A 72,089-nucleotide genomic window follows, 5' to 3' on the forward strand; every position below is an offset into this window, starting at 1 on the left:
TCCATTCTATATGGACATTTAGCTATTGGTGCAGTTCCAGGTAATAATTCAATAATGAATTCAATGTCTCGGTCAGGTGGCATACCTGGCAAGTCATCGGGGAAGGCATCTAGGAACTCCTCCACGACACGATCTTGTTCATTGACTTCACCATCTAGCTGGTTCACTATGGCTGTAGGCTGGGCTTGCACTACCACTTCTATGCAGATTCTATCTCCATTGAGTGATGTCACAACCACAGATTTCTCCTGACACTGAATAACTACCCGGTGTTGTTTCATCCAATCCATTCCCAGAATAAGATCAATTCTCGCTGTTCTCAACACAATAGGCTTCACTTTGAAGTCTACCCCCCTTAAGAAAATGCTAGTTGAGGGGCTCCAATAAGAAGCGAGCATACTACCTCCCGGGGAATTTACTAGTATGGGGTTTTTGATGGCACACAAAGGTATGCTATGCATTCTAACAAAAGCTTGGGAGATAAAAGAATGCGAAGCACCAGAATCAAAAAGTACGGTAGCAGAGATAGAGTTGACACTGAACGTACCCAACATGACCTTAGGTGTCTCCTGAGCTGCATTAGATGACACATAGTTCACCTTCGCAGTGTGAGGTGGTCGGGCGTTGAACTTCTGATTGCTGGTTTGGTTCTGAGGTGCTTGTTGGTTCTACTTCTTAGGACACTAATGAGCATAGTGACCTACTTCTCTGCATTGGTAGCAGGCATTGGAATTGTTGGGTGCACCACTCTTCACAGGAGCATTGTTGGGCACTCCCTAGCGTGTTGTAGGATTGCTGGTCTGTTGTGGGGGACGCTGATTTCCAAACTGTTGCTGGTACTAAGGGTGTTGCTGGAACTGGTTCCGCTGAGGATACTGGCCATGGTTTCCTTGGTGAGTTGGTCCTTGATTCCTCTGCTAGAAACCTTGCTGGGGATAAGCACGTGGGCGAGTGTTGCTTCTAGAAGCTTGCCCTTGGAGCCTTCTCTTCTTAGCTTCCATCTCCTTGCGCTTATCGTCAATCATGATAGCGCGATTCACCAAAGACTGGAAGTTAGGGTAAGTATTAGACATCAGCTGGAGCTGTAGTCCATCATAGAGTCCCTTGAGGAAATGACGTTGTTTATCCTTGTCATCCGCTACATCATTTGGAGCATAGCATGATAGTTGTGCGAACTTGTCTCGATACTCCGCCACTATCATGGATCCTTGCTTGAGAGATCTGAATTCTTCCTGCTTTAGTTCCACTAGTCCATCAGGAATATGGTATGACATGAAATTGTCCTTGAATTCCTGCCAAGTGATAGCAGGAGCATTGTTGGGACGTCCAAACTGGAATGATTCCCACCAATCCTGAGCAGCTCCTTGGAGTTGCCCAGAAGCGTACAACACCTTCTCAAGGTCGTTGCATTGTGCTATGTTTAGTTGTTTCTCCACAGCACGCAACCAATCATCTGCCTCCATAGGGTCTGAGGCATGGGTGAACACCGGTGGATGACCTTTCATAAACTCTCCCCGCTTATCTCTGACCTGAACAGGCGGTGGTCCTCTTGTAGGTTCATTGTCCAAGCGCTGCATCATAGCTTGCATCAGCTGCGCTTGCATTCCCAATATTTGTTCCATGGTCACAGGTGGCGGTGGCGGTGGATTTATGAGAGCATCACGTCCACGACCACGGCCTCTACCTCTTTCTCCTCTTGCACCCATCTGTTTTCCAACAAATGTGCAAAATTTAGAGATTTTTCCAATTATAGAGAGCTTACAAAAGATAAGAAACAATGCTAAGAATTTTTTGGACAAGATTCAAATTCAGCAGTTCAGTAAAACTGTTATAACTCGAGTTTCAGAGATCCAACAGAGGTGCACCAAGATTTGTTAGAAAGCTTAGGACATCAGCTACAACTTTCATTTAGATCACGTTTACAGATTCGGGCACACACATGGTCAAAAGTAGAGCTAAACTAAAACTGTTCTGAGTTCCAGACAGCGCAGGAACATCAACTTGTGTCAGCTAGATCTCCCAAACCTGAACAGCTATTGACGTGATTCCAGAGACATTTGAAAGATACTGAAGTCTAGTTATCTCCACAAAATTTTCAAAATTTTTATCATCCCAGATTTTGAGATACCAGATAAAGAACACAGGCTGCTCTAGAAATCAGCACAACAGAGATAAGATAAAGCGAGACATCAGCATTAAGATTTCTTTCTAAACTTAAAGTTCCAATCTAAGGAAGTTGTGGACATGCCCACAAACTTCCAGCAGTCAAGCAAATACCAAATCAACCAAGTTCACAAATTAAACATCTAATCATCCAAGTTCACAAGACCAAACAAGACTAAATAAGAAACACGAACTAACGACGTGGTAATCTAGATCAAGGCACCTAACACCTATGGAGCGGTGTCAATCATGGTGAAGGACCGGCGCTTCTTCTTGTAGATGGATGGCTGTCCAAGTTGAGCTCGAAGTTCATTCACTTGCTTCTAGAGGCGTCTCTGAGCCCTCTGAGATGCACGCAGTTCTCCTTTGACTTCCTCATCCACTCCCTGCATAGCGTGGACATGCTGCACCCTTGCTTCCAAAGTTGGGTCATTCTCTGGTGGAGCCAAAACCTGCCAAACACCCTCATGATCATGTCAAGGAAGGAACCTAAAGCGATCCTCCCTCATGGCCTCAAAGCGACGACCATGGTAGTGGATGTAGGCGTTCTGTGCTACATCCTCCATGCCATCCAAGGCATGGGCTCTCCTGGTAGGGGCATAGTGGACAGTCTCCACCTCATGTCCATTTTTGATGTCGTTCCAGGCGGTGACCACCAGCTCTACCTTCTAGAAGGTAGCCTCCAATGGATGCTGGTACTCGGCGCAGTGGTAGCTGATGGAGGCGTGCAAGTCAGGGTAGTAGTCGTCCAGCACGTGAGTGAGGAGGGTGTGGTAGTAGGCTGTCTCTAGGGCTGGCTTGAAGTAGTACTTGCACTTCCAGCCAATCTCCTCATCCACCACGGGGACAGCTGGGGATGGTGTAGGTGTAGGGGAAGTAGCCGTCGACTCCTCAGGTGTAGCTACAATAGGATAGACCGGCGCGGCGACTGGAGTAGGAGTAGGTGCAGGCGTCGGGGTAGCCATCTCCTCGTCGTCAGAGATGATCACAACCTCTCTCTTCGCCTGTGGGGACACGGGGTGAACAGGGCACGATAGCCGGCGGTGCTGAGGCGAGCAGTCTTCGGGTTATGAGACATCTATAGATTTAAAGTGAGATAGAATTAGAATCAACAATTTTAAATAATAGATTAAGGTATGAAAAGCATAAATGTTTTAATAAAATAACAAGAATAAGACAATAAGCAAGAATCCAGAGGAGCAAAGATGCTAAAACGACCATTTTCTAACTAGGCTTGCATCCTACAGTCAACACGGCTCTAATACCAATTTGTCACACCCAATTTTAAGGATAAAATTGAATGCACAAAACTCGTGTGTGCCCAGGCCGGTGGTAAACCAGGTAAATCATCAAGAAATACATCTAGAAACTCACAAACTACTAGAACATCCTTGATTCCTGGGGTCTGGATAGCATTAGCAGTGTTGTGGAGGTCCAGATCTCTAGGAAGTGGCACAAGGAAAGCTTCATTGCTGATAGGATCCCCTCAACATAACAGCCCTAGTGGAAGTATCGATGTGCATTCCATGGCCACTAATCCACTTCATCCCCAAGATTATATTTATACCTAATCCCGGCAAAACTACCAGATCGGCCGTATACACTCGTCCCTCTATTTTGATACTCACATCCAGTACTATTTGATTAGTAGAAATATTACTTCCAGTGGCACTAATGCAATAACTACCTAGTGGGTAGTGTAACTACCTTTAGATTGTATTTTGATACAAAAGCTAGACTCATAAATGAATGCGAAGCACCGAAATCAAATAGTACAACTGCCGGATGTTGATTCACAAGAAACTTACCCGCAGTGACCACCTCTCCTGAGGGTATCTCTGTCATGTTGGTGTAGTTAACATGTCCTTGACGAGCACCAGAATTCCCCTACTTCTGATTGTTCTTCTGAGGATATGGACAATTCTTGGACCAATGACCTATCCTACCACAATTCCAGCAGGGCCTATTAGCTGGGGGAACAAAAGAATTCCCTAGTCATGTGGTGCCCTTTGGAAGAGGTACAGTAAATGCCTTCTTGAAACCTAGTCTTTGCCTGATTCTTCTTTTGTGGCAGCCGGTACCTAAAAGCTATAGCCGATGGATGAAACTGAGTCTTCGCCACTAGGAGCTTTAGCCTAAGAGGCACTTGCCTCAAAGGCCCTCTTGCGATTTTTGGAAGCAGCATAGACATTATTGTTATTCTCTTGAGTAAGAGCATCGCTTACGAACTCATTAAAAGTGACACTCTTGTTGTTTCCCATGGACTTCATCAGTTTGGGACTAAGCCCTCTCTTAAAGCTGGCAATTCTCTTTGCTTCTGAATCAACAAACTCTGAGCATACCTTGCCAGATGATTGAATACATGAAGATATTCAGTGAGTGTCTTGGTGCCTTGCACTAGCTTCATGAACTCATTGTGCTTTATGGCCATCAACCCGGGAGGAATATAATGACTCTTGAAAGCCTCCTAGAATTGATTCCAAGTGATCTAGGCATTCTTAGGTAAGGTGGACCTATAATGACGCCACCATATACCTGCTGGTCCTTGTAGCTGATGCGAAGCATACTTCGCCTTCATCTGCTCGGTCAACCTGAGCAAACAGAACTTGTGCTCAAGCATGTTCAGCCACTCTTCTGCCTAGAGTGGCTCTTTAGCTTCTTTTAAGACTAACGGCTTGGTATCTTGAAATTCTTTGAAATCACTAAACTGGTTGGGCTCTGGTCCCTGTCGTTGATTTCAGCCCTGTGCTTGATGCTGGGCCAGGGCACGCATGGCATCCCCCAACGCATGCTGACCTTCCATGAGCAAGGCCAATAGATCAGACGGTGTGGGCGGTGGTGGCAGTGGAAGATCATCATCACCACTACCCCTAGCACGACCTGAACATAGATTGCACGACATCTGCAGAAGTGCATTTGTGAGTAATGATGGACGACGTCAGATACATTACAGATGAATTGTAGAATTATGCTAAACTAAACTTATTGGAGAGATTAATTTCATACAATAAACAGAGGCATAACAATTCATCCTTATAACATCGCCCATAACTTTACTCTGAACATTCTCGCGATGCATACGCTTATATGCCAAATGTTGCCAACATCAAAGCTAGACTTTTATTTAAAGCTCACATCCATATGGAGCCACATGCAAGTTCCAGAGATTACATCCAAGTCTCTAACTGAAATTAAGTTACATGTTCTTCCAGAAGAAAGAAAAAGATACGCTCTAGTGCATCTAGCTTAGTGCTACAGCTAAACTACACATCTTCATCAGTGTCAGCATCGATCACTCCTTCACCATCTTCATCCTCGATAGGATCAAGTTCCTCCTCTTCTTCATCTTCATCATCTTCGGGTACTGCAACGACATTGGCATCTAAGTCCATGCCATCATCATCAGCGAAGATCACCTGTGGTCCTCCCACCACGGGGTACACTAGAATAGGATGAGGAATCAGATTGAGCTGATTATTAAGACAGTGAACATCAATCTGTAGTTCTTCAATTTGGCAGAGTTCATTCTCTCTGATTTTCAGCTCGAATTCCTGTCATGATCCTAGCATTGTCCCTAGGTTTGAGCCAGACGGAGTGTGTCATCTCACTCATGAGTCAACTGCATGATCTGCTCATGGTTAGCATCTCTTTCCCTGACAACATGTACGAACTGCTGCCTGCGGTTTTCCAAAGCACTCATAAGACCACCAATATCATTTTAAGCTGTCCTAAGCTCCTTACCCTTCTTGCACGCATGCTTCTTCCATGTGAACTGTTCATTCAATGCCTGTCGAAGGGCTATCAAGGCACCTGACATAAGTGCCCTAGCGATCTTGAAACAGCTTCAGAACAGCCATCATAGCACTCATGGCTGGCCCTGAGCTCTGTGCCCTTTCTGCCTCAGTCATTACCAAGGGATCATCCTCAAAATTCAGCCACTCTACATCAGACAGGGCTACTCAAGGAATGGACTCAGTTGGTCCGTTGATCAACTCGTCACCAAACTCCTGATAAATATCAAGTAGAACTTCCAAAGCTGCCATCTGTGCCCCTTCCCAAGGGGTTTGTCCATCAGCTTCAATGATCCAACCAAGCCACAGGGGTCTGTTTGCGTGAGGCGGGACAATTACCTCAACGTCATACCACAGCAACCCTCCTTTAGCCTCCCCTTGTTTCCAAGTATAATGAGGTGGCTCCACATATCCCATTGAATGTAGCACCCTCCATAATAGGGTTGGGGTGCCAAACATGTGCAGGAATGTGCTGCTCCTAGGTGGTAGTGCTAGTGCAGCCATTTGTTGTGATATTGCAATTTGGGTGTGAGAGGATTATCTTACAAGATGAGAAATATATATCGGAATAATTAAAGATAAGGGAGAGAGTGATGCAAAATGTAATGGCATGAGTGAACATGATGCATGCACGTTCCGTACATCCTCACGAATCTTAGAAAAATTTAAAATTCTAGCGACATAGATGGTGACATACATACATTCTCTCATATACGTATCTAGTCGAACTACACGTTGCGTTGTTAGTGTACCTGCAGACAAATTCATTGTAGCCCATCCCAACAAAAGAGAAATAAGCACACAATGAAAGCAGTAAACTAAGATACTCTCATATATACATCCCCAAATATATATACTTTGGTATCCAAAGCTACCCGACAGATATGCCCACAATTAAGCACCTTCATATGTACATGTGTGCAACATGTAAATATTCCGGTAACCACCACTAACTCTCCCCTAGACCGACAGTTGGACGGTCATGCTCTCACAACTCACACTTACCTAGGCGTAGAGGCAATTGATCCATACATTACCAACCAAGCGGATGGCATCCATACAATAGCACGCCGTATGGACGACGAAATAAAATGCAAGCAATTACACCCCCCCCCAAAGTCATTACTTAAATAAGCCACCCAAAAGTCCTTATTTGGGCATAGAGGATATGACCACTGGCACACTTAGATAAAATTTCAGATTTGAACCCACCTATATATAAGTAGCTATAAGTTGTCAAAACTGATTTTTGCAAACAAAAACCTTTGTTTTAAATACACATATGACATGTTTAATGTTGAATCTAGCTCTGATGCTAGCTGTAACAGAACCGACCAATTTATAAGAGCATAAGTACGAAAGCAATCACCGGAGTGATCAAACCGTCATACTTGAACCCATATAAACCCGATAGTCAACTGAAACCACGAAGGATTTCAAACCAACTTGCATACAACCAAGATCATAGTAATTCAACATAACAAGCCACATGTTACATCCATTTCACAAGTAGTTCACAAGTACCTCATACATCAAAGTTCATATAATTATTACAAAACAAGTTCACAAATAGCGGAAGCAAAGTAGTTTGAGACCATCACACACACTTAGTTCAAATACAAGCTAGTTCCATAGTCATATCCAGCAAAAGCATCATGACAAGATAATATAGATGATCATGCCCATGATCTAGTCTTTGTCCCCCATAGGGTGGAGACAATACTTGCAGTAACCGTTATAGAGCACGTCATCTACAACAAGGGGAAATAAACCCTGAGTACGAGAATGTACTCAGCGAGACTTACCCGTCGTAAACCAAAAATAAATGACACCAAGGAGTATGTAAGGCTTTATCGGTGGATCTTGCTTGACAACCATTTTGCATAAAAGCTTTATCGATATGAGAGCCTAATTAAATTATGAGTAAGCATCAACTTATCAATATTAACTTGTCAACTAGATTAGCACTTGTACTAGAGCAAGCAATTGATTAACTCCAAACATTAGTAACCATATCCGGTATAATGTTGTATCATCATCATCATCGATTTAACCATCAAGTTCCATTAAGTGCATCTATGTTGCCACTGCTCAATCAAGTTCTCACTATCCGGGAGAGACGGCGATTTGAATCGATTCCTATCCAGCTGGAGGGGTATTTCTAACACAAACTCAGGCATACCGCGCAAAGGTAGCCTTAGGTCACCTTTGGTACAACTCAGGAATCGTAGTTCTGAGCAGCGCTGCACCGTTAGGGAGTCCACTCTGCCAGGTAGGTCAATCTCACCTAGGACTTACGCCAATGGCTCCCCTACACATCCTTACTATCACTAGGGTGCGCACTTTCACTTCCTAGACTTCCAGCCTGAGTTGAGCTACTCGACTTCGCGGTCAGGTACGAGTTATCTGGCCAACTAAGTGATAGGCATGCGTTCAACATGACATGAGGACGTACATCGAATCGGTCCTTAACCGACACAGATGGGGATAGATCCACACCCAAGACCTCCTTGCCTTGTTGCTTCTCTATCGACATCCCACCCGGTCACAATTCATTATTAACACATGGTTATCTTCCACAATAGCAAATATAGCCAACCGTGACCAGACATCATCCTAACTTGCAGGTGACAGGAAATCACCTGATTTTTACCGGTCTAAGCATGGCTAAGCTTTGATTCGCTCCTGGACCTAAATAGGATTCAGGGTACGTATACTGGCCAAGGAATAGATATATATATATATATGCAACAAGTGTTTGCATCCAATTCCTATCACTTAATGCATCAACAAATAAAGATACTCAAAGTAACCATTTTCAAAACATAGGAGACTTAAAATGCTCTGGGGCTTGCCTTTTAGAAAAGATGAAGGTTGGTGATCGGGACACTCAAGAACTTCTTCACTGGCTCCTTCTTCTGGGGCCTGCGCCTCCTGCTCCTAAGCTTGCTGCTGCTCCTCCGGAAGTACTTGCTCGAATTCCAGAAGCGTGACTCCCTCCGGAACACCTATTGCATGCATATGCATAGTATAAGAATCATGCATGCACAAGAGATGGAAGGTGATGATGAAATGTACATCCATGTATAGATGGACGCATGAAAGACACTGATAATACAAGATTAACATCTATTTTACCGAGTAGGTTCATATCTCTTTTAGAAAACAAGAACGGCACACTCACCAAGCTCTAACAACCTAAGATAAAGTTGTTCATCTTCAGTAAGAGGTCTAGCACATGCAACTAACAAGTTATTTTAATTAGCCTAGCATCTAACTCATCACATCGACTCACATCAAGCAAACAAGTTATTCACTGTAATCACAGTTTTCAGGCTGCAAACAGCAGCAGCTAGTTTTATCCATAACTGGAGTTGTATTAATCCAAAAGACATGCAACAAGATAATATGGAAAGCTTATAAAATTATCTACAACTTTCGTTTAATCAGTAAAGTCTAATTCAAACTCAAACTAGGTCAAACAGACTGATCTTACAAAACTGTATGTGGATTCCAGAGAGTAGGCAGTTGGGAGTGCTGACTTCCAACTGATATAACTCTCACACTACTAGGCCAAATACCTTGAAATTTTGACACAAGCTAGATAAACAAGTTCCCTACAACTTTGTTATTGACCAAATTCACAGCAAACATCAAGTTCACCAGTTAATTTTCTTAACTCTAAAATCTATCCAGAAAGTCACTATAAATGAATTATAGTGAAAATAATATTTCATTACATACAAGAATAGGACTATGAGTACTACCAATGCTACCAATAGTTGACATACATCAAATGAACACTAGAAAACATAGTGGCCATTCCTAAATAAATTATTTTCATGCCTTATTAATTTATTTAGATAATTAGGTTAAATAATAAACACATATTCAAATTATACACAAAATTCCACAAAAATTACAGTAGCTTATACATATCTCCAATAGGCACTGTATAAATTTCACATCATTTTAATAAGTATAACATCCTACACAAAAATGACAAGCCAGCAGGGCTTAAAATAGCATAAATAGGAAACCCTAGTGAAAAGTGTCAAGCAACAGATTTTATATTTTTCTTATCATCCTTAAGGTACCAAGACAACTTCCAATAAATTTCATGAGCATTGGATTCATAGATTAATTATTAAAATTCACACAAGGATCACCTAATTATAAAAGGGAAATTAATAACTCAAAAACCATTCATGCACTAATTCTCAAATTTTTACCGGAGCTTCTACTCATCAAGAACAGCTCACCATATAAATTCCATAAATTTGAACTTTAGATATGAATTAAACAAGTTTGCATTCATTTAAAAACACATTTTAAGTTGCAATTTAATTCTTCCAGAAACTTTATTACAAGTGTTCATGTTATATTTTTCCTAAATACTACACTTCACAAATACCCTAACAAAATTGGAACCACCTAATTTGGATTCATCAAACTAGAGATATGAATTTTACAAAGTTGCATTCAAATCTAAACAAATGAACTAGCCTTCTGTCCTTAAGCCACTAACAGCCGGTGTCCACGAAACAGGAGGGCCTGCATGTCATCGGCACCAAAACAGAGCACGGCATGGGATTTGCGTAGGATCGACGGAGCTCGCCGATGGCAGGCTTCTCCGACGACATCACCGGTACTACGTCGAGTACATGAAACTAAAACTCAATGCAAGACTTAGAAAAATTCTAAGTGCTGAATCAGCACCAAATCTGACTTGTGGGCCATGTTTGGGGCTGTTCCACATATTTTCATGACTTGACCTCTAAACAAAGTTTGTTCCACATATAATTTGCTACAACTTTGCTTTAGGTTTCTTGGACATGCAAAGCTTCTAAGTAACACTTTTTAAAAGGTCAAACAAATTAGTTCTAGGGTTTCCAATTTGGTCAAACCTCACTTAGGGGCATAATTAGTCAATTTAGTTAACATGAACAGTGCTCCACTATGTACCCTAAGTGTAGTTAAGGTGTTTTAGGTGATAATTAACCACACCACACATTGATCATACCAAAATCAAGCATCACATGCATTGAAACAAGGGAAAACAAGTGAATTGCTCCTTATGTTTCAAAGCCATGCATCATATGTTTTATGAGTTTGTTGCATAGTACTAACTAACCATGTTTCACTAAAGTATGTGACTATTTCAAGAGTGAGTTGAACATGTTGCACTTGAGTGTTGCGCACTATCCATTTCATAAAACAAACACACATGAAATATAAACATATGTTGCAATGTTTCAAAGGCATGTTCCAAACAATCAAAGCTCATGCATGGATGAATGATGCTCATGTTTATGAAATGCAAGTGCAATTATGCAAGCCTAACACCTAGGGTGTTACACCATCACTAGCGGTGCCTAGCCCCAGCTCGAGCCCTTCTTGGCCACATCTAGGTGGGCACCGCCCTAGGGGTGGTGGTGCCACCGGACAAGGGATGGCGGTGCCCTCTTGAACACCTTCCTTTCAGCCTCCTCTGCTGATCACCGCCACAGGTGTAACACCCTAGGTGTTTGTTACCAGTTGAGCTCAACCATGACATGTTATGTGGTGATGGAGATGTTAGATCAAACATATGAAAATGAGCCAGCACTTAAACTTGGACAACACACCTTTACCTACATGATGACTCTTTTCAAATGTATGCATTGAATAATGTTAAACACACCTCTCTCATGTCCATCACCTTAGTATCAATCTCTCTTGAACATTGGAAGAGTTTCATGAAGTTTGGAATCAAAAAGTCACATGAAATGATAAGTCATATCTTTGCATGAATTACTTTATCAAGTAGATGGAAACCTATGACGTCAACCAAACCTTGCAACCTTGCTCTAACAACTCTAATTGAACTCTACAACAAAAGTTATGAAGGGTTCGTGTTGAGCAAAGATGGAGAAAATATCTGAAAATCATGGAAACCCTAGATTCTATAGCAAAAAGGGCTTTGCGTTGACCGAGAAATAAAGTTGACTTCTGGACCAGATATGAGGTTTGACCAAAAATGAAAGTTGAATAAAAGTTTGATTATAACAAACTTTGTTAAAAGACCAAGTCATGATTTCGGTTTCAAAATGGATCAAAACAAGGCTCAAAGTCTAATAGAAAAGCTGAAATCAGCCCGACAGTGTTTACAGTCCGAAATTCACTGACATCGACATTGACATCCCGTGTTCTCTAAATTTTGCTAAGCAACTTGAGTTGGTCCAAAAATAAAAGTTGAAGGTTATATTATGGAGAAGAGCATACAAAAAGTTGCACTGAGTTTGACCAAGTTTTGACCTCCGAAGGCGAGTTCCCGTGACCGCTATCAGCAAGTTGACACTATCATATTGAGGCTTAATTACCCACTGTTACAGAGCTCAAATGATCAGGCACCTTAAATAAGAAACTTAGAGCAGGCCATGTAGAGCAAACTTTGTTTTGGGCCCATGAACCAAATCGGCCCGTAGCTGGCCCAAACCTGCGCTCCACCTTGTTCAATCCGTTGCTCGCTAGGTGTTCGCGGAAATGCCCCAACAGATGCCGCGTGGCCTGTGCGTGGTGACCATGCGTGAGCGTGCTCCCGCCATTGCAGCGCACCGCTGCCATGTGGTCTGCCCCTGTCGAGTCCCTGCGCCCTCCTTTAGTGAAAGCCGAGCGCCCGAGCTCCCTCTGGCACTCTCTCACGCTACTCTCTCCCTCTTGCTCGGAGTTGCAGCCATGGCTGCCGGTGGTGCTCCCATGGCCACCATGCGTTGCTCTCTCCCTTTCGCCTCTGCCCTAAGCTAAGCTGTGCCACTACGTGCGCACGTGCAGGCTCGGGCCGTTCACGCCGCTGCCACTCGGTCACCGGGGCGCGCCTCCGTGCTACCGCTGTGGCAAAGCCACCACCGTGCACCCTAGCTTGCGTGGCCAGAGGGCCATGGGCTGTCGCGGGCCATGCTGAGGGTGTCCACAGGTGCGCCTCGCCACCGCGCAGCCCCAGCACCACCCCTCTGTGGCCTCGACGCCCCTCTCTAGCCGGCCAAATCGGCCACCAGCCGGCCCGCTGGCCTCCTCTGTTCTCAACTATGACCAGGGACCTCGTGCCAGAATTTGATGAAAGGGAGGGGTCTAACTGCGAAGTCTGTGACTCAAATGAATAGTGCCAATAAGGACCCATTTGTAGTAAATTTGCTGAATATTTGGAAATTCATAGTAATTCATAGGAAATTCGTAAAATAGCAAATGAGGGCTTTTTGGAATCCTTGTGAAATTATCTATGCATTAGATCTATAATATGGCATGTTTTAGTTTCAATATTGTGCAGTAAAAATAGATTTGTGCAGTAAGGTTGTAATGCTTGTTGAATTTGTTATTTTCCATAACTGTAGATCCAGGGCTCTAAATGAAGTGAAATTTTTGTGGCATGCTACTCATGTGATAGTTGATGTGTGGTAAAATTTTCATGAGTATTGTATGAAGTATGAGTGAGTTATTGGTTTATCTCGCTCTCACATGATTTCTTGCAATAGCAAATTGTCTTTTTCGTAGAGGCAGCTATACTTATGCAAATGGTATGAAATTTGTATAGTAGACTATTGAGAGGATATGTGAGCTACTATAATTTGTGTAGAATTTATTGTGCATGTTTGGTATATGTTCATAAATACACCTTGATGTCTAAATAAATTAAGAAATGCTTTAAGAAAAATTTATTTAGAGGTGAGCACCATGCTTTTTGGTGTTCTTTAGTCATGTGTGAAATATTGGTAAAGTTGGTTTTGCCCAATTATGAATTTGCAACATAAGTTAATAATTATTTTCTTGCCGATGTGGTCTATGGACAGATCTGGGAACTTAGCAAAGTTCTTCATGACAATGTGCTTTGTGTGAAACTTGTTTATACAAAAGTTGTAGATAATTTACGTATCTAGCTGCTGTAAAATTTGGTATCATTTGGCCGAGTAGTGTTTGAGTTACAACTATTTAAAGTTAGAATACAGGATTTGTTGCTCTCTGTTTTGTATGAACTAGTTTCTGTAAAGGTATAATTTCGACCTACTTAACTTGGGACTCATGCTGTGATGGTTATAGATGAAATGTAGATAATTTCATAAGCTTTCGAAAATGTCTTCTTTCAAGTCATTTGGATTTGTGTAACTCCAGTTATAGCTAAATCTTGTAGCTGCTGTTTGCATGTCCAGAAATTGGCAGATTCCAATTATAGTGTTTGCTTGTATATTGTTAAGTGTGACTTATGCCTTGAATGATGACTGAGTTAGAGCACCTGAGATCTTGGGAAACTTGTGTCATGCTTGGTGTTGTCGTCTTCTTTGCCATCTTAGCATGATAGATTGTGTGATGTTTAAGTTAAGCATCGCAAAGTACTTAAGTGTGTTAGTGTAAACTATGCTTGTCTTGCTTGCTATTTTGTGATGCGTCTCATGGTACTATTCTTCATATTTATGCACTTGCATATTGCATCTCATCTACGTACGCTAGATGCACCACGTGAAGGATGGGATGTTGGAGCCAAACCTGAAGACAACGTTTGATGGATCTATCCCAAAGATGGAAGGACTAAGCAAGTGCTAGGACCTGAGATGTCACCAGGACGGTGCAAGCTAACTGAACTGACTTGTGCCGGATCCTAGGCAAGCCCGGGAGCATATTAAGCCTCTTAACTTCTGAAATGCAATTAAAGTATTATTGTTACATATATATTGTTGCATTAATTTTAGGTGTTGGATGCAAACACTTGCTGCATTGGTTATCCAATCCTTGTCCAGATATTGATACCATGAATCCTATGTAGCTCAGGCTCGTGTAGTGCTTAGCCCTGCTTAAATGCGGTAGAAGTCAGGTGATTTCCTGTCACCTGTGAGCTATAGGGATATACATATGGCACGGTTGGCTATATTTGCTATCGTGGAAAAGAACCTGTCTTAATTTGAATTGGAGACCGGGTGGAGGCTTGCAAGTTTTTAGTGACTCCGTCTGTGTCGCTTAAGGACCGAATCTTGGAGCCTTTCCTGTTCATGTTGAACGCATGCCTCTCTCTTAGTTGGCCGGGTCTGGAGACCGACCATGAAGCCGAGTAGCTCAACTCAGGCCGGGAGTCGATAAGTATAAAGTACGCCTCGGAAGGGAGCCGTAGGTGTGAGTCCAAGGGCAGGTGATTTAAAAGTCCTGATCGTCCTAGCAGAAGGGTAATCCCTGAGAGTGCTGGCGCTGATCGAACCACCGAATTTGGTTCCTGAGTTGTACCAAAGGTGACCCACGGCTACCCTTGCAAAGTATGCTAGGGTGAGAGTTAGGAATACCCCCTCAGCTGAGTTGTAATTCGATTCGAGTCGCTGTCTCTCACCGGTTAGTGAGAACTTGTCGGGCTTATCTCCAAAGTAGATACACTAAATAACATAATGGTTCAGGAATGATGGTATGATGATGACAGCCTTATTATACCTGCTATGGTTAATATTGTTTGCTCCTAATAAGTGAGTGCTCTAGTACAGGTGCTAATCTAGTGGACAGGTAAATGATGATAAACTTGATGCTAAGTTTAAATTGGTCACTATATTCATAAGCTCTTTTATGCAACTATGTCAAGCTAGCCCACCTCATAAGCCTTGCATGACCCTTGGTGTCCTTTATTTCTGGTTTTGATGGGTAAGTCTAGCTGAGTACCTTCTCGTACAGGGTTTATCCCACCATGTTGCAGGTGAAGTTCTAGGCCTGTGAAGATGGTGGCTAACCGCCGGTGGCTCGGTAATTCTATAGTTACTTCTCATCTATATGCTTTTGTCGGATGATGTCACTTATGCTAGCAATGTATTTGGAACATATATTAATGTAATCTTTTGAAAGCTATGTTGTTTTCACTAATCGATTTTGAAACCCAAACTTGTACTTTTAATTGTGAACCCATTTGTAATATTATTTCCGCTGCAACCCTGTGTATGTGATGTGTATTTGCTTAATCACATGATCTTGGTTGTGATGTTGATTTACCGAGGTCTTTCGGGACACTCGGCGGACTATCGGGTTTATATGAGTGAAAGTATGCGCGTGTCAACGTGTTAGCGGGGACAACCGTACTTGATCTTGTATAAATTAGGTGGTTCTATTATAGCTGGTATCAGAGCAAGATTAAGCATAATAATGTCATGTACATTGTTTTAAAAACAAAGTTTTGATTTTAAAAAGCCTATTTTAACTAAAACTTTAGCTACAGGCAAATTTATCATAAACTAATTTGCAAAACTATGCTAGCGACATTCTCCTTTATGCCCAGTTAAGGACTATTAGGTGGCTATCTAAGTACTAACATGGGGGTTTTTACTTTCATCGTCCATACGGCGTGCTATTGTATGGATGCCATTCACTTGAATGGTAATGTATGGATCAATTGCCTCAACGCCCAGGTAAGTGGGAGTTGTGAGAGCATGACCATCCAACTGTCGGTCTATGGGAGAGTTAGCTTTGGTTACTAGAATATTTACATGTTACACCCATGTATATATGAAGGTACTTAATTGCGGGTATATTTATCAGGTAGCTATGGATATCGAAGTATATACATTTGGGGATGTATATATGCAGAGTATCTTAGTTTACTGCTTTCATTGTGTGCTTAATTATCTCTTGTGGGGATGGGCTGCAATGAATTTGCCTGCAGGTACGCTAACCACGAATGCGTAGATTGAATATAGCTGACGACTAGCTATATATCGAGAGAGTACGTGTTATGCCACCGACATAGAACATGATTGCCACGTTAGGCTAGCAATTTCGTGAGGACGAATAGGACGAGCATGCATCATGATTGTGCTTGTGCATAAATATGCTTCCCTCACCTTGTTCTAATGCTAAGTAACTTGTGATCAATGTGATGTCACTATTTTCCCTATGTGAAGCTAGCCAAAATGCCTTGTCCCATGCTACTTGAATAGCTATGCTTGAAGTTAGTGTGTGATTAGTTTTGCCTCGTATGTTGGCTTCCAAAGGAAATAGATGACGAGTTAATAGTTAACAAAAAGTTCACCCCTTTGAAAACTAAATTGCTAAATGTAAGTAAAACTTGTTTTGTAGAGATATCCACCTACTCAGTAAAAAGGAAACAAAAGATAACAGTGCCTTACCACCATGTTTTGCATGATATGTGTAGTGGTGTTGTTGTAGGTGACTGCTTGTTATGTACGAGCTTTGTGCTTCGTAATAGCCATTTAAGCTAATTGGATTGAGTGTTTCGAAATGCTCGCTTAAGACCATGATGTAGGCGTGGATGCTCGTTATCTAGGTAGTGCCGTAGTTGTCACCCTTTTGTCCTCAGGTAAGCATATGAGTGTGGAAGAGCGCTATCCTAGAGCAGCTGTCCAAGTTTTGGCAATCTTAGGGTTGTCAGTCTACAATTAAGTTCTCTCTTAGGAACCTGAGCCTGTACATGTGGTTGCTAGCCTTGAACGTTGTGCTACGAAGACTTTATCTACGCCTTTGCTTGACCTTACGGCCCAAGCTTAGTTCCCTTGAATGCTTGCATGTTTCGTGGTTGTCCCGCTCCTGTGTGGGAGGACCCTACTGCAAAAATCCTTATTAGACCTCATTGCTCTTTCTCCTACTGATGAGCTAGTGCAACGCTAATCGTTATCTGCCCTGGCTTTGGAACCTTTTCCTCACAGATCATGTCATTACTTTATCAACTGAATCCCTAGTCAGTGCAATGGCTTTGTCCCTTGAATCTTGTTTGTTTTGTCTCCAACTCCTTCAAGTCTCTGGATGTTTATCAGTCTTGATCTCCTATTGATGCTCGATAGGACCAAATCTCATGTTAATCTTTATCTGGTAATCACTTTGGTGGACACGAGGCGTATATGGAAATTAAGCAAGAGTCTCCTGCTTAGTTGCCTTCGGCAACTAGGCTATGTTCTTTTGCACTGTGTTTTGATCTTCTGATCGCCTCCTTGTTGATTCCTAACCTTGTGACTATCCTTGTTTGCTATCCCTCTTTTGCACAATGCTTGTTCTTACGATCTAATTGGTGCCACTAGAAGTTTCACTTTGGTTGTATGTTTAGTAATGGTGCCACGATTAGCGATCTACGGTGCCGCGACGGAACATAGGGCCTCCTTGTGGGCGGCTGACGCATGGTTGTGCTGCTGGGTGCGTGCTAGGTATCGAGGTTTCTAGTCATGATCCATTGCCGAACTGCACCGATGTGTTATTTTCACGTGAGCTCTTCCTTGGTTATCTCTCTATATCTTATTGAAGATCCATATATCAGACCAAAAGTAGTAGAGCTTCCTTTTGAAGTCACAAAAAGGATATCCTTTGAAGAACTGGTCACTTGACATAAACAATAACTAGACTGCAAGAGGTGGTAAACAAGCGACTCTACCTAACTGTCCCTATAATGACGTCGATCGTCTGATGAGCAACTTATGTCTTCCATGTTGGATCAGAAAGGTATCCAACACTTAATGTTGGACAAGTTATCAATCTAATGATAATGGATGGCAATATCATGTGGTGTAATAGGTCACTAGGTGCTCATGAACCTCCCATTCAAGTTCTTGATCTGTAGGTGCATGATGGTCATACAGTTGAAATCAACCATCTCTAGTGTGACTCGTTATCTGCAGACTTCGATGGCGACCGTCTGTTTGTGCCTCGATTGCAATTATTGTTGTGGTCAAGAGTAAGAAATTGGAACTTTGAGTGTTGAGAGACAACTGATTAGTTACTAGTCGGAAGCTTAACCTCTAGCTAGGTGACAACTTTTTGCTAATTTCGAAGATTATGTCTCGCAGAGCAATGATAAGCAATGTAATAGCAAGTCGTTTAGCAATGCAGCTACTGCTTTGTTTTCCAAAACCTGTGCTATCAAGTCAATTCCATCTTGGACAATCACACAGATAGTACAAGACGTTGTATTGGCTATGTAGGAGCTAGCAAAAACACATCCCTAGTTTCGATCAGCATCATTGTGCCCTAGGTACCACAAACGGGTTTGTTCAAGCCTCTATTGGACGTAGTGCTAGAGAATATTCAGAAATAGTTCCTTGTCTTTATAGGGATGCCCTCCATATGGAGTAATGCTTTGCGCCCTGTGAAAATAGCCCACAAGTCCAATGCTTGTGCATAGTTAAGTTGGTGTCTAGAACTATGGCTGAAGTGTTACTAGAGGAGCATGTGAGGAAAAACTCTAGCCTCCATCCTCAGCTAGGGAAAGGCTGCTGCTGCTATGAGAAAGGTTAGAGAGTGCAAAACACACACCTCAACGTGTGAAGCAAAAAAAAAAGGAGAATACGAAATCTGTCCAGATTTTGTGGCACTAAACCGGTTATCTTCAAGCCGGCGATTAGTGACTCAAACGAAGTTGGATTTACTCCAAACTTGGTGATCTCATTCCTTGCTTAGGACCCTTCAATGTCTTAAGTTAGTTTGAGTATTGGTTGGGTAAAACATCGGATTTGAGAGATATCTTGTCGGCTTGGTTTGCTGCCATTTCAGAACACGGCAGTTTTGGTAGATGAATTGTTTCGATGGTCAAACGGTGTCCGGTTGAGTTGAATTTTGGTGAGTAGTTAGAAGACCCATGGATATACATGCCCACCAAAATTTGTGCATATTGGAGCAGTAGTTTGTGAGATATGAATAGAAAACAAAAGAGTACAGAATCTGCAATTTCGCTGTGACTGCGATCATCCTTTGCATTAGACGGTTGTGTTTGTAATTCATGCCAAGAAATTACAATTTGTAGGTGTATTGCTGTTAGACAACCCTCCATACCCTTGAGAAGATAAATTGCACCCCTATGTGCCTTGCTTTTGCCCTCTTAGATCAGCAATGCATGAGCAGTCAAGGTGTTCTAGAAGTCAAATTGTGCCCTTGCAATTCGAAAGTAATTGGAAAGGTGTCAAACCATAGATTTTTGGATTATGGTTTTTGAGATATTGATTGGCCTAAGAATGGAAGCCCCAACTTGCTGTGCAACTGCACCACGAAGGCAAATTGTACTTAACCTGCTTGGTAGTGAACTAGTCCCTAGTTTTGTGATTACTTGCAACTTATGTTGCCCTCCAAGCCTCGCTAACATCCTTCTGCATCAATGGTTCTCCAATGCTGACATGCCTAAGGTGTCTTCCATGTGTTTTACCCAAGGGGTTGCCTCAGATACAACTCAGATAACTGTTGCCGCTGGGATACGAGAATTCCCTTAAATAATGGTCGTCAAAAACACTGAGTCAATAGAGTCAGCTATCACATTCATCGCTCACTCAACAGACTTAGGTAATACAGTGTTGTTATCAGAGAAAGAGCACTGCACACATAAACATTATGTAGCTTTCCATCAGTTGATGTATGAGTGAGTGCACCGCTACAACCAGTTTGGATATTGGTTAACTAGCTTCGTATACCCTCAACAGATGTTTACCCCATCTATGATCACATCCTTTATGAAAAGTTGTGCTCGAGCCACTTTAGTAGAGAACTGCTTTTCAACCCTTGGGAACAAATATAGCACCGTTGCAAGGAATATCCGTCAACCGACTGTGATCTAGTGCAAAGTCCATAAGTTCTATGCTATATCCACTAGAGAAGTAGAGGCTACAAGTATTTAGTCTATGTTTGAATCACTCTTCGTACATCGAGGACGAAATACGTAGGACAGTGCTATCTTGGATTCCTTCTAATGTAACAATGATTTATGGACGCCAACGAAGGAAATTCTTCAGACAACATCTTACGACAAAGAGCAAGTATCAGAAAGTGTTGTGACCAAATTAGACTCTCTGATACTCCGAAGTTAAGTAGCCTAATGCTATCACTAATGTTGGAAACTGGATGACATGTTTCTCTTCCCTTAAAGGTCTTTCGCATCGAATCTCGGGACGCGATTCCTTTAAGGGGGGAGGGCTATAACACCCTAGGTGTTTGTTACCAGTTGAGCTCAACCATGACATGTTATGTGGTGATGGAGATGTTAGATCAAACATATGAAAATGAACCAGCACTTAAACTTGGACAACACACCTTTACCTACATGATGACTCTTTTCAAATGTATGCTTGAATAATGTTAAACACACCTCTCTCATGTCCATCACCTTAGTATCAATCTCTCTTGAACATTGGAAGAGTTTCATGAAGTTTGAAATCAAAAAGTCACATGAAATGATAAGTCATATCTTTGCATGAATTACTTTATCAAGTAGATGGAAACCTATGACGTCAACCAAACCTTGCAACCTTGCTCCAACAACTCTAATTGAACTCTACAACAAAAGTTATGAAGGGTTCGTGTTGAGCAAAGATGGAGAAAATATCCGAAAATCATGGAAACCCTAGATTCTATAGCAAAAAGGGCTTTGCGTTGACCGAGAAATAAAGTTGACTTCTAGACCAGATATGAGGTTTGACCAAAAATGAAAGTTGAATAAAAGTTTGATTATAACAAACTTTGTTAAAATACCAAGTCATGATTCGGTTTCAAAATGGATCAAAACAAGGCTCAAAGTCTAATAGAAAAGCTGAAATCAGCCCGACAGTGTTTGCAGTCCGGAATTCACTGACATCGACATTGACATCCCGCGTTCTCCAAATTTTGCTAAGCAACTTGAGTTGGTCCAAAAATAAAAGTTGAAGGTTATATTATGGAGAAGAGCATACAAAAAGTTGCACTGAGTTTGACCGAGTTTTGACCTCCGAAGGCTGAGTTCCCGTGACCGTTATCAACATGTTGACACTATCATATTGAGGCTTAATTACCCGCTGTTACAGAGCTCAAATGATCAGGCACCTTAAATAAGAAACAGTAGAGCAGGCCGTGTAGAGCAAACTTCAGTTTTGGGCCCATGAACCAAATCGGCCCATAGCTAGTCCCAAACCTGTGCTACACCATGTTCAATCCGTTGCTCGCCAGGTGTTCGCGGAAATGCCCCAACGGATGCCGCGTGGCCTGTGCGTGGCGACCATGCGTGAGCACGCTCCCGCCATTGTAGCGCACCGCTGCCGCGTGGTCTGCCCCTGTCGAGTCCCTGCACCGTCCTTTTGTGAAAGCCGAGCGCCCGAGCTCCCTCTGGCTCTCTCTGGCACTCTCTTGCGCTGCTCTCTCCCTCTTGCTCGGAGTTGCAGCCATGGCCGCCGGTGGTGCTCCCATGGCCACCGTGCGCTGCTCTCTCTCTTTCGCCTCTGCCCCAAGCTAAGCTGTGCCACTTCGTGTGCGCGTGCAGGCCCGGGCCGTTCACGCCGCTGCCACTCGGTCGCCGGGCCGCGCCTCCGTGCTACCGCCGCGGCAAAGCCGCCACCGTGCACCCTAGCTTGCGTGGCCAGAGGGCCACGGGCTATCACGGGCCATGCTGTGGGTGTCCACAGGTGCGCCTCGCTGCCGCGCAGCCCCAGCACCACCCCTCTGTGGCCGCCGATGCCCCTCTCCAGCCGGCCAAATCGGCCACCAACTAGCCCGCTGGCCTCCTCTGTTCTCAACTACGACCAGGGACCTCACGCCAGAATTTGATGAAAGGGAGGGGTCTAACTGCGAAGTATGTGACTCAAATAAATAGTGCTGATAAGGACCCATTTGTAGTAAATTTGCTGAATCTTTGGAAATTCATAGTAATTCATAGGAAATTCGTAAAATAGCAAATGAGAACTTTTTGGAATCCTTGTGAAATTCTCTATGCATTAGATCTATAATATGGCATGTTTTAGTTTCAATATTTTGCTGGTAAAAATAGATTTGTGCAGTAAGGTTGTAATGCTTAGTTGAATTTGTTATTTTCCATAACTACAGATCTAGGGCTCCAAATGAAGTGAAATTTTTGTGGCATGCTACTCATGTGATAGTTGATGTGTGGTAAAAATTTCATGAGTATTGGATGAAGTATGAGTGAGTTATTGGTTTATCTCGCTCTCACATGATTTCTTGCAATAGCAAATTGTCTTTTTCGTAGAGGCAGCTATACTTATGCAAATGGTATGAAATTTGTACAGTAGACTATTGAGAGGATATGTGAGCTACTATAATTTTTGTAGAATTTAGTGTACATTTTTTCTATATGTTCATAAATACACCTTGATGTCTAAATAAATTAAGAAATGCTTTAAGAAAAATTTATTTAGAGGTGAGCACCATGCTTTTTGGTGTTCTTTAGTCATGTGTGAAATGTTGGTAAAGTTGGTTTTGCCCAATTATGAATTTGCAACATAAGTTAATAATTATTTTCTTGCCGATGTGGTCTATGGACAGATCTGGGAACTTAGCAAAGTTCTTCATGACAATGTGCTTTGTGTGAAACTTGTTTATACAAAAGTTGTAGATAATTTATGTATCTAGCTGCTGTTAAAATTTGGTATCATTTGGTAGAGTAATGTTTGAGTTACAACTGTTTAAAGTTAGAATACAGGATTTGTTGCTCTCTGTTTTGTATGAACCAGTTTTCTATAAAGGTATAATTTCGACCTACTTAACTTGGGAATCATGCTATGATGGTTATAGATGAAATGTAGATAATTTCATAAGCTTTCCAAAATGTCTTATTTCAAATCATTTGGATTTGTGTAACTCCAGTTATAGCTAAATCTTGTAGATGCTATTTGCATGTCCAGAAATTGGCAGATTCCAATTATAGTGTTTGCTTGTATATTGTTAAGTGTGACTTATGCCTTGAATGATGACTGAGTTAGAGCACCTGAGATCTTGGGAAAACTTGTGTCATGCTTGGTGTTGTCGTCTTCTTTGCCATCTTAGCATGATAGATTGTGTGATGTTTAAGTTAAGCATCGCAAAGTACTTAAGTGTGTTAGTGTAAACTATGCTTGTCTTGCTTGCTATTTTGTGATGCGTCTCATGGTACTATTCTTCATATTTATGCACTTGCATATTGCATCTCATCTAGGTACGCTAGATGCACCACGTGAAGGATGAGATGTTGGAGCCAAACCCGAAGACAAGCGTTTGATAGATCTATCCCGAAGATGGAAGGACTAAGCAAGTGCTAGGACCTGAGATGTCACCAGGACGGTGCAAGCTAACTGAACTGACTTAGTGTCGGATCCCAGGCAAGCCCCGGAAGCATATTAAGCCTCTTAACTTCTGAAATGCAATTAAAGTATTATTGTTACATATATATTGTTGCATAAAGTTTAGGTGTTGGATGCAAACACTTGCTGCATTGGTTATCCAATCCTTGTCTAGATATTGATACCCTGAATCCTATGTAGCTCAGGCTCAGTGTAGTGCTTAGCCCTGCTTAAATGCGGTAGAAGTCAGGTGATTTCCTGTCACCTACGAGCTATAGGGATATACATATGGCACGGTTGGCTATATTTGCTATCGTGAAAAAGAACCTGTCTTAATTTGAATTGGAGACCGGGCGGAGGCTTGCCGGTTTGTAGTGACTCCGTCTGTGTCGCTTAAGGACCGAATCTTGGAGCCTTTCCTGTTCATGTTGAATGCATGCCTCTCTCTTAGTTGGCCGGGTCTAGAGACCGACCACGAAGCTGAGTTGCTCAACTCAGGCCAGGAGTCGATAAGTATAAAGTACGCCATCGGAAGGGAGCCGTAGGCAGTGAGTCCAAGGCAGGTGATTTAAAAGTCCTGATCGTCCTGGCAGAAGGGTAATCCCTGAGAGTGCTGGCGCTGATCGAACCCAGCGAATTTGGTTCCTGAGTTGTACCAAAGGTGACCCACTGGCTACCCTTGCAAAGTATGCTAGGGTGAGAGTTAGGAATACCCCCTCAGCTGAGTTGTAATTCGATTCGAGTCAGCCGTCTCTCACCGGTTAGTGAGAACTTGACGGGCTTATCTCCAAAGTAGATACACTAAATAACATAATGGTTCAGGAATGATGGTATGATGATGACAGCCTTATTATACCTGCTATGGTTAATATTGTTTGCTCCTAATAAGTGAGTGCTCTAGTACAGGTGCTAATCTAGTGGACAGGTAAATGATGATAAACTTGATGCTAAGTTTAAATTGGTCACTATATTCATAAGCTCTTTTATGCAACTATGTCAAGCTAGCCCAGCCTCATAAGCCTTGCATGACCCTTGGTGTCCTTTATTTCTGGTTTTGATGGGTAAGTCTAGCTGAGTACCTTCTCGTACTCAGGGTTTATCCCACCATGTTGCAGGTGAAGTTCTAGGCCTATGAAGATGGTGGCTAACCACCGGTGGCTTGGTGATTCTATAGTTACTCCTCATCTATATGCTTTTGTCGGATGATGTCACTTATGCTAGCAATGTATTTGGAACATATATTAATGTAATCTGTTGAAAGCTATGTTGTTTTCACTAATCGATTTTGAGAACCCAAACTTATACTTTTAATTGTGAATCCCATTTGTAATATTATTTCCGCTGCAACCCTGTGTATGTGATGTGTATTTGCTTAATCACGTGATCTTGGTTGTGATGTTGATTTACCGAGGTCTTTTGGGACACTCGGCGGACTACCGAGTTTATATGAGTGAAAGTATGCGCATGTCAACGTGTTAGCGGGGACAACCGTACTTGATCTTATATAAATTGGTCGGTTCTATTACAACAGGGGTGGCGGTGTACCAGACTAGGGTGTGGCGATGCCACCTAGGCAACACCCCAAGCCTGGTTTCACCTCCTCTTTTTTACCAACTTCTTCACCTTTGCAAATGTGCACCACCAAGTGAACAACACCTTGTGCACATGTGTTAGCTTTTCACAAACATTTTCCCAAAGGATTAGCACTCTTTACACCACACCACTTGATCCTAACACGTATGCAAAGTTAGATCGCTCAAGTGGCACTAGATGATCGATATGCAAACAAGTTTGCCCCTCTTAATAGTATGGCCATCTATTCTAAACCCGGTCATCAACTTCCCTACATGCCTATACCAGTGAAAAGAAATGCCCTTGGTTATACCTTTGCATTGCACATTCCATTCCATCTCCTCCATTATTGATGCAACACATGCACCAACCAATCACCAAATGATATTATCCACTTCATATCATCACGTGACAGTATTGGTTCATCGATCTTGACTTCACTTGCTCTTCATCGTTGCTTCGGTCCATCGGTGCCAAGTCATCAATCAATTTCCCCTTCACACATGCAACCGGTCCATCGAGCCAAGTCTTGTCTTGATCTTCTCCACCTTGATCACATGACTCCATGTCATGTCTCATATGCAATGAGCTCCTTCATCACATGTGTGACCTTTGCAACATCTTCATGCCATTTCACCTCCATGGCAAAGGTTGCTCACACATAATGTACCTAGTGGACTAATCACCTGTGTATCTCACATTAAAAATAATTAGTCCACCTAGGTTGTCACTCAATTACCAAAACCAAACAAGGACCTTTCACCAGGGCACCATCGCAAGAAGAACACCGGCTTCCAGCGGAGGAGGCTACAATGGGAGGCGGACACCCATCCTGTGCCATGTCGAGAACCACCCCTATGCACACTAGCCACCACTTTTGTGTCGCTGTGGCTTGAAGACGCCTCGGTGGATTTTATGGAGTCTTGGAAACCCAGGATGTCGGTACCACAGATGCTGCAGGGCAAATAATGTAACTCGATTTCTTTCTTGTTCATTCAGTTTTCGCAATGCAAGTGCTAAAATCCCGCTGTACTTATGGTAATTTGGTTTTTTTGTAACCCAACTTAGATTGCGGGGTTTTTAAGTGGCACGATCTCCAATATGGAAAATTTCTGAGGACTTTGATTTTGAATTTACATAACAAGATTTGAGAGCTGAAGGCAGAGGTCAATGTTATAACAAATGAAGAACATCTGTAGGAGGAGGAAGAGATTATGCCACAGATTGAAGAAATGGCCAGGGTTCCAATGAAGATGATGGAAGATTTCATTTCTTTGAGAAAGAAATGTGCTTCCTATTCTTCTTTCACCTATTTTGTACTTACCTTAGTTCTTGGCATGTTCATTGGCAAGTTGCTTAGTTCACCGCAGTAGATTCAAGTATCAATTTATGATGTATCAGACTAAAATCTATCACTTTTGTACAACTATTGTTATACTAAATGCAAGGTGATTATCTAGGTGTTCAATTTGTTGAAATGTAAATGCTAGTACATCTAAGTATCAATTGATGTGTTGGACTGAAATCTATCACTATTATACAACTATTGTTGAACTAAATGTAGGGTGATTAACCAAGTGTTCAATTTATTGAATTGTAAATGATAGTAGATCCAAGTATCAATTGATGTGTTGGAGGCATCCTACTTCCCTAGACACTGGGCCCTAGGTATAGGGGCAACCAATTTATTGAACTATGTATATACACTCCTACGGCCCTACCACACCCTCCCATCCATTCCCCACTCTACTCCCTTGCTCTACTTCACCCTGCTAGCGTCAGACGAAAGGCAGCCTCTCGTGTGCTCACTACTCCTTCACCTCCAACCTCACCGGCACACAAATCTTCAGCGCGCTGTCCCTACTTCTCTGCTCCATCAAGATCTAAGGTAACTGCACTGGATCCACTCCTTCACCAGGATTCTATATTCCTTTGTATTGCTCTCTTGTGCTCTTTGCTCCTTCACCTCCACCCTTGCTACAGTAATTTTGTTGGATCTATAGATGAAAATGCATCTTCTCATTCTGGAGTTTGTAGCCTTGTATATCCGTGGAGTGCAGCTTCTAAGCCTTATTGTCCTCAGGTATTTGTTCACTGAATTAGTGTTTTGTGAACAAAGTCGATGAGCTAAATGAAAGTGTACCAATTGATGTGGATAGGGCTGTAGTGGTCAAGGCTCAGGGATGACATAGAGATTGACAACGATCCCATGGAGGTCGACAATGATTCCGTGGAGGTCGACAACGATCTGCAAGATATTATGGAGATTCACAATGATCCCATGGAGGTCGACTTGGATCTGCATGGAGAATGATTAATTATGCAACCAATGATGTACATATGAAGGCTTTTTAACTTTTGCATAGTGTCGGCCTAATTAGTATCTACATTTTAGCTTTCAGCATGCTTGTTAGCTTGGTAGTGTCCACCTACTTATTCGGTATGAATGTATTGAACTCAAGTTGGATTCCTTTCAATCTGAGAGTACTGGCATTGTGCTTTTCCTTATGTTTTCTAAGTGCATAGTTTGGCTTTCTTTCAATGTAAATCTATGTGCCTTGTTATTCACCATCGAACTCAAGTTGGCTTCCTTTCAATCTGAGTACTAGAATTATGCTTTTCTTAGTTATCTAAGTGCGCAGTTTTGCTTTGTTTCAATGCCAAATGTTAAGATTGTGTGCCTTAGTGTTCATCACCGTATCATACGGTGGTCTCCGGGTGGTAATAGGACCTAGCCACTGAACCCTGCCCGTGCAGAACTGATGAAAGTTTGATTCTCGTGTGGCGTAAAAGTTACGCAGAGAGCAAGCAACCCCTGCCCCAACATCCCCCTAACCCTTCGCCTCCCCCACCGCCACCTGCTCTCCCTTCCCCCCCACACATAGCTTTTCTTGTCCTCATTGCTGCTGTTTCGTCATCGCCGCTCCTGCTCATCACCACTGTTTAGCTTTTGCTTCGCGCCTATGCACATCGATTCAACCACGAGATCCAAAGGCAAGTGTAATAAGGCCTTACTTGCATCGCTGTCCCTTCTCCTCAAAACTCATTTCCTTACTAATGTTTATTGGTGCAATTCAATAGCAGGGCGGCCTCATCTCTTTGGCTGGTGGTGTCCTTCTAGATGAAGGAGGCCCGTAACATGAGGAATGTAGTGGATAGCCTCTTAGATGATGTGCTTGTCAACATCTTTAGCTACCTCCCCACCTAGTCCTTATGCAACTGCAAGTGTGTCTATCGCTCTTGGAGGCATGTCATCTCCGACTCCTATCAACATAAGAAGCTTTCATGGATTGTCGTCGACTTCTTCTATGGTAGCTGGTGGAAGGGCAATCGCCACTTCACTAGCATCACCGATGAACGGCCCTCCTTGTCCTTCTTGCCCTTCCTCCTTAAAAAGTCCTAGTTTTAGATTGTTGCAGTAGCTTCATCCTTTGCTGGTGTGCTGGGCCTAATGGATTACATCGCTATGTTGTCTGTAATCCAGCGACCGACAAATGGCATGTACTGTCGTGTAGCATCTGTTCTGTTGGTCAGGCTCGCTTAGGTTTTAAACCAACGTCCTCGCACTTCCATGTGATTGAATTTGTTGAGGTGGAGGGTGCATGTGTAGGTGTGGAGATCTACTCATCTAAAACTGCAGCATGAATGTTTAAATAATCTAAATGGGGCAAGGGTGGTATTGTTCTACTGTTCAAAATTGGGAAGTGTTTTCCTTAATGGTTTATGAACATGGTTGAGTACTCTGCGATAATTGTTGTGGATATGGAGGGAAAGAAATGGAGGACAATTCATAAACCTGGTGGTGCTGAAATGTCCATCCTATCAAGCTCAGGGTCACCTATGTGTGTGTTGTGCTAATTTTCGCAATAGGTCTTGGCTTTTAGTGTGGATACTTGAAGACTATGGTACTGATAACTAAAATTTGAAGCATGTTGTGGATGCATGAATACTAAAGTTGGTTCTAAGCCTTGTAATGAGGAGTACAGAGTGATTACAGTTCATCTAGAATAGAATTTCATTTTCCTTGTTGGAAAGGATAGAATATTGATTGTATATGACATGGACCGCAGAAAGGTTCATGTCATCCATGCTTGTGTCATCCGCTTTTGTAGATCAAGAGGGTGTTTCCATATGAACAGACCTTACTATCTTCCTTATGTTCCCTTGTTCATGGAGTCATTGGCAGAGCGGTAAAGGTGCATTTCCTGCATTTTGTCATCATGACAGTCTTTGTTCAGGTAGACAGTTGTTTTCATTCTATGTATGTATAGGCCAATTTTGGCTTGTTAACTAAAGGAATGGTATGTTCAATATTATTAATTATGCTACTTTGTTCAAGGTTGTGGATCAGAGATGAATAAGAGGGGTTCTATGGCGCATTGGCTACCAATCTGAAGGATGCACTAATCATATTTATTTTGCCATGCAAGCAAGAGTGCCACATATAAGGAGCACAACTATGTCATTTCGTTATGTAAGTCTGTATAGATCAGTATCTTTAGTATGGTCTATGTACCGCTTGTGTTAGGACATCAGTTGAGAAAGATGTTAAGGTAGCATCCATTGTTATTGTAAAAAGTACTCTTGTTTGTGAACATGATTTATGGATGTAATAATTATATATCTGTATGCTTTGTGTTCATCAAGCTATTAAGAGCCTAGCTGAATTAGTAACTATTGTGAAATGAGATGAAATTCTAGTCACCATCGCTATAGGTACGATGCGGTAGGGATCAAAAGTATATCACCACCGAATCGTCTAGTAACCCAACATCGACTAAATGATCATCCAAGGCGGATCGTGGTGCAAGGTGACGGTGACCATGACCTTTGTACTGGTGGATCATACGCTGAAGCGACTGGTGGTGTTAACCTCTACATAGGCATCTCGGCCATCGAACTGACAATGAACTCGCACTGCTGACAGTCGGGTCGATGTATAAGGCGATGGTGCTAGTGACCACTACACAGGCTGTTGATGTGCCCACACGATGGTTTTGATAGCCTTGACATATTCGGATCATTTGCCAATACGGCAGTGTTAGTGTACATCCACAACAGGGTCATGCTCCAATGCGACTGAAGTAAGAACCTAATCATGAACAGATCATAAGCCAATCGACGGTGTTAGTGTACACCACAGTCAGTCCCAGATGGCGACGGTGAAGGCTATGACCATCACTATCGACAGCTCACTGCCAAGGCTAAAATTGGACTACGATGTGGGTTACGATGCGGCTGCGAAAGGTGTGAGTGTAGTAGTGACAGATCCCAAATGGCTAAATTTTGTGGGAAGGCTATTTATACCCCTTCGCACACCCTTTTTGTGGGTTTGTTGATGCTTTGCAAAGTTGTCTAATTTCCTCTTGTGAGAGCTCTCAATCCACCCTGTCTGGGATTTGTGTAAAAAGTGAGATATACTTTGGATTGAAAGTGATATTTGAATGTTATGAGCTTGTGTGAGCACTTGTGTAAGAAACATGGACCCTAACAAGAGCCCACTTATTTTGGTGGTTGAAAGACAACATAACCATTAGGACTAACAATGTTTGGTAGTATACAAGATACACTAGTCCTAAGGATACAAAGATGGACTTGAGCTAGGCTACATGAAGATCGAGGAATCAACACCTCAATCGAAGATAAAAAAACAGCCATGAGGAATCAACACCTCAATCGAAGATACAAAAATAGCCATGAGGAATCAACACCGCAATCAAGAAGCTCAAGACATCAAAAAAGATAAGCTCAAATGATTGGACATGAAGAAACACATTTAGAGGAGCACCAGAGTGGTGCACATAGTGTTTTCTAGTGGAACCAAAGCTCTCCAGTGGGGTCACCAGGAGATTAGAGATGGGTCCAAATTCAAAGTAGAGCTAGAAGCTAGGCATAACATTTTTCTAGTGCTATCACCAGAGTTTTGCACTAGAGTTATAGTACATACTCAATGCACAAGTGGTTGAGATGAGAACAGAGCGTCAGAGCTCTTCGATGTGTGCACCGAAGAATAAGGGTGCATTCCGAAGAGCGAGGCCAACCCTAGATAAAGCATCGAATTTGTCTGGTGATGCACTAGAGAAACACACTAGATAAAGCGACTTTCAACGGTTAGCAACGGCTAGTACACACAATGTTATCCTAGACGCTAGATGCTAAACGGTCAGCCACCCTCTGTTTAGCGTTTAGATGGTTTAGATGACTGACCTAGACGGTGTAAATGGTTTGCACTATAGCAGTAAATATAAAAAGGGGCTTACCCGGTCAAGAGAGCTGCCACTCTATGCGGGGTCTGGGGAAGGGTGTCAGTGACAAGCCTTACCCTCACCTGTGCAATGTGAGGAGATCGCGACTCGAACCCGGTACCTTCCGATTATAGGCGGTAAGACTCTACTACTTGCACCAGGCCTGCCCTTCTATAGCAGTAAATATACATATAAAATTATAATTTTCTATATAAAATTTAAGTGCAATTTGAGGCTTCAACATAATTTCACAACTCGATATAAACAATAAATGATTATACATACAGTCATACACAGTCATATGAACATCATTTAGGAGGCACCAAAATTCCCCACCCCCACACATGCAACCCAATTTCACCCACCCAAAAAGTTTGTCTAACACCCAAACTTTTATAGTTTATCGCCTAAACAGCCATTTAAACACATGCTTTGGCATTTACACGTGTTTAATCACCGTTTAATGCCATTGTTTAAACCGTTTTTGACCAGTTCGACCATTTAAATAGTTTAGCATTTAATTCAGTGACTAGGGCCTAAACGGAATGTGAACCCACTATTTAGCGTTTAAACTATACCTGTCGGCGAATATTCAATATCCATACCCAAATCCACATCCACACTGTTTGGGTAGGGTATGAATAAAAAAATTACCCATTTGAATTTGGGTGTGGGTCGGGGATACTGTCACACCCAATTTTAAGGATAAAATTGAATGCACTAAAACTCATGTGTGCCCAGGGACCAATCACACACACAAGCTGACAAATTACATAAAGTATCATCAGGGTGTCTCATACATCAGAGTTATAATACAACTTAGTCTTACATCACACAGCGGAAAATAAAAAGATAATAAACTCTCGTGGGCTTCATCACAGGGAAGGTCAACTGGTTGACCACAAGCCTAAAAATCCTCCGGGAATTCCTCTTACCCGTTGTTATCTGTTACCCATCCGAGATTTTTATCCAAATAAAGAAAATAAACAAGTGTAAGTATATCCCGTACTTAACAAGCTAACATGGGGTTATGAAGCTCAAAAAGGTTTGACTCTGGTTTACTACAGTTAGCATTTTTAGTAAGTCAAACTTTTATTCTCAGGTAACATCAAATTATGCTTAAGCTCCCATTTAATCCCATACGAACAGATGTCAAGGTCAAGTGTCTCATATAACATCATAGAACATCTTAAATGATCATCAACAAGTATCCAGTTATTCTGTGAGTTTTCCGGGCCGCTCGTAACCGTGAGCACGGCTGTTATAACAGTTTGTTACCCTCTGCAGAGGTGGTGCACTTTCACCGCGAGTCATGATTCCCATATGCCCGGGTTAATTACTCCCATGTCACTGCCGAGGTGAGCGGGCAGGGTACACTATGAAGCCATTTCATAGGTTTCTCTAACAAGTTAGGGCCGCTAGGTTTCCTTGGCAGGCAGATGTAGGAACCCCCCTTTCCTATGGCACATATCTATCGCGGCTATACTCATAGGAACAAAGGCAGCCCTATACCCAACGTGGCAAGCTCCATTTGCGACAAAAAGGTAACCTCTAACTAGCTAGAAAAGGTCCTATTATTGAGCTAAAGTCAGAGCCATGTGACTCTCCCGATTGCACTGTCAGTCCCAGCTTTTGCCGACAGATAAGTCCGTATGGAGGGTGGGGAGCAACATTGAACAAAGGTCATTTACACCTTCGCCCTATGGAACAGTTGTTATAAATCATGTTAAACTCTTAGTTCCATAGAATCATTCATCATCATGTAGATCAAGTTCAGTTAGAGCACTAGCAATCTACCCATATGCAATTGACCCATAGGAGACAAGGAACAGGATAAACAATCACTAGGATGTCCTTATGGGTATCAATTTAGACACATGCAAATGAGTAATTGATTAAAGTGAAATAGGACATCAAGGAAGGCCCATGCTATACTTGCCTTGGTTCACAAACTCTTGCTGGTCCTGCTGGTCATCGAAGAATTCTTGATCTCCAATGTTTTCCTCACCGTCTGAACGCGACCAACATGACAACATACAACATTCCAAAAGTATTCATGCAAGGCAAACATTCCTATCATTAGAACAGTACACCAATAGTATTGAAAACAAGATAAAATGTTTGTAAAAATAATCTACGTCTCACTACGATCACGTCAACGTGAAGTTCACAAAAAACGGAGCTAAAATGTGAAAGTTATGATTTAAATGGGTTTTCCTATAGCCATATATTTAATTAAATCTAACCATGAAATTAAAAAGTTCCAAACTTGACTAACAGTGGTTCTAACATGTAGATTATGGAATTACGAAGCTAACGCGATTTGAATGGATCAATTCAGAGCTAAAACGACAATTTTACACGCAAAACAGTTCAAATGGCATTTCTGTAAATACTGAAAACGTATTTTAGACTTAAGCCGTGAAGTTTACGTTTTTAAAATGAGAATGCGCATTTGAGGAACTACGCATTGGACTGCGGGTTCAATTAGATGAAAACTGAGGGTCTCTTTAGAAAAATAACCCGCAAAGGGGTATCAGCCAATCAGAGCCGTCGGATTAGAAATGAGCGGCCAGAAATGGATCCGGGGGGGGGGGGGGGAGAGAAGAAGGTGGCTGGCCGGAACAGTGACGCCGGCGGCAAACTCCATTGCCGGCGGCATGGAGGTCACCGGAGCGCGCGACCAGAGGCCTACGAGACATGGTTCGGAAATCCGGAGGCACCTGGAGAAAGCTGGGTAGGAGGGGAACTCGCCCAGACCATCACGATGGCCGAAGGAGTGAGCCAAGGTGGCGAACGCCATGGCCGGCGGCCAAAGCTCACGGACGCCCGTGGCTATGGTGCTAGGAACCATCTAACGCCAAAGAAAAGGACTGGGGAGAAAGAGGAGAGCGAGGGGATTCTCACCGTGGGGAAAAACGAGGACGGGGAGGCTCGGAGAAGGCAGCGACGCGGACGGCGAGGACGGTGGCCGGCGGAGCTCTTCCGTGCGGCGGTTGTGGGGTTTCCAAGGCATGAACGCGAGAGAAAACGACGTAGGGGAGCAGCAGGGGGCGCGCGGGGGGGGGCTCGGCTCCTATTTATCAAGGCCGAGGTGTAGGGGGGGGCGCTCCCACGACACACGGAGCGTGGGTGGCGGTTGCTCAGATGCCAGGCGCGGGCAGTTGCTGAGCCACGTAGGGAAGGGGACGGCGCCGACATGTGGGGCCAGGCGGTCAGTGGTTGCGGGCACGAGGAAGGCGCGACGGCTGGGCTGGCGACTGTGCTGGGCCGGCAGCGATGCTGGGCTGGCAGCTGGCGCTAGGCCGAGCGAGGCATGCAAGGAGGGAGGCGAGCTGGGCCGGCGCGGTGGGGAGCTGGTCCAGCAGAAGGAAAGCCTGCGGGCTGAAATTCAAGAAGGGAAGGAGAGGAAAATGATTCTTTTCTTTTTTCTTTTTCTACAATTTTCCAAACCCATTTTTAAATTCAAATTTCAATTCTTTTTGAAAGTTTTATTAAATTCCAAACATTCACAAAATGATATGCAGCAGCATGTATGCATCACTTGTAGCTAATCTTATGTTTGATTTTAATTTTATAAAATTATTATTTTCCTACATTTGTATGCACACATAATTGCGTAAATAAATCAATTTAGCTATTTAAAAGAGTGCAAATTTTAGGGTGTTACAATTCTACCCCCCTTAATATGAATCTCGTCCTCAAGATTCGGGTGATTGCTTACTCAAACAGTTAGGGATAAGTCTTTCTTAGATCCTCTTCTCTTTCCCAAGTAGCTTCATCCTCTGTATACCGATTCCACTGCACCTTGCACATCTTTATGATTTGGCTTCTCGTAACTCTTTCGGCAGTTTCCAAGATTTTTATCGGATACTCTTCATAAGTTAGATCTTCCTTGACAGCAAGTTCTTCCAAAGGAATTTGCTCTTCTGTTACCCTCAAACACTTCTTCAATTGGGAAACATGGAACACGTCGTGCACACCTAACAAACTCTCAGGTAGTTCCAACTGATAAGCTACTTCTCCACATCTCTCTAGGATCTTAAAAGGTCCAATATACCTTGGTGCTAACTTTCCCTTCATATTGAATCTTCTCACACTTCTCATTGGTGACACCTTCAAATACACATAATCACCAATCTTGAAAGTCAGCTCTCTTCTGCGAGTATCAGCGTAACTCTTCTGTTGGGACTGAGCCACTCTCAAATTGTCTCTAATCATTCTCACTTGTTCTTCCACGTCTCTAAGGACATTGGGTCCAAACACTTGAGTTTCCCCAGTTTGGTTCCAGAACAAAGGCGTTCTACACTTATGCCCATACAGCGCCTCGAAAGGTGCCATCTTGAGACTCTTCTGATAACTGTTGTTATACGAGAACTCTACATATGGCAGACTCTTATCCCAACTATCACCATACTAAAGTGCACAAGCTCTCAACATATCTTCCAAAATCTGGTTGATCCTTTCAGTTTGTCCATTAGTTTGCGGGTGGTAAGCAGAACTGAAATTCAACTTTGTCCCCAAAGATCTATGTACTTTATGCCAGAATTGCGATGTAAACTGAGTGCCTCTATCCGACACAATTTTCTTGGGAACACCATGTAAGCACACTATTCTTTCCATGTACAACTCTACTAGTCTTGCACCAGTATAGGTAGTCTTGACTGGTAAAAAGTGGGCAACCTTGGTGAGTCGATCCACTATTACCCATATTGAATCATAGCCTCTTTGAGTGCAGGGCAATCTTACGATAAAATCCATACCAACTTCTTCCCATTTCCATTCAAGAATCTTCATTGGTTGTAGTAACCCTGTAGGCCTTTGATGCTCAGCTTTCACTCTTTGACAAGTGTCACACAAAGCCACATATTCTGCCACATCTCTCTTCAAACCATACCACCAATACTTCTCCTTGAGATCCAAGTACATCTTGGTACTTCCGGGATGTATAGAATAAGCAGACTCATGGGCCTCTTGTAGAATTGCATCACGGATAGCCTTCACTTTAGGTACACATATCCTCTTTCCGAACCAAAGAGTGCCATTCTCATCCATTCTGAATCCTGGTGCCTTTCCAAGCACTACATTCTCTGCTATCTCCTTAAGTTTTTCATCCTCCAATTGACCTTTGCGTATATCTTGCTCCAAGGTAGGCTCTATCACCAATTCCATTGCATTAGTGACAAGGCTCAAGTTGAGATACTCCACTTCAGCACACAACTCTGCTGACATAGATGTCATCTGAAGTCCATTGGCATAGCTCTTTCTGCTAAGTGCATCAGCTACGACGTTTGCCTTTCCCGAGTGATAATGCACTTCCAAATCATAGTCTTTGATCAATTCCAACCAACGACGTTGTCTCAGATTCAGATCTGAATGGGTAAAGATATACTTCAAACTCTTATGATCAGTATAGATATCACTCTTATGTCCAATTAGATAATGTCTCTAGATCTTCAAAGCATGAACCACAGCTGCCAATTCCAAGTCATGAGTAGGATAATTCAACTCATGCTTCCTTAGTTGTCTAGATGCATATGCCACCACTCTTCCTTCTTGCATAAGCACACATCCAAGGCCCAAACGCGATGCATCACAATATATAGAGAAGTTCTTGCTTAAATCGGGCAAGATTAATACTGGAGCTGTAGTCAATCTCTTCTTTAGCTCTTCAAAGTTTGTCTGGCATTTATCCGACCATACATACTTAGCATTCTTTTCCAACAGAGCTGTCATAGGCTTGGCTAGCTTGGAAAAACCTTCAATGAACCGTCGGTAATATCCAGCTAATCCCAAAAAGCTATGAATCTCACTTACAGTTGTTGGTGGTTTCCAATTCAGTACATCTTGCACTTTGCCTGGATCCACTACTATTCCACCATTGGAGACTACATGACCCAGAAAAGAGACTTCCTTCAACCAAAACTCACACTTGCTCCGCTTAGCGTACAACTTATGTTCTCTAAGCTTTTGCAAGACCAACCTTATATGTTCAGCATGTTCTTCTTCAGTCTTGGAGAATATTAGTATGTCATCTATGAATACCACCACAAATTTATCTAGAAATTCCATGAACACCTTATTCATCAGATACATGAAGTATGCAGGTGCATTGGTCAATCCAAAAGACATAACGGTGTACTCATATAATCCATACCGTATAGTGAATGTTGTCTTGGGTATGTTCGAGTTTCGAATCTTAAGCTGATGATACCCTGAGCGGAGATCAATCTTTGAGAACACATGGGCTCCTCTCAACTGATCAAACAAATCATCAATCCTAGGCAATGGGTATTTATTCTTGATTGTAACCTCATTAAGGGAGCGGTAATCCACACACATTCGTTGACTACCATCCTTCTTATCCACAAAGATCATAGGTGCCCCCCCCCATGGGGAAGAACTAGGGCGTATGAAACCTTTTTCTTACAACTCTTATAGTTGTTTCTTAAGCTCTTCTAATTCATTAACTCCATTCTATATGGACATTTAGCTATTGGTGCAGTTCCAGGTAATAATTCAATAATGAATTCAATGTCTCGGTCAGGTGGCATACCTGGCAAGTCATCGGGGAAGGCATCTAGGAACTCCTCCACGACACGATCTTGTTCATTGACTTCACCATCTAGCTGGTTCACTATGGCTGTAGGCTGGGCTTGCACTACCACTTCTATGCAGATTCTATCTCCATTGAGTGATGTCACAACCACAGATTTCTCCTGACACTGAATAACTACCCGGTGTTGTTTCATCCAATCCATTCCCAGAATAAGATCAATTCTCGCTGTTCTCAACACAATAGGCTTCACTTTGAAGTCTACCCCCCTTAAGAAAATGCTAGTTGAGGGGCTCCAATAAGAAGCGAGCATACTACCTCCCGGGGAATTTACTAGTATGGGGTTTTTGATGGCACACAAAGGTATGCTATGCATTCTAACAAAAGCTTGGGAGATAAAAGAATGCGAAGCACCAGAATCAAAAAGTACGGTAGCAGAGATAGAGTTGACACTGAACGTACCCAACATGACCTTAGGTGTCTCCTGAGCTGCATTAGATGACACATAGTTCACCTTCGCAGTGTGAGGTGGTCGGGCGTTGAACTTCTGATTGCTGGTTTGGTTCTGAGGTGCTTGTTGGTTCTACTTCTTAGGACACTAATGAGCATAGTGACCTACTTCTCTGCATTGGTAGCAGGCATTGGAATTGTTGGGTGCACCACTCTTCACAGGAGCATTGTTGGGCACTCCCTAGCGTGTTGTAGGATTGCTGGTCTGTTGTGGGGGACGCTGATTTCCAAACTGTTGCTGGTACTAAGGGTGTTGCTGGAACTGGTTCCGCTGAGGATACTGGCCATGGTTTCCTTGGTGAGTTGGTCCTTGATTCCTCTGCTAGAAACCTTGCTGGGGATAAGCACGTGGGCGAGTGTTGCTTCTAGAAGCTTGCCCTTGGAGCCTTCTCTTCTTAGCTTCCATCTCCTTGCGCTTATCGTCAATCATGATAGCGCGATTCACCAAAGACTGGAAGTTAGGGTAAGTATTAGACATCAGCTGGAGCTGTAGTCCATCATAGAGTCCCTTGAGGAAATGACGTTGTTTATCCTTGTCATCCGCTACATCATTTGGAGCATAGCATGATAGTTGTGCGAACTTGTCTCGATACTCCGCCACTATCATGGATCCTTGCTTGAGAGATCTGAATTCTTCCTGCTTTAGTTCCACTAGTCCATCAGGAATATGGTATGACATGAAATTGTCCTTGAATTCCTGCCAAGTGATAGCAGGAGCATTGTTGGGACGTCCAAACTGGAATGATTCCCACCAATCCTGAGCAGCTCCTTGGAGTTGCCCAGAAGCGTACAACACCTTCTCAAGGTCGTTGCATTGTGCTATGTTTAGTTGTTTCTCCACAGCACGCAACCAATCATCTGCCTCCATAGGGTCTGAGGCATGGGTGAACACCGGTGGATGACCTTTCATAAACTCTCCCCGCTTATCTCTGACCTGAACAGGCGGTGGTCCTCTTGTAGGTTCATTGTCCAAGCGCTGCATCATAGCTTGCATCAGCTGCGCTTGCATTCCCAATATTTGTTCCATGGTCACAGGTGGCGGTGGCGGTGGATTTATGAGAGCATCACGTCCACGACCACGGCCTCTACCTCTTTCTCCTCTTGCACCCATCTGTTTTCCAACAAATGTGCAAAATTTAGAGATTTTTCCAATTATAGAGAGCTTACAAAAGATAAGAAACAATGCTAAGAATTTTTTGGACAAGATTCAAATTCAGCAGTTCAGTAAAACTGTTATAACTCGAGTTTCAGAGATCCAACAGAGGTGCACCAAGATTTGTTAGAAAGCTTAGGACATCAGCTACAACTTTCATTTAGATCACGTTTACAGATTCGGGCACACACATGGTCAAAAGTAGAGCTAAACTAAAACTGTTCTGAGTTCCAGACAGCGCAGGAACATCAACTTGTGTCAGCTAGATCTCCCAAACCTGAACAGCTATTGACGTGATTCCAGAGACATTTGAAAGATACTGAAGTCTAGTTATCTCCACAAAATTTTCAAAATTTTTATCATCCCAGATTTTGAGATACCAGATAAAGAACACAGGCTGCTCTAGAAATCAGCACAACAGAGATAAGATAAAGCGAGACATCAGCATTAAGATTTCTTTCTAAACTTAAAGTTCCAATCTAAGGAAGTTGTGGACATGCCCACAAACTTCCAGCAGTCAAGCAAATACCAAATCAACCAAGTTCACAAATTAAACATCTAATCATCCAAGTTCACAAGACCAAACAAGACTAAATAAGAAACACGAACTAACGACGTGGTAATCTAGATCAAGGCACCTAACACCTATGGAGCGGTGTCAATCATGGTGAAGGACCGGCGCTTCTTCTTGTAGATGGATGGCTGTCCAAGTTGAGCTCGAAGTTCATTCACTTGCTTCTAGAGGCGTCTCTGAGCCCTCTGAGATGCACGCAGTTCTCCTTTGACTTCCTCATCCACTCCCTGCATAGCGTGGACATGCTGCACCCTTGCTTCCAAAGTTGGGTCATTCTCTGGTGGAGCCAAAACCTGCCAAACACCCTCATGATCATGTCAAGGAAGGAACCTAAAGCGATCCTCCCTCATGGCCTCAAAGCGACGACCATGGTAGTGGATGTAGGCGTTCTGTGCTACATCCTCCATGCCATCCAAGGCATGGGCTCTCCTGGTAGGGGCATAGTGGACAGTCTCCACCTCATGTCCATTTTTGATGTCGTTCCAGGCGGTGACCACCAGCTCTACCTTCTAGAAGGTAGCCTCCAATGGATGCTGGTACTCGGCGCAGTGGTAGCTGATGGAGGCGTGCAAGTCAGGGTAGTAGTCGTCCAGCACGTGAGTGAGGAGGGTGTGGTAGTAGGCTGTCTCTAGGGCTGGCTTGAAGTAGTACTTGCACTTCCAGCCAATCTCCTCATCCACCACGGGGACAGCTGGGGATGGTGTAGGTGTAGGGGAAGTAGCCGTCGACTCCTCAGGTGTAGCTACAATAGGATAGACCGGCGCGGCGACTGGAGTAGGAGTAGGTGCAGGCGTCGGGGTAGCCATCTCCTCGTCGTCAGAGATGATCACAACCTCTCTCTTCGCCTGTGGGGACACGGGGTGAACAGGGCACGATAGCCGGCGGTGCTGAGGCGAGCAGTCTTCGGGTTATGAGACATCTATAGATTTAAAGTGAGATAGAATTAGAATCAACAATTTTAAATAATAGATTAAGGTATGAAAAGCATAAATGTTTTAATAAAATAACAAGAATAAGACAATAAGCAAGAATCCAGAGGAGCAAAGATGCTAAAACGACCATTTTCTAACTAGGCTTGCATCCTACAGTCAACACGGCTCTAATACCAATTTGTCACACCCAATTTTAAGGATAAAATTGAATGCACAAAACTCGTGTGTGCCCAGGGACCAATCACACACATAAGCTGACAAATTACATAAAGTATCATCACGGTGTCTCATACATTAGAGTTATAATACAACTTAGTCTTACATCACACAGCGGAAAATAAAAAGATAATAAACTCTCGTGGGCTTCATCACAGGGAAGGTCAACTGGTTGACCATAAGCCTAAAAATCCACTGGGAATTCCTCATACCCGTTGTCATCTGTTACCCATCTGGGATTTTTATCCAAATAAAGAAAATAAACAAGTGTAAGTACATCCCGTACTTAACAAGCTAGCATGGGGTTATGAAGCTCAAAAAGGTTTGACTCTGGTTTACTGCAGTTAGCATTTTTAGTAAGTCAAACTTTTATTCTCAGGTAATATCAAATTATGCTTAAGCTCCCATTTAATCCCATACGAACAAATATCAAGGTCAAGTGTCTCATATAACATCATAGAACAACTTAAATGATCATCAACAAGTATCCAGCTATTCTATGAGTTTTCCAGGCCACTCATAACCATGAGCATGGCTGTTATAACAATTTTGTTACCCTCTGTAGAGGTGGTGCACTTTCACTGTGAGTCGTGATTCCCATATGCCCGGGTTAATTACTCCCATGTCACTGCCGAGGTGAGCGGGTAGGGTACACTATGAAGCCATTTCATAGGTTTCTCTAACAAGTTAGGGCCGCTAGGTTTCCTTGGCAGACAGATGTAGGAACCCCCCTTTCCTATGGCACATATCCATCGTGGCTATACTCATAGGAACAGAGGCAGCCCTATACCCAACGTGGCAAGCCCCATTTGCACCAAAAAGATAACCTCTAACTAGCTAGAAAAGGTCCTATTACTGAGCTAAAGTCAGAGCCATGTGACTCTCCCGGTTGCACTATCAGTCCCAGCTTTTGCCGACAGATAAGTCCTTATGGAGGGCGGGGAGCAACATTGAACAAAGGTCATTTGCACCTTCGCCCTATGGAACAGTTGTTATAAATCATGTTAAACTCTTAGTTCCATAGAATCATTCATCATCATGTAGATCAAGTTTAGTTAGAGCACTAGCAATCTACCCATATGCAATTGACCCAAAGGAGACAAGGAACAGGATAAACAATCACTAGGATGTCCTTACGGGTATCAATTTAGACACATGCAAATGAGTAATTGATTAAAGTGAAATAGGACATCAAGGAAGGCCCATGCTATACTTGCCTTGGTTCACAAACTCTTGCTGGTCCTGCTGGTCATTGAAGAATTCTTGATCTCCAATGTTTTCCTCACCGTCTGAACGCGACCAACACGACAACATACAACATTCCAAAAGTATTCATGCAAGGCAAACATTCCTATCATTAGAACAGTACACCAATAGTATTGAAAACAAGATAAAATGTTTGTAAAAATAATCTACGTCTCACTACGATCACGTCAACGTGAAGTTCACAAAAAACAGAGCTAAAATGTGAAAGTTATGATTTAAACGGGTTTTCCTATAGCCATATATTTAATTAAATCTAACCATGAAATTAAAAAGTTCCAAACTTGACTAACAGTGGTTCTAACATGTAGATTATGGAATTACGAAGCTAACGCGATTTGAATGGATCAATTCGGAGCTAAAACGACAATTTTACACGCAAAACAGTTCAAATGGCATTTCTATAAATACTGAAAACGTATTTTAGACTTAAGCCATGAAGTTTGCGTTTTTAAAATGAGAATGCGCATTCGAGGAACTACGCATTGGACTACGGGTTCAATTAGATGAAAACTGAGGGTCTCTTTAGAAAATAACCCCGTGAAGGGGTATCGGCCAATCAGAGCCGTCGGATTAGAAATGAGCGGCCAGAAATGGATCCGAGGGGGAGAGAAAAAGGTGGCTGGCTGGAACAGTGACGCCGGCTGCAAACTCCATTGCCGGCGGCATGGAGGTCACCGGAGCGCGCGGCCAGAGGCCTACGGGCCACGGTTCGGAAATCCGGAGGCACCGGGAGAAAGCTGGGTAGGAGGGGAACTCGCCCAGACCATCACGAAAAACGGAGCTAAAATGTGAAAGTTATGATTTAAACGGGTTTTCCTATAGCCATATATTTAATTAAATCTAACCATGAAATTAAAAAGTTCCAAACTTGACTAACAGTGGTTCTAACATGTAGATTATGGAATTACGAAGCTAACGCAATTTGAATGGATCAATTTGAAGCTAAAACGACAATTTTACACGCAAAACAATTCAAATGGCATTTCTGTAAATACTGAAAACGTATTTTAGACTTAAGCAGTGAAGTTTACGTTTTTAAAACGAGAATGCGCATTCGGGGAACTACGCATTGGACTGCGGGTTCAATTAGATGAAAACCGAGGGTCTCTTTAGAAAAATAACCCACGAAGGGGTATCGGTCAATCAGAGCCGTCGGATTAGAAATGAGCGGCCAGAAATGGATCCGCGGGGAGAGAAGAAGGTGGCCGGCCAGAACAGTGACGCCGGCAGCTAACTCCATTGCCGGCGGCATGGAGGTCACCAGAGCGCGTGGCCAGAGGCCTACGGGCCACGGTTCGGAAATCCGGAGGCACCGGGAGAAAGCTGGGGAGGAGGGGAACTCGCCCAGACCATCACGATGGTCGGAGGAGTGAGCCAAGGCGGCGGACGCTATGGCCGGCGGCCAAAGCTCGCGGACGCCCGCGGCTACGACGCTAGGAACCATCTAACACCAAAGAAAAGGACCGGGGAGAAAGAGGAGAGCGAGGGGATTCTCACCGCGGGGAAAAACGAGGACGGGGAGGCTCGGAGAAGGCGGCGACGCAGACGGCGAGGACGATGGCCAGTGGAGCTCTTCCGTGCGGCGGTTGTGGGGCTTCTGAGGCATGAATGCGAGAGAAAACGGCGCTGGGGAGCAGCAGGGGGCGTGCGGGGTGGCTCGGCTCCTATTTATCAAGGCCGAGGAGCGGGGGGGGGGGGGACGCTCCCACGACGCACGGAGCGTGGGCGGTGGTTGCTTAGACGCCGGGCGCGGGCGGTTGCCGAGCCGCGTGGGGAAGGGGACGGCGCCAACATGTGGGGCCGGGCGGTCAATGGCTGCGGGCGCGAGGAAGGCGTGGCGGCTGTGCTGGTGGCTGTGCTGGGCCGGCAGCGGTGCTGGGCTGGCGGCTGGCGCTGGGCCGAGCGAGGCGTGCAAGGAGGGAGGCGAGCTGGGCCGGCGCGGTGGGGAGCTGGGCCAGCAGAAGGAAAGCCTGCGGGCCGAAATTCAAGAAGGGAAGGAGAGGAAAATGATTCTTTTCTTTTTCTTTTTCTACAATTTTCCAAACCCATTTTTAAATTCAAATTTCAATTCTTTTTGAAAGCTTTAATAAATTCCAAACATTCACAAAATGATATGCAGCAGCATGTATGTATCACTTATAGCTAATCTTATGTTTGATTTTAGTTTTATAAAATTATTATTTTCCTACATTTGTATGCACACATAATTGCGTAAATAAATCAATGTAGCTATTTAAAAGAGTGCAAATTTTAGGGTGTTATAGATACCCACTCTCAAATAGGCTAATACCCTCACCTAGTGACTTTACTCATTCATGTTAGGGCCCACCACGTGACTCCCTCCGGCTGGTGATGAGCATCTCATTTGCACTCGTCCAAATTATTCAATTATCCATTGGTTACGGGCAAATGAATATGAATAATTCTAGGGAGTGTACTAATTGGGTAAAAGAGAAATGGGTTTGGGTACAACTAAACATGGATATGCCCAAACCCTCCCCAACGACAGGTATAGTTTAAACGCATGTAGACGGTTGTTTAAACGCGTTTAGGCAAACAGTGGTACACGTGTTAGGATTTGTAGGGTTTGTTTGGATGCACTCATGTTTATCTCAATGCATGTGTGATGGAGTGGATTTTGGTAGAAATTAGTTAATTTTCCACCCCAATATATATGGATTGAAGTAGATACAAGTGTAGCCAAACAAGGCCATATTTGTGATTCTTGATTCTTACTATCGGTGTTTTTGAACCACCGACGAGTAAATTTATATTTGCGTGTCTAGCTTGGATGGTGTACTCGGAGGACACAAGGGTTTATACTAGTTCGAGTGGAACGTCCCTATATCTAGTTCGCTGCTGCTCGTGTTACCTGTACTTGGTTTGCAGTAGGGGATATAAACAGGCGAGAGAGGGAGAGGATCCCAAGTCTCTGGTGGAAGGAGTGAACAGGTGCTGAGAGCTCCCTTGCCGCTCAGCTGTGTGCTCGTGTCGTGCTCTTGTATCTAGATCCCCATGTCCCCTCCCCTCTTTCATGGAGCGCCTGCTTCCCCTTTTATAGGCGAAGGGAAAGCGTGGGTTACAAAGGAGGAAAAGGAGAAGAACGAGAGAGAGAGAAGAAAGCTTCTAGGGTTGTCGGGTCCTTCTTCTCCTTCATGCGGTCCCGCCGACCATGTAGATGTCAACAGGGATGGCTCCATGTCATGGCCCTGTTCATCACTAGCGCCATGCGCAGGCGTAATCTACCGGTCACGTCGTTACACTCCATCCTGGCGAACGTCGTGGTGAACTAACGTGCCTATCAGCTTCTGTACGAGGACTAGGCAGGACAGCACCGGCATGCCCGATACTGTTTGTAACACCCCGGGTGTTTAAAAATTAAAAATAGGACATGTCATTATATGCATTGCAAGGCATTGGTCATATTGCAAACTTTGATATGCATTCACTAAAACAAGTTTACATTTATGTTATGAGTGTTGAATGGAATTGTTTGAATCAAGTTCAAAATTTGGTTTGGATTTGAATTTTTGAGAAAACCCTGATTTTCAGCATTCAAATTCTACGCTGAAAATCCATTTCAAAATCTAAGCATATTTTGGGGTTGAGCCCAAAAGCAAAAGTGTAGAGCTTGACAAGTTATACAAAGTTTATTTTTGGAGTTTTCAAAGTTGTTATGAAAAATTTGAAGTAATTTGAAAATGCGAGATTCTTTAAATGTTTCCTTTTTGAATTCAAATTTGCATTTCAAAATGTAGACCGAATTAGGGGGTGGTTATAAAAGCAAAGTTGTAGAACTTTAAATTTGGAGCAACTTTTATTTTTGGAGATTTTTGAGTTGTTACATAAATTTGGGAGTAATTTGGATTTTTAAATCGAATGGCAGTTTTGGTAATTTTGATGAACAGTAACCGTGGAAGCCAACTCCCCGTCTACGATCTTCCTTCTGCTTCCAGACACGACGGTGGCCGTCCTTGGCTTCACGCTGGCACGGGAAAGGCTCCTGCGTGGCTTCTCCTTGCTTTTGAGCCACTCTATAAGGACTTCATCGTCGCCATTTTTCGCCACTCTCCTCCTCTGTTTTTCTAGTCACCATCGCTGCTGCTCTGTCGTGCGTTTGCCGTCGCCGCAGTGCCTCCACCATTTCGGTAAAGCTTGTTCCAGCTCCGCCTACTCCTTGCACACCTAGCCAACCGAGTCTTGGTGCCTGATTCCACTGGGAACCCGCTGTGCACGCCTTTCTTCCTCGCGGCCGGCAACCTCACCGTCGTGCTTGCGCCGTCGCGGCCAGCGCTCTCCGGTGAGCCGTTGCTCTTGCTCAGTGTACCTCCAGCTTCACCTTGATGCCGTGGTTCTTAATACCTTGTTGCTTGATAGTTTTGTCCACTGCAGTCGCTAGAGCACCGCCACCGTTGACGTTTTGCTCCGTCGTGGTTGCTCGGATCGTCGACCTGCTTCACCGTTGCTTCTCCGGCCCCGTTCTTTGCTCCATCGAGCTCGGGGTGAGCTACTAGTGCTTCCTGTGCACGTCGAACCACTCATCCGTTGCTCTTCCGATCCAGCTTTATGCTCCAGTGCGTTTGGGGTGAGCTCCAAGTTCTTTTCCGAGTTGTTTGTGTGAGCTCCAGGTTCTTTTCCGAGTTATTTGTGTGAGCTCCAGGTTCTTTTCCGAGTTGTTTGTGTGAGCTCCAGGTTCTTTTCCGAGTTGTTTGTGTGAGCTCCAGGTTCTTTTCCAAGTTGTTTATGTGAGTTCCAGATTCTTTTCCGAGTTGTTTGTGTGAGCTCCAGGTTCTTTTCCGAGTTGTTTATGTGAGCTCCTGGTTTTTTTTCCGAGTTGTTTGTGTGAGTGGGTGATTTGAAAATGAATTTTTCCTTTTTCTGAAATGATTGAATAGTGCTGTAATTTGTTATTTTTGTGTAGATTTATTTAGAGCTCCAAAAAATATGAAATTTTTTGTGTGACCTCTCTGTGATGAATATTATTTAGGAAAAATATGAAATATTGATTTACAGTAATTTTTGAATGTAATGAAAATTGCTCAATTTATTAATAAATAGATTTCCATGACTTTTCTAGGCTTATTTAATTGTCCAAAAATTATGAAATTTGTTTTGCCACTTACTTATTATGTGATGAACCTTTACTAAAAATTTTGAGCTCAATTAGAATAAGTTAATTTATTTCATAATTCTTAATTAATTAATTAATTCATAAAAGCAAATAGTAACCTTTAATGATTTAGGTTTTGTTTGAAATTTTGGATTGAGTGATGACCTTGGGTCATTAATTGATAATGATCCTTGGCAATTGATGTATGTGTTACGAAAAAGATTTAGTTGTTTGACTTGTAACTTTACCGCGAAGGAAAGTTCTATTCAAATTGTTAATTTTTGCATCCATTATCGAGCATCATGTTTCGTATTCCGCATCATGTTAAACATGGCATTGTTATTACGTGTAGTGAACGAAGGTGAACACGTGGTAGTTAATCAAGTTGTGGAGGAGGTTAATCCGTCTGTTGAGGTTGGATCGAATACTTGTGTAAGGTCGCAGGAGCCAGATTTTTCCGTCAACGAAGGCAAGCCCCGGATGCATACAACCCTACCTTGTGTTTTATAAATTAATTTTGCTTTTGCTTTCCGTTACTGCATTATGTGATTAGGAGTTAAGTAAGAGCCTAATTGGTGCATTACCACCCTTGTTATTCTATATTTACCATATTACCAGTTTTAAACTCGTATATGCCTAGTTTTGCTTAGCTATGCGTAGAACGATGAAAGTCGGGTGACTACCTGCCACCTGCAAGTTTTAAATGGAACATTGGTTAATTATGTTAGCATGTGATAAGGGAATGTGGAGTAATAAATCTAGACCGGGCGGACTCGGTGTGTGTGAGCCACAAGACATGGAGGTCTTGTGAGCGGGTTCTTTCCACCTATGTCGATTAAGGCACGTCCGTTGTTGAATTGCATGAGGTGAGACTTTGTAGTACTAACCACATACTCCGGTAAGCCTGAACTTGGCAATTCTATTACGAGAATGGCTACTCGCGCACTGGGAGTGGAGAGATGGCGGGAATAGCGTGTACCCACGTGGTAATGGGCTGGATTGGTGGAGTACTGTATTCTCGGGTGGCGCGGACCCGTTCTTATTTTAGAGGATCTGAGGGTAGGTTGGTATATGTAGGTCGGGGACCTACATATGTCGTGTGGTCTGGAATTCCCAGCTGGGTTTAATCGGTTCGAATCGTCGCTGCTCCTCGATTATGGAGACTCAACTCATTGTTCATCATCGTAGAATTAATAACTGGAACTTGAATAAGGCTTGTGAAGGTGTTGGATATGAAGTTTCATGATCTCAACGCGGATCGTGTTAGCTTTGTATATAATTCTTATGAAGTTTTCTATATAAAGAATTTTGTTAAAAGAGCTTTTATGCAAAAGAACTTTGATCATTGTTAAAGCTATACCTTGAATCCCTGAGCCTGCATTCCTAAGTTATCAGTTAATATTTCGGTTAAGTCTTGTTGAGTACTTTTGTACTCAGGGTTCGTTGACCCTTGTTGCAGGTGAGCCTCATGAGCAGATCTGTTTTGGATCGTGTTGCATGACTATCGTTCGTTCTGACGATGAGAAGTAAATGTGTGATCCTTGGGCAGGATGTTTATTTTGTGTGTTATATATATGTTAATTATGCCACTCCACTACTACTATGGTTTGTAATAATTATCGAACTTAGTTTGTAAGGTTTGAAACAACTAGTTTGTAAACTATATTACCGTAAGACTTCCGCTGATTTCACTCTGGTGTTGATATTTGAATAAATGTTGTAATACTGCAATGACTCTGTAACGTGATCCTGCTCGGAAATCGTGGATGATTCGGGGTTCCCCGAGGACACCCGACAGTCTTTTTAAGTTATTGGACGCATATGTATAAATGTCAAAGGTCATCGGACAGTGACAAGTGTATGTGGGCCCTATAACTTAGGAGGTTCTACCACAGAATGGTATCAGAGCGATCGCTACAAGGTTTTTGTTGTATTGTTTTACAAAAACTTCAAAATGATTTTGGATGACTAAATCTAACTTGATAATTTGGTCCAAATTGCTTCTGACTTATCTTATTTCTTTCTCACCATTCCATATTTGATTAAAAAGGTTTTGTGTGGTGGAGTAGTAATCTTATTATGCCCTATATAAAAATAAATATTGTTTATGTGCATTATAAACTCTGATGTTTTTGTTCGTAAGAACGATTCATGCATCATGATTAATTCACTAGTTACTTCCTTCACCTCTGAGTCTGGAGTTGAGTAGTGAGTCTGGTTTGAGTAATGTAATCTATTCTAGCTGCTCTTTAGACGACGAAGGACAATCAAGTTCTACAAGATACAATGGAATCAACATTCAGAAGAAGCTACTTGGGAATCCGAAGATTACTTGCTAGAAAATTTTCTAGAGTTTCTTGCGACAATATAGAGTAATGTTAGTTGAGCTAGGTTGTTACAAATTGTGTTTTGTAAAGGGACCTCAGTTGTTTTATGGACAAATTTTGTATGTGTTCTCATGACACATTTCCTTTTCCATTACTTACCCTATGGCTTTGAATCTCGGGGCGAGATTTCTTTTAGGGGGAAGGATTGTAACACCCCGGGTGTTTAAAAATTAAAAACAGGACATGTCATCATATGCATTGCAAGGCATTGGTCATATTGCAAACTTTGATATGCATTCACTAAAACAAGTTTACATTTATGTTATGAGTGTTGAATGGAATTGTTTGAATCAAGTTTAAAATTTGGTTTGGATTTGAATTTTCGAGAAAACCCTGATTTTCAGCATTCAAATTCTACCCTGAAAATCCATTTCAAAATCTAAGAATATTTTGGGATTGAGCCCAAAAGCAAAAGTGTAGAGCTTGACAAGTTATACAAAGTTTGTTTTTGGAGTTTTCAAAGTTGTTATGAAAAATTTGAAGTAATTTGAAAATGCGAGATTCTTTAAATGTTTCCATTTTGAATTCAAATTTGCATTTCAAAATGTAGACCGAATTAGGGGGTGGTTATAAAAGAAAAGTTGTAGAACTTTAAATTTGGAGCAACTTTTATTTTTGGAGATTTTTGAGTTGTTACATAAATTTGGGAGTAATTTGGATTTTTAAATCAAATGGCAGTTTTGGTAATTTTGATGAACAGTAACCGAGGAAGCCAACTCGCTGTCTACGATCTTCCTTCTGCTTCCAGATGCGACAATGGCTGCCCTTGGCTTCGCGCTGACACGGGAAAGGCTCCTGCGTGGCTTCTCCTTGCTTCTGAGCCACTCTATAAGGACTTCACCGTCGCCATTTTCGCCACTCTCCTCCTCTGTTTTTCCAGTCGCCATCGCCGCTGCTCTGTCGTGCGTTTGCCATCACCGCAGTGCCTCCACCATTTCGGTAAAGCTTATTCTAGCTCCGCCTACTCCTTGCACACCTAGCCAACCAAGTCTTGGTGCCTGATTCCACTGGGAACCCGCTGTGCACGCCTTTCTTCCTCGCGGCCAGCAACCTCACTGTCGTGCTTGCGCCGTCGTGGCCAGCGCTCTCCGGTGAGCCGTTGCTCTTGCTCAGTGTACCTCCAGCTTCACCTTGATGCCGTGGTTCTTAATACCTTGTTGCTTGATAGTTTTGTCCACCGCAGTCGCTGGAGCACCGCCACCATCGACGTTTTGCTCCGCCGTGGTTGCTCGGATCGTCGACCTGCTTCACCGTTGCTTCTCCGGCCCCGTTCTTTGCTCCATCGAGCTCGGGGTGGGCTACTAGTGCTTCCTGTGCACATCAAACCACTCATCCGTTGCTCTTCCGATCCAGCTTTATGCTCTAGTGCGTTTGGGGTGAGCTCCAGGTTCTTTTCCAAGTTGTTTGTGTGAGCTCCAGGTTCCTTTCCGAGTTGTTTGTGTGAGCTCTAGGTTCTTTCCCGAGTTGTTTGTGTGAGCTCCAGGTTCTTTTCCGAGTTGTTTGTGTGAGCTCCAGGTTCTTTTCCGAGTTGTTTGTGTGAGCTCCAGGTTCTTTTCCGAGTTGTTTGTGTGAGCTCCAGGTTCTTTTCCGAGTTGTTTGTGTGAGCTCCAGGTTCTTTTCCGAGTTGTTTGTGTGAGCTCCAGATTCTTTTCCGAGTTGTTTATGTGAGCTCCTGGTTTTTTTTCCGAGTTGTTTGTGTGAGTGGGTGATTTGAAAATGAATTTTTCCTTTTTCTGAAATGATTGAATAGTGCTGTAATTTGTTATTTTTGTGTAGATTTATTTAGAGCTCCAAAAAATATGAAATTTTTTGTGTGACCTCTCTGTGATGAATATTATTTAGGAAAAATATGAAATATTGATTTACAGTACTTTTTGAATGTAATGAAAATTGCTCAATTTATTAATAAATAGATTTCCATGACTTTTCTAGGCTTATTTAATTGTCCAAAAATTATGAAATTTGTTTTGCCACTTACTTATCATGTGATGAACCTTTACTAAAAATTTTGAGCTCAATTAGAATAAGCTAATTTATTTCATAATTCTTAATTAATTAATTAATTCATAAAAGCAAATAGTAACCTTTAATGATTTAGGTTTTGTTTGAAATTTTGGATTGAGTGATGACCTTGGGTCATTAATTGATAATGATCCTTGGCAATTGATGTATGTGTTACGAAAAAGATTTAGTTGTTTGACTTGTAACTTTACCGTGAAGGAAAGTTGTATTCAAATTGTTAATTTTTACATCCATTATCGAGCATCATGTTTCGTATTCCGCATCATGTTAAACATGGCATTGTTATTACGTGTAGTGAACGAAGGTGAACACGTGGTAGTTAATCAAGTTGCGGAGGAGGTTAATCCGTCTGTTGAGGTTGGATCGAATACTTGTGTAACGTCGCAGGAGCCAGATTTTTCCATCAACGAAGGCAAGCCCTGGATGCATACAACCCTACCTTGTGTTTTATAAATTAATTTCGCTTTTGCTTTCTGTTACTGCATTAAGTGATTAGGAGTTAAGTAAGAGCCTAATTGGTGCATTACCACCCTTGTTATTCCATATTTACCATATTACCAGTTTTAAACTTGTATATGCCTAGTTTTGCTTAGCTATGCGTAGAACGATGAAAGTCGGGTGACTACCTGCCACCTACAAGTTTTAAATGGAACATTGGTTAATTATGTTAGCATGTGATATGGGAATGTGGAGTAATAAATCTAGACCGGGCGGACTCGGTGTGTGTGAGCCACAAGACATGGAGGTCTTGTGAGCGGGTTCTTTCCACCTGTGTCGATTAAGGCACGTCCGTTGTTGAATTGCATGAGGTGAGACTTTGTAGTACTAACCACATACTCCGGTAAGCCTAAACTTGGCAATTCTATTACGAGAATGGCTACTCGCGCACTGGGAGTGGAGAGATGGTGGGAATAGTGTGTACCCACGTGGCAATGGGCTGGATTGGTGGAGTACTGTATTCTCGGGTGGCGCGGACCCATTCTTGTTTTAGAGGATTCGAGGGTAGGTTGGTATATGTAGGTCGGGGACCTGCATATGTCGTGTGGTCTAGAATTCCCAGCTGGGTTTAATCGGTTCGAATCGTCACTGCTCCTCGGTTATGGAGACTCAACTCACTGTTCATCATCATAGAATTAATAACTAGAACTTGAATAAGGCTTGTGAAGGTGTTGGATATGAAGTTTCATGATCTCAGCGTGGATCGTGTCAGCTTTGTATATAATTCTTATGAAGTTTTCTATATAAAGAATTTTGTTAAAAGAGCTTTTATGCAAAAGAACTTTGATCATTGTTAAAGCTATACCTTGAATCCCTGAGCCTGCATTCCTAAGTTATCAGTTAATATTTCGGTTAAGTCTTGTTGAGTACTTTTGTACTCAGGGTTCATTGACCCTTGTTGCAGGTGAGCCTCATGAGCAGATCTGTTTTGGATCGTGCTGCATGACTATCGTTCGTTCTGACGATGAGAAGTAAATGTGTGATCCTTGGGCAGGATGTTTATTTTGTGTGTTATATATATGTTAATTATGCCACTCCACTACTACTATGGTTTGTAATAATTATTGAACTTAGTTTGTAAGGTTTGAAACAACTAGTTTGTAAACTATGTTACCGTAAGACTTCTGCTGATTTCACTCTGGTGTTGATATTTGAATAAATGTTGTAATACTGCAATGACTCTATAACGTGATCCTGCTCGGAAATCATGGACGATTCGGGGTTCCCCGAGGACACCCGATAGTCTTTTTAAGTTATTGGAAGCATATGCATAAATGTCAAAGGTCATTGGACAGTGACAAGTGCATGTGGGCCCTATAACTTAGGAGGTTCTGCCACACTATTCTTGATGCGAATCCTCAGGTATGGCCTATCATGGCCATGGGTTACATCGAGGTGTGCCAGCCTCTTCCTTGGCGTCAGAGTTTTGACACAGGCCCATACACTGGACCTGGAGTGGTTGGCGTCGGTATGGGTTCCCATTGGATGAGACGGAACCTGCGTCCTTGATGTCGGGTGCGACGGAGCCCATGACCTTGGGTGAGATGAAAACCGCATCCTTGGGGTCAGGCGAGATGGAGCCCGCACCCAAGGGGTCAGGCAAGACAGAGCCCGTAGACTCAAGGTCGGGCAAGACAGAGCCCGTGGCCTCGAGGTTGGGCAAGACGGAGCCCGCGACCTTAGGTGAGACAAAAACCGCATCCTTGGGGTCGGGCGAGATGGAGCCTGCACCCAAGTGGTCGGGTGAGACGGAGCTCATGGCCTCAAGGTCTAGCGAGATGGAGCCCATGGCCTTGGGGTCGGGTGAGACCTTTTAATACGTTTTGAGCCATCCAAGGAAGTCACCATGGGTGCTAACTTCCTTGCTTTAGGTATCCCTAATATCGATACCCGATAGTAGCCCCAAGCCTGCGGAGGAGTAGAATAGTCCTTTGGAGGCTTTTCTGGATAGGAGGACTCTGAGGGCCTTGGCCTTCTTTATGTAGCCCGCGATGTGTCCTAGTAGAATGCCAATTCCCTTTTGTCATGGTCGTTCTTCTTGGGGTCATGTAATCGTAGGATTCGGGAGGTCGGAAAGATGTTTCTTGATTCTAGTCTGATCGGTCTGCCATCGTACTGCGACTGTGCGTTCGGTCTCCTTGTGAGTCCAACTTCCCTTGACCCCCTGCGCGGTGTAGGGGTCCAGTTGAGGGTCAGCTTATCTTTGTGATCATCATCCCTCAAGCGTTTTTTCAATAAAACAGAGGGGCTGAGCCATGCCATGTTTTTCCTCAATGGACGAAACATGGTGCTCGATGAGCTATTAATGGGCTAGTCCGAGTGGGGCCCTAGCTTCCCATTCGCGGGGGCCAGCATGGGTCAGCTAGTGACCGACACTAGATTATCAGTGGCCAATCCATATAGTTCTCGGGTCTATTCGATCGGTCCCAAGGGCTTGTTGCCTTTCTTCGAGGGAAAACCATGGACTAGGAACTGACCAAGGCTCGAACGTGGGCCGGGATGCCCACAGTGCTTGTGCGCCTGGGTACTAGCAGCTAGTGGGCCCATCCTTTTCCACCCCTCACTCTAAGGGCGCCCACAGTGGTTGTGAACCCATCAGAGGGCCAGCCTTCGAACTCCTTGGCCTAAATGGGCCGTAGGAGCATTTTCAGCTTCGTATCCCTCCTTACCTATGATGGTTCTGAGCCATTGTCCTACGATTGCACATTTGGTCTCCTTGTGAGTCCAACTTACCTTGTGCCCCCACGTGTTGTAGGGGTTCGGTCGAGGGGTCAGCTCATCTTTGTGATCATCACCCCTCAAGCATTTTTTCGATAAAACGGAGGGGCTGAGCCATGCCACGTTTTCCCTCGATGGACGAAACATGGTGCTCGGTGAGCTGTTAACGGGCTAGTCTGAGTGGGGCCTTGGCTTCTTGTTCATGGGGGTCTGGCATGGGTCAGCTGGTGACCGACTCTAGATTCTTAGTGGCCAATCCATATAGTTCTCGGGTCCATTCGACCAGTCTCAAGGGCTCGTTGCCTTTCTTCAAGGAAAAACCATGGATTGGGAACCGACCAAGACTCAAACGTGGGACGGGATGCCCACGATGCTCATGCGCCTAGGTACTAGCCGCTAGTGGGCCCATCTCTTTCCACCCCTCGCTCTAAGGGCACCCTGGAGCGGCTGTGAACCTGTCTGAGGGCTAGCCTTCGAACCTGTAGGAGCATTTTTAGCTCTGTATCCCTCCTTAACTATGACGGTTCTCATGCCTATCTACACCGACATCGAGCTGGACGACATCGAGAAGGAGGTGGCCCCTCTAGCATAGGACTTATCTATCAAGATAGACGATGAGATCATCCCCCAAGAAATTAGTTAACTAGATAAGCCAGACGGTGAACTTGTAATAAGTGGACAAGCTCTTAAATTTTGTTATTGCTAAACAGATTTTTAGCTCTTCTCCCCTTTTTTGTATAAAAAGGTTAATGCATTTTGACCCTTTCTGTAACAGAACCGACCAAATCATAAGAACGTAAGTACAAAAACAATCACCGAAGCGATCAAATTCCTGTACTTAAGCTCCCATAATCCCGGTAGTCCGGAAATCACGAAGGATTTCAACCAACTCTCGACATACAAACCAAGATCGTAATGATTCAACACAACACATCATCTGTTACAACATTTCACAAGTAGCATTCGGATTACATCCATCAGAGTTGAATTAGAATATTACAAACCAAGTTTGAGTGTGCGGAAGCAACATAGTTTAGTACAAAACATCAAGGTTTTCAAATACATTGCCAAGTCTGAGTCATGTCCCACAAAAGCATTATCAGGTACGAGAACTAGTAGAGACCGCGCCCAACGGTCTAGTCTTCATCCCCAGCTGGGAGAAGGCAGTACTTGCAGCAACCAAAGTAGAACTGGTCATCTGCAACAGGTGGGAGATAAACCCTGAGTACGAGAAGGTACTCAGCTAGACTTATCCGACAAAAACAGAAATAAAGACACCAAGGATCATGCAAGGCTTTTCAGGTGGGCTAGCTTGACACAGTTGCATAAAAGAGCTTAAGAGTATAGTAACCAATTTAAAATTAGCATCAAGCTTATCATTATTTACCTGTCCACTAGATTAGCACCTGTACTAGAGCACTCACTTATTAGGAGCAAACAATATTAACCATAGCAGGTATAATAAGGCTGTCATCATCATATCATCATTTCCGAACCATTATGTTATTTAGTGTATCTACATTGGAGATAAGCCCGTCAAGTTCTCACTAACCGGGAGAGACGGCGATTCGAATCGAATTACAACTCAGCTGAGGGGGTATTCCTAACTCTCACCCTGGCATACTTAGCAAGGGTAGCCGTGGGTTACCTTTGGTACAACTCAGGAACCAAATTCGTGGGTTCGATCAGCGCCAGCGCTCTCAGGGATTACCCTTCTGCCAGGACGATCAGGACTTTTAAATCACCTACCCTTGGACTCACGCCTACGGCTCCCCTCCGAGGCGTACTTTATACTTATTGACTCCCGGCCTGAGTTGAGCTACTCGGCTTCGCGGTCGGTCTCCAGACCCGGCCAACTAAGAGAGAGGCATGCGTTCAACATGAACAGGAAAGGCTCCAAGAATCAGTCCTTAAGCGATGCAGACGGAGTCACTGCAAACCGGCAAGCCTCCGTCCGGTCTTTATTTCAAATTAAGACTGGTTCTTTACCACGATAGCAATATAGCCAACCGTGCCACATGTCTATTCCTATATCTCGCAGGTGACAGGAAATCACCCGACTTCTACCGCATTTAAGCAGGGCTAAGCACTACTCGAGCCTGAGCTACATAGGATTTAGGGTAACAATATCTAGACAAGGATTGGGTAACCAATGCAGCAATTGTTTGCATCCAACACCTAACTTAATGCAACAACATATATATGTAACAATAATACTGTAACTGCATTTCAGAAATTAGGAGGCTTAATATGCTCCGGGGCTTGCCTTTCACAAAGTTGCAAGGACGGTGATCCGGGCACTCAACGGCGACCTCGTCTAGCACTTCTCCTGAAGGATGCTCCTCCTGAATCTCCGATGTCGGCTGCTGCTGCTCGCTCAGTTCCTCGAATTCCAGCAGGGTTACTCCTTCCGGTACACCTATTGCATGCCGATGCAAAATATAAATATCATGGATGCATAAGGAATGACATGATGCTCATGATGAATGAATCACAGTGAGTGTTTACGAAAGTATCACTGGACACTCGTTTACCGAGTAATTGGCTCTATTCAAATCACTTTAAGCATGTATCTACTTAACTTAAAGACAAGATCAACTTACCTAACTTGCATAACCTAAGATAAAGATGCTCATCTTCAGTTAAAGGCCTAACACCTAGGAACATTACCACAACTTAGAAATAATAAAGGTATACATAATTTAACATTTAAGTTTCATATGCATACAAGTAGTCCCTTAATTAAATCACAACTAAAGTTCTACAATTCCAAATGACTTGCATGAGGACATTCTGGAAAGCTTATGAAATTCTCTACAAAACATTTGTAAACATCAAAGCATGATTCTTATGTTAACTAAATCAATTTCCAGCAAACCTAGAATCTGTCCAGAATGACGGGGTTACTAACTTAATTATTTAATGATTGTGCAAAAGCATACTTTGATCAAACCAAGTTTACCAACTTGTTTTGCATACCTAATAAACATCAGAAAGTATAGTGTCAACTTCTAAATAAATTATTTAATACCCTTTTCAAATTTATCTAGTTAATTAGGTGATTAAAGCAATATATAGTAAAACTATTCAGAAAAATCTATAAAAATTACAGTAGCTATCTCATGCTTCACATAGGCTACCATAAAAATTTCAAAACCATTGAGTAAGTATAACAGTCTACACAAAAATGATAAGGCATACTGGCTTAAAATGGCATAATTAAGAAATCCTAATGAAAAGTGTCAAGCAACAGATTTCACATTTTTCCTAGCATCATTCTAGCATAAGAATAGTACCCACCAAATTTTACCTTTACTGGATCTATAGAAAAATTATGAAAATTCACACAAGATCCAGCCATTAATAAAAGGAAATTCTATAACTTAAAAACTACACATGCACTAGCTCTGAAATTTTAACCAGAGACTCTACTAAACCAAAATAGAGGACCCACAAAATTTCATAATTTTTGGACCACAGAGACTCAAGATAAAATTCAAACAAGTTTGCATGCTTCTAAAAACACATTTCAAACTCCTATTTAATTCATCCAATTTTTCTAAAACATGTGCTCACATAATATTTTTATTAAATACTAGACATGACTAGGAACTTAACAAAATTAGAACCATAGCATTTGGATCTATATACTAGGAGCTACATATTTTTCAAAATGTACATAAATCTGTGAAATAAATAAACAAAACAAAATAGGAAAACAACACTCAGCCCTACTCGGGCCAGCCCAAGAAACGGCGGCCCACGAGCACACAGGCGTGGCCCATGACGCGGCGCCAGCGGCCCAAACACACGGCGTGGCCCAGGATGGGCTCCCGCCTGAGTCTCGGCGGCTGACAGCCGGGTCCCGCGTGACAGCGAGACAGGCAGGGGAGCGGAGGAAGGCGACGGCGTAACTCGCCACCGGTGGCTCCTCCGGCGAAGGCAATGGTGCCAACAGTTTCGCCTCACCCTAGCGGACCTAAGGGAATCATCTATTGCAGCTAAGGACGCAGCTGGAGGGGGCGGCGATGGCCACGGTGGTGCTTGGTCACGGCATGGCCGGCTCCGGCGACGCTACGGCGTCGTAGCCCTAACGGGTGGCTCGAGGAGCTTCGGTGGTGTTCCTATGACCTAGCACGAGCCAGAGGAAGGAATGGGAAGACGCGGGGAGATCTGGCCACGTGGAGCGTCATCTCCGGCGAGAACAGCCACGGCGGCGGTGGAAGGGAATGTCGAATTCGCCCTTACCACGGCACAATCGACCTGGCTGAGGGGTGGGGGTGGCAGAGGGGCTCACGGCGAGGCTACAGGCGGACGGTGCAACGCGTTTTCACGGTGGCATGCGCGTACGACGACGGCAACGCTCGGCCGGCAATGGCGGAGGGCTGCTGTGGCGTGGCGCTGCGCGCGGTGAAGGCGAGAGGGGGAAATGGCGAGACGCAGAGAGAGTGGTGAGGCGTGGCTTTCATCTGGAGCTCAAGCACGCGACGTGGAGACCTTGGCCGAGCATGGATGCCACGCGGCGAGACGCTCCTGCGCCGGTCGGCCATGATGGACACTGTCCGTTTTCTGAAAACGGCGATTCAGTACTTGATGACAGTCACTGTCAGCGACATTTCAACGTGTCAACACGGCTAAACCATTGATCTATTGCAAAAATAGTATACATGAAAAATGTAGGCCTATCATCCATCTACACTTTCGCTTCAAGGACCAACACCTAATTCGTCGTGGATCCGAAGTTACATGAAGCCAAAGTGAGCTTGATGCAACTGAAAACGTAACTATGACTTAGAAAAAATTTCTAAGTGTGGAATCAGCATGAAATACTGACTTGTGGGCCATGTTTGAGCATGTTCCACACATTTTCATGAGTTGTCCATAAAACAACTTTTGTTCCTTGATAAATTAGCTACAACTTTGGTAAAGAGTGCACAGCCATGCGAAGTCTCTAAGTTGGACGTTTGAATTAGTCAAACAGTGAGACTCCTAGGGTCAATTCTAGTCAAACATGCAATTAAGGACATTTTGGTCATTTTGATCTACATGAACAATGTCCAAACAAGTAACCTAAGTGTAGTTAAGGTGTAATAGACCATGATCAACCATTTTACAAAATTGTTATACCACTTCTAATGATCACATGTGATAAAGAAAGTAAAACAAGCAATTCATTCATATGTTGCAATGAAATGTCTCACATGTTTCAAGACCTTGTTGTCATTTTATAATTGCCACATTACTACCATGTTGCCATGTTTCAAGGTATGAGAGTTTCATGTTGCATTCCCATGTTGCACTACTACCACTCTAAGCAATCAAGCATGAAACACATACAATTTAAAATGTTGCATACGTATGTTTCAATGATAATGGCATGATGACATGGATAATGCACATGTTTATGAAATGACATGCAATTAGTAGAAGCCAAACACCTAGGGTGTTATAGCCCTCCCTCCTTAGAAAAATCTCACCCCGAGATTTGGAAAGCGTACCATTTAGTATAGAAAGTTGGATGATTTTCCTTTAAATAATCCTCCCGCTCCTAGGTTGCATCCCGTTCACTATGATTACTCCAAACTACCTTGTATAATTTAACTACTCGTGTACGAGTCACTCTTTCTTGAGTATCCAGGACTTGCACGGGCTTTTCTTCATAAGAAAGATCAGATTTCAAGTTGACTTTCCTTATTGCTATTCTCTCCTCAGGAATACGAAGACACTTCTTAAGCTAGGACACATGGAATACCGGGAATATAGCTCCCATCTCCCGTGGTAGATCGAGCTTATATGCTACTCTTCCACTTTTCTCGATAATGCGGTAGGGCCCAACATATCGAGGCTCAAGTTTCCTTTTAATTCCAAAACGCTTGGCTCCTTTCATAGGGGATACCTTCAAATACACATGATCACCTACTTCAAACTCAATAGGTTTTCTTCTCTTGTCAGCATAGCTCTTTTGTCTAGCCTGTGCGGCAGTCATATTCTTCTGTATAGTTCGGACTTGCTCTTCGGCTTCTTTTACAAAATCAATACCATAGAATCTTCTTTCTCCGGGTTCCACCCAGTTCAAAGGAGTTCTACACTTGCGACCATAAAGAGCTTCAAAAGGAGCCATTTTGATACTTTCTTGATAACTGTTGTTATAAGAGAATTCAGCGAGAGGTAACCAGTCTTCCCAAGAGCCTTTGCAAGAGATAAGACAAGCTCTAAGCATGTCTTCAAGAATTTGATTAACACGCTCAGTCTGTCCCGATGTTTGCGGATGATAGGCAGAACTGCGGATTAGACGAGTGCCAAGATTCTGATGTAAGCACTCCCAAAAGCGAGCCGTGAACTGAGGTCCTCTATCCGAAACAATGGATTTGGGTACACCATGGAGACGTACCACTTGTTAAAAATAAATCTCAGCATAATTGTGAGGGTGATAGGTAGACTTGACCGGAATAAAGTGAGCAGATTTAGTTAGACGATCTACGATAACCCAGATGGAATCACAACCCTTTTTGGTAGTGGGTAATCCAACAATAAAATCCATGCTAATTTCTTCCCACTTCCAGCCAGGAATAGATAGTGGCTGCAATAGTCTGGGCCTTATGTGAATAGCCTTGACTCTGCAACAGTTATCACACCTTGCCACATAAGCTGCGATTTCTTTCTTCATCTTGGTCCACCAATAATACAGCTTGAGATCTTGATACATTTTACTGCTACCAGGATGGATGGACAATTTTGAAGAATGGGCTTCATCCATAATTTGATTTCTAAGTTCTTTATCTTTGGGTACCACAAGCCTATCATTAAACCAGAGAATTCCCTTGTCATCGACTTTAAAGTGCTTGGGCTCTTTCTCTTTCATTTTCCGCTTGATGTGAAATACACCCACATCCGTCTTCTGGAGCTCGATAATTCGACTTCTAAGAGAGCAATCCACAGTGATATTGTGGAGTACTACAGGATGAAGGAGGTGTGCCAGATAAAAGTCTTCACTAACTAAGGAATTGCAATGGGCCTTTCTGCTTAGGGCATCAGCAACCACATTTGCCTTACCAGGGTGGTAGTGCACTTGAAGGTTGTAGTCTTTGATCAATTCTAACCATCGTCATTGACGCATGTTCAACTCAGGCTGCATAAAGATGTACTTGAGACTCTTATGGTTAGTATAGATGTTGCACACATTACCAAGCAAGTAATGTCTCCAGATCTTCAGGGCATGAACAACTGCGGCTAGCTCTAAGTCATGGGTAGGATAGTTGACTTCATGCTTTCGGAGTTGGCGCGAAGCATAAGCAATTACTCGACCCTCCTGCATAAGAACACACCCCAAACCGGTGCCACATGCGTCACAGTAGACATCAAAAGGCTTCTCGATGTCAGGTTGTGCCAATACAGGAGCAGAGGTTAGTAAGGTCCGCAAAGTGTGGAAAGCCTCTTCACACTTCGGAGTCCACACAAACTTCTTATCCTTTTGCAGTAGCCGAGTCATGGGCTTGGCGACCTTTGAGAAATCCGAGATAAAGCGACGATAATAGCCAGCCAGACCCAGAAAACTTCGGACTTCTGTGACCATAGTAGGTGCCTTCCACTCTAGGACTTCTTGCACCTTAGTAGGGTCAACCGAAATTCCATCACCAGATAATACATGACCAAGAAAAGGTATCTTGTTCAACCAGAACTCGCACTTGCTGAACTTGGCATAAAGCTGGTTATCACGTAACCGAGTTAAAACAATTCTCAGGTGTCCAACATGCTCTTCTTCATTTTGAGAATATACCAGGATATCATCAATGAACACGACAACAAATTTGTCCAATTCCGGCATGAATACAGAATTCATCAGGTACATAAAGTGTGCTGGAGCATTTGTCAACCCGAATGACATGACGAGGTATTCGAACAAGCCATAACGAGTAGAGAAAGCTGTCTTAGGTATATCTTCAGGACGAATTTTGATCTGATGGTAGCCAGACCTCAAATCGATCTTGGAGAATACCTTAGCCTTGGAGAGCTGATCAAATAAAATATCGATGCGAGGAAGAGGGTATTTGTTCTTGATAGTAACAGCGTTTAGGGGATGATAATCCACACACATGTGTAGAGACTCATCCTTCTTCTTCACAAATATAGCCGGACAACCCCAAGGAGAAGAACTAGGCCGAATCAACCCTTTCTTCAATAGCTCATTCAACTGACTCTTCAGCTCAGCCAACTCATTAGGTGGCATTCTATAGGGCCTTCGAGAAATGGGAGCCGTACCCGGAATGAGTTCTATCTTGAATTCTACATCACGGTCCGGAGGTAATCCAGGCAAGTCATCAGGAAAGACATCTGGAAACTCACAGACAACTGGTAGATCCTTAATGGCTTTGGCTAAGGTAGCATTGGCTGTACTGTGGATAGCAATATCACGAGGTAACTGTACTAGAAAACCTTTCTTATCCATAGGATCCCTCAACATAACCACACGGGTTGATGTATCGATCAACACTCCATTCCCGCTCATCCACTTCATTCCTAGGATTACATCGATTCCTACCCCTGGTAGAACTACAAGATCCACAAGGAACTCTCGATCCCCGATCTCAATCTTTACATCTTTAACTACTTAGTTAGTCATGATATTATTCCCAGCAGCACTAATACAATAACCCCCCTTGACAATTGTAATCACATTCATCTGATGCTTAGATGCAAAAGTAGAACTCACAAAGGAATGCGAAGCACCAGAATCAAAGAGCACAACTGCAGGGTGATCATTAACAAGGAACTTACCAGCGGTGACCACTTCACCAGCAGGAATTTCCTCCACTGTAGTATAGTGAACACGCCCCTGACGGACGTTTCCTTGAGCATTCTTGGGAGGATGGGGACATCTATTTGCCCAATGACCAGGCTAGTTATAGTTCCAGCACGGCCTGTTTGCTGGTGGAACATTGGAGCTACTCTGCCCAGATGTATTCTTCGGCAAGGAAATCGTATACCCCTTGCGGAAACCGGTTTTAGCTTGGTTCTTCTTCTGAGGTGGGCGGTACCGGACATTAGCATTGGGTGGACGGTACGGGGCCTTAGATACCATTGGAGCCTTGGACTGGGAAGCACCAGCCTCAAAGTCCCTTTTACGGTTCTTGGAAGCAGCATATATCTTGTCATTGTTCTCCTAAGTCAGAGTGTCACTGATAAACTCATTGAAGGTGACACACTTGCAGTTGCCCATTGACTTCATCAGTTTTGGGGAAAGTCCCCTCTTGAAGCTAGCTATTCTCTTGGCGTCAGTATCGACGAACTCAGGAGCATATCTTGCCAGGTTGTTGAATGCCTGGAGGTACTCATTGAGACTCTTATTGCCTTGGGTGAGCTTCATAAACTCAGTATGCTTAATGGCCATGAGACCAGGAGGGATAAAGTGTCCCCTGAAGGCTACCTAGAACTAGTTCCAAATGATCTCAACGTTAGCAGGGAAGGTGGTCCTGTGATGGGTCCACCAGATGCCTACAGGGCCTTGGAGCTGGTGTCCTGCATACGTAGCCTTCATGCCTTCAGTCAAATGGAGCAATCCAAATCTTTGCTCTATCGTGCTCAACCATTCATCCGCTTGTAAGGGTTCTTCTGCCTCACGAAAGATAGGAGGCTTCGTGTCCATGAAGTCCTTAAAACTGCTGTACTGGTTCGACTCGGGTCCCTGGTGGACATGCCGATCCTCACGGTTAGCCATCTGGCGCATAGCCTCAGCTAGCATGCACTGACTTTCCACAACTATCTGCATTAGCTCAGCTGGTGTGGGCGGTGGCGGAGGTGGTTGTTCCTCATTTCCCATGCCACGACCGCGACGAAGGTTATGAGCCATCTACAAAAGGTATAGCCAATGAGCACTGACGATGTGGAAATTTTTGTAGATGAATTGTATAATTATGCCAAACTGAGTCCATTAGAGGGAATGCTTTTAATAATCAACAGAGGCACAATCATTCATCACAATCACCCAACTCATCAAGCGCATCAATTGACATATAAATGCGATGAACTTAACCAACAACGAGATCCATAGACCGCAAAGGCGAAATTCATCAAATGCTCACATACGTGGAGCATAATACGTTCGATAGGTTACATCCAAGCCATAGTGGTTCCAACTTACATCAAAGGTAACATAGGGTTCGATATTACATCCCAATGATTAACTTGCTACAAAGTTACCCGTTCATGCATGAGGAGCAACAAAAGACTAGATCTAGCGCATTAGCTCAGTAGTAAGCTAAACTACGCATCGTCCTCAGAGTCAGTGTCGAGGATCTCTCCTCCATCTTCATCACTAGGAGGCTCTAACTCCTCATCAGGTGGAGCGTCCTCAGGTCCATTGACTTCCATGTCATCATCACCTTCAGCCATGATGACACCAGAACCCATCTCATCCTCATCAGGTGGCAGGATAGGGTGAAGTTGATTGTGCAGTAGGTGAACCTCCTCATGGAGATTGTGATTGTACTCTTCTGCAGCTGCCAACTGCTGCTCTAGCTCAATCTACCTCGCTCTCAACACATTCTCCTCGTGCCAGGCTTCATTCCGTTGGTTCAGCATGTGAACCAACATACGCTCATAGTTGCGGTGAGCAACTGTCAACCTCTGAACCTCCAGGTTCTCTTGATCCCGTTCCTACGTGACTTGCTCCAAACGCTGCTGAACTGCAGTCCTTTCAGCAGTCACCTGAGCCAGCTCTGCCCTCAGCCTTTCAGCCTCAGTAGGCTCAGGACGGGGCTCACGAGGAGCTAAACGGTGATGAGGTGCCCTACCTCCAGCGGACTTACGAGAAGTGCGTTTCGTGCGCGCCATCTGTAGCAAAAAGTTACAACGTAAGGCGAGAATCATTTAAGGGATACAAAATTTAATTAGTCGGGACAATCACTTTTAAAGGAGGGAGTAATGCAAGAAATGCCATGTATGCTTGAACATGATGCATGCACGATCCGTACGTCCTCACAAACCTAGAAAATTTAAAGGCTAGCGAAATATACGGTGGCATACATACGTTCTCTCGTAGACGGTAGCTAGTCGATCTATAACGATACGTTGTTAGTGTACCTGCAGAAAATTTCATTTCAGCCCAATAATTTCCCAAAAAGCATAGAAAACAAGCAGTAAACTAAATACTTTCATACATACATCCCCTGATGCATATACTCTAGTATCACAGCTACCCGTCAGAGATACCCATAATTAAGTACTCTCATAGATACATGATTAAACAAAGTATGCGAGCAACCACAACTACTCTCCCCTAGATCGATGGTTGGATGGTCATGCTCTCACAACTCACACTTACCAGAGCGTAGAGGTATTTTGATCCATACATTACCACCCAAGTGGATGGCATCCATACAATAGCACGCCGTATGGACGACGAAACAGAAACAAGCAGGAACCCCGAAGTTAGTACTTTAATAAGCCACCTAAGAGTCCTTATTTGGGCATAAGGGATATGACCACTGGCAATACTTAGTATTTAATTTAGGATTTTCACAAATACTTTTGTTTTAAATACACAAATGACGTGTTTAGTGTCAAATCTTGCTCTGATGCTAGCTGTAACAGAACCGACCAAATCATAAGAACGTAAGTACAAAAACAATCACCGAAGCGATCAAATTCCTGTACTTAAGCTCCCATAATTCTGGTAGTCCGGAAATCATGAAGGATTTCAACCAACTCTCGACATACAAACCAAGATCGTAATGATTCAACACAACACATCATCTGTTACAACATTTCACAAGTAGCATTCGGATTACATCCATCAGAGTTGAATTAGAATATTACAAACCAAGTTTGAGTGTGCGGAAGCAACATAGTTTAGTACAAAACATCAAGGTTTTCAAATACATTGCCAAGTCTGAGTCATGTCCCACAAAAGCATTATCAGGTACGAGAACTAGTAGAGACCGCGCCCAACGGTCTAGTCTTCATCCCCAGCTGGGAGAAGGTAGTACTTGCAGCAACCAAAGTAGAACTGGTCATCTGCAACAGGTGGGAGATAAACCCTGAGTACGAGAAGGTACTCAGCTAGACTTATCCGACAAAAACAGAAATAAAGACACCAAGGATCATGCAAGGCTTTTCAGGTGGGCTAGCTTGACACAGTTGCATAAAAGAGCTTAAGAGTATAGTAACCAATTTAAAATTAGCATCAAGCTTATCATTATTTACCTGTCCACTAGATTAGCACCTGTACTAGAGCACTCACTTATTAGGAGCAAACAATATTAACCATAGCAGGTATAATAAGGCTGTCATCATCATATCATCATTTCCGAACCATTATGTTATTTAGTGTATCTACATTGGAGATAAGCCCGTCAAGTTCTCACTAACCGGGAGAGATGGCGATTCGAATCGAATTACAACTCAGCTGAGGGGGTATTCCTAACTCTCACCCTGGCATACTTAGCAAGGGTAGCCGTGGGTTACCTTTGGTACAACTCAGGAACCAAATTCGCGGGTTCGATCAGCGCCAGCGCTCTCAGGGATTACCCTTCTGCCAGGACGATCGGGACTTTTAAATCACCTGCCCTTGGACTCACGCCTACGGCTCCCCTCCGAGGCGTACTTTATACTTATCGACTCCCAGCCTGAGTTGAGCTACTTGGCTTCGCGGTCGGTCTCCAGACCCGGCCAACTAAGAGAGAGGCATGCGTTCAACATGAACAGGAAAGGCTCCAAGAATCAGTCCTTAAGCGACGCAGACGGAGTCACTGCAAACCGGCAAGCCTCCGTCCGGTCTTTATTTCAAATTAAGACTGGTTCTTTACCACGATAGCAATATAGCCAACCGTGCCACATGTCTATTCCTATATCTCGCAGGTGACAGGAAATCACCCGACTTCTACCGCATTTAAGCAGGGCTAAGCACTACTCGAGCCTGAGCTACATAGGATTCAGGGTAACAATATCTGGACAAGGATTGGGTAACCAATGCAGCAATTGTTTGCATCCAACACCTAACTTAATGCAACAACATATATATGTAACAATAATACTATAACTGCATTTCAGAAATTAGGAGGCTTAATATGCTCCGGGGCTTGCCTTTCACAAAGTTGCAAGGACGGTGATCCGGGCACTCAATGGTGACCTCGTCTGGCACTTCTCCTGAAGGCTGCTCCTCCTGAATCTCCGGTGTCGGCTGCTGCTGCTCGCTCAGTTCCTCGAATTCCAGCAGGGTTACTCCTTCCGGTACACCTATTGCATGCCGATGCAAAATATAAATATCATGGATGCATAAGGAATGACATGATGCTCATGATGAATGAATCACAGTGAGTGTTTACGAAAGTATCACTGGACACTCGTTTACCGAGTAATTGGCTCTATTCAAATCACTTTAAGCATGTATCTACTTAACTTAAAGACAAGATCAACTTACCTAACTTGCATAACCTAAGATAAAGATGCTCATCTTCAGTTAAAGGCCTAACACCTAGGAACATTACCACAACTTAGAAATAATAAAGGTATACATAATTTAACATTTAAGTTTCATATGCATACAAGTAGTCCCTTAATTAAATCACAACTAAAGTTCTACAATTCCAAATGACTTGCATGAAGACATTCTGGAAAGCTTATGAAATTCTCTACAAAACATTTGTAAACATCAAAGCATGATTCTTATGTTAACTAAATCAATTTCCAGCAAACCTAGAATCTGTCCAGAATGACGGGGTTACTAACTTAATTATTTAATGATTGTGCAAAAGCATACTTTGATCAAACCAAGTTTACCAACTTGTTTTGCATACCTAATAAACATCAGAAAGTATAGTGTCAACTTCTAAATAAATTATTTAATACCCTTTTCTAATTTATCTAGTTAATTAGGTGATTAAAGCAATATATAGTAAAACTATTCAGAAAAATCTATAAAAATTACAGTAGCTATCTCATGCTTCACATAGGGTACCATAAAAATTTCAAAACCATTGAGTAAGTATAACAGTCTACACAAAAATGATAAGGCATACTGGCTTAAAATGGCATAATTAAGAAATCCTAATGAAAAGTGTCAAGCAACAGATTTCACATTTTTCCTAGCATCATTCTAGCATAAGAATAGTACCCACCAAATTTTACCTTTACTGGATCTATAGAAAAATTATGAAAATTCACACAAGATCCAGCCATTAATAAAAGGAAATTCTATAACTTAAAAACTACACATGCACTAGCTCTAAAATTTTAACCAGAGACTCTACTAAACCAAAATAGAGGACCCACAAAATTTCATAATTTTTGGACCACAGAGACTCAAGATAAAATTCAAACAAGTTTGCATGCTTCTAAAAACACATTTCAAACTCCTATTTAATTCATCCAATTTTTCTAAAACATGTGCTCATATAATATTTTTATTAAATACTAGACATGACTAGGAACTTAACAAAATTAGAACCATAGCATTTGGATCTATATACTAGGAGCTACATATTTTTCAAGATGTACATAAATCTGTGAAATAAATAAACAAAACAAAATAGGAAAACAACACTCAGCCCTACTCGGGCCAGCCCAAGAAACGGCAGCCCACGAGCACACAGGCGCGGCCCATGACGCGGCGCCAGCGGCCCAAACACACGGCATGGCCCAGGCTGGGCTCCCGCCTGAGTCTCGGCGGCTGACAGCCGGGTCCCGCGTGACAGCGAGACAGGCAGGGGAGCGGAGGAAGGCGACGGCGTAACTCGCCGCCGGTGGCTCCTCCGGCGAAGGCAACGGTGCCAACAGTTTTGCCTCACCCTAGCGGACCTAAGGGAATCATCTATTGCAGCTAAGGACGCAGCTGGAGGGGGCGGCGATGGCCACGGCGGTGCTTGGTCACGGCATGGCCGGCTCCGGCGATGCTACGGCGTCGTAGCCCTAACAGGTGGCTCGAGGAGATTTGGTGGTGTTCCTATGACCTAGCGTGAGCCAGAGGAAGGAATGGGAAGACGTGGGGAGAGCTGGCCGCGTGGAGCGTCATCTCCGGCGAGAACAGCCACGGCGGCGGTGGAAGGGAATGTCGAATTCGCCCTTACCACGGCATAATCCACCTGGCTGAGGGGTGGGGGTGGCAGAGGGGCTCACGGCGAGGCTACAGGCGAATGGTGCAACGCGTTTTCACGGTGGCGTGCGCGTACGACGACGGCGACGCTCGGCCGGCAATGGTGGAGGGCTGCTGTGGCGTGGCGCTGCGCGCGGTGAAGGCGAGAGGGGGAAATGGCGAGACGCAGAGAGAGTGGCGAGGCGTGGCTTTCATCTGGAGCTCAAGCACGCGACGTGGAGACCTTGGCCGAGCATGGACGCCATGTGGCGAGACGCTCCTGCGCCGGTCGGCCATGACGGACACTGTCTGTTTTCTGAAAACGGTGATTCAGTACTTGATGACAGTGACTGTCAGCGACATTTCAACGTGTCAACACGGCTAAACCATTGATCTATTGCAAAAACAGTATACATGAAAAATGTAGGCCTATCATCCATCTACACTTTCGCTTCAAGGACCAACACCTAATTCGTCGTGGATCCGAAGTTACATGAAGCCAAAGTGAGCTTGATGCAACTAAAAACGTAACTATGACTTAGAAAAAAATTTCTAAGTGTGGAATCAGCATGAAATACTGACTTGTGGGCCATGTTTGAGCATGTTCCACACATTTTCATGAGTTGGCCATAAAACAACTTTTGTTCCTTGATAAATTAGCTACAACTTTGGTAAAGAGTGCACAGCCATGCGAAGTCTCTAAGTTGGACTTTTGAATCAGTCAAATAGTGAGACTCCTAGGGTCAATTCTAGTCAAACATCCAATTAAGGGCATTTTGGTCATTTTGATCTACATGAACAATGTCCAAACAAGTAACCTAAGTGTAGTTAAGGTGTAATAGACCATGATCAACCATTTTACAAAATTGTTATACCACTTCTAATGATCACATGTGATAAAGAAAGTAAAACAAGCAATTCATTCATATGTTGCAATGAAATGTCTCACATGTTTCAAGACCTTGTTGTCATTTTATAATTGCCACATTACTACCATGTTGCCATGTTTCAAGGTATGAGAGTTTCATGTTGCATTCCCATGTTGCACTACTACCACTCTAAGCAATCAAGCATGAAACACATACAATTTAAAATGTTGCATACGTATGTTTCAATGATAATGGCATGATGACATGGATAATGCACATGTTTATGAAATGACATGCAATTAGTAGAAGCCAAACACCTAGGGTGTTACACTTTCCATCATTAAGGCTGTAAAGCTTGGGGTGCGGATGAAAAAACTCTAATCATGCTGGTTAGTAAAAATAGCGTAGCTACTGGAGCGTAGGTTTCTTGCAGTCCGACCA

The 72,089-nt window shown here is 43.3% G+C and overlaps 1 protein-coding gene across 1 annotated transcript; it reads right to left on the minus strand.

Annotated features, from left to right (window-relative positions):
• Positions 1-5,426: 5,426 nt before the first annotated feature.
• On the minus strand, positions 5,427-54,783 carry LOC136530722 (uncharacterized). The gene is made up of 2 exons (XM_066523433.1): positions 54,492-54,783; positions 5,427-5,605 (listed from the first exon to the last, which is right to left on the minus strand). Exons 1-2 carry the CDS (start codon positions 54,781-54,783, stop codon positions 5,427-5,429), a joined length of 471 nt encoding a protein of 156 aa, XP_066379530.1.
• Positions 54,784-72,089: the final 17,306 nt, after the last annotated feature.

This window comes from Miscanthus floridulus, unplaced genomic scaffold (assembly GCF_019320115.1).
Source record: "Miscanthus floridulus cultivar M001 unplaced genomic scaffold, ASM1932011v1 fs_186_1_2, whole genome shotgun sequence".
NCBI lineage: Eukaryota > Viridiplantae > Streptophyta > Magnoliopsida > Poales > Poaceae > Miscanthus > Miscanthus floridulus.

Coding starts and splice junctions, on each gene's coding strand:
- LOC136530722 (XM_066523433.1), bottom strand. CDS start 54,783: ATGGGCTCCATCTCGCTAGACCTTGAGGCCATGAGCTCCGTCTCACCC. Junction 5,606..54,491: donor ACCCGACATCAAGGACGCAG/GTTCCGTCTCAT, acceptor ATCCTATTCTAG/TGTACCCCGTGGTGGGAGGA.